Consider the following 72,089-nt stretch of genomic DNA (forward strand, 5'->3'; position numbering starts at 1 on the left):
TTTTTACTGATATTCTCTAGAACACTTTTAATTTGCTCTATGTTATCATGTCCAATTTTCATATTCACACCAACTATTAAATAGTTTTAAGAATTTGTTAACACAAAGAAATACATTTTTCCTTTTTTCCCTTTTCAATAATAATAAAAAAATAACAACATTAATATGTGGAAAATAGGAAAAAGAATACAAATTTTTCTGTACACATTTAAAAGTGCTAAGCAAAATATTCCAGATTTTTGGTTATTAGGCTCAATAGCATAACCTAACAGAATTATAATATATGCAGAATTAAAAGCAATTAAACAACAAAATGTCATGCAGAGTGTAGGAAAGGCTAACTGCAGCATGAAGGAAAAAGGGGAAGGGAACCCAACTCTAGGGAAGGGAGGAATGGAGACCCATAGGCAGATCTAATGTAAACCTGCCTGCCCTTACATCCTTATATAGGTTATGCACCTATCACAGAGCATCATAATCCCTGCCCGCCACTAGCAGCCCTGCATAGAGAAGGACAGGATGTACACTAGTCAATCCCTAAATGTAACTAAATCCCTAGATGTAACTAAAGACAGATGGGATACACTAACAAGGGGAACAATTAGCTTGAGTAGACTCAGAGAGAAACATAGACGCCGTCCAAACACCAAGAAGGAAGATAGCCAACTGCTATAGCTCTAAGCCTGAACATGGAAATGAAAATATCACCAGGAACTCCTACCAACAAGCTGGAAGTTCTAAATACCTGGGTCCAGGTGTGTTCGTTAGAGTTGAAGGAAGATTGCCACTGGGTCTGATAGTCATAAGGACCAGGAAGAGATGTGCAAAGAAAACTGCTGAGACCTGCAGTCAGATGCAATGCGATGGTCTGCTGCCTCTGACACACCCGTGACAGTATCCCGCTTCTACAATTAGCCTCCAGACACTCAGGACCAGGTTTCTCTGGATAAGAGGTGTGAAATGAATTAACCAGCTTGGGGGCATTCACCTCTGATGCAGAAACCAACATCCTTTCCTCTGGACAATAACCTCTCTAATGCACCAAGTAACCAAGTATTGTAAGGAAAAACGTTGGAGGCGAGAATCTACAATCCTCGAAATTTGAAACTCTAGGTTTTAATTAACCATTATTGAGATTGAGATATGGGTCCATGGTCTCCTGGGCACTGGCAGGTGCATCAACAAACCACTATAACGAGAACAGGGCTTGGACCGAGAACAAGTCCCACAGGACTGCACAAAATTCCTGACATCATGAGATAAGGCAGGCCACCAAAAAAACCATCTCACCAAATCTCTGGTACCAAAAATACCTGGATGACCAGCCAACACGGAGCAATGAATTTCAGACATTACTCTTTTCCTCCACTGGTCAGGAACATACAATTTTCCCATAGGGCAACGTTCAGGATTGTCCTCCTGAAATTCCACCAGGGCATGTCTCAAATCGGGTGAGATGGCGGAAAGAACTACACCCTCTTTTAGAATGGTAGTAGGCTCGGTCACATCAAGAGAATCCGCAAAGAAACTCTGAGAAAGGGTGTCCGCCTTAACGTTGTTAGTGCCCGAAAGAAAAGAGACCACAAAATTAAAATGCGTGAAAAACAAGGCCCACCTAGCCTGTCTAGGATTCAAGCATTTGGCTTTCTCAAGATAAATCAAATTCTTGTGGTCGGTGAGGACCACAACTTGATGTCTAGCTCCCTCCAACCAATGTCTCCACTCTTCAAATGTCTATTTCATGGCCAACAATTCCCAATTCCCCACGTCATAGTTACGTTCAGATGGGGAAAATTTTGGAGAAATGAAGGCACATCTTAGAAGTCACCAGATCTCTTTGGGACAAAACGACTCCTGCAACAATCTCAGAAGCATCTACCTCCACCTGAATTGGGAGTGAGACATCAGGTTGCTGTAGAACCAGAGCAGAAGTGAATCTCCGCTTAAGCTCCTGAAATGCTGAGACTGCCTCTGGAGACCAATTCACCACATCAGTGCCCTTTTTGGTCAAATCAGTCAGTGGTTTAACAATAACAGAAAAATTACTCATAAATTTACGGTAGAAATTCGCAAAACCCAAAAACTTTTGGAGAGCCTTCAAAGAAGTGGGCTGAACCCAATCATAAATGGCCTGTACCTTGGCCAGGTCCATTTTAATAGAAGATGGGAACAAAATTAATCCCAAAAATGAAATCCTCTGTACACCAAAGAGAAACTTCGATCCCTTAACATGCAGAGAATTTTCCCTCAAAATCCGGAACACAGTCCGGACATGTTCCACATGAGAATCCCAATCACTGGAAAATATCAAAATATCATCCAGATAAATGATCAAAAACTTATCCACAAAGTCCCGGAAAATATCGTTCATAAAAGACTGGAAGACAGAAGGGGCATTGGTGAACCAAAAAGGCATCACCAGGTACTCAAAATGTTCCTCCGGGGTATTAAACGATGTCTTCCATTCTTCCCCGTGCTTGATGCAAATAAGATTATACGCCCCCTGAGGTCAAGTTTGGTAAACCAACAGGCACTTTTAACACTGGAAAATAAATCAGAAATCAGGGGTAACTGGTGCTGATATTTAACAGTGATTTTGTTAAGGGAACGATAGTCAATACATGGCCTTAATTAGCCATCTTTCTTAGCCACAAAAAACCCCCAGCACCTAAAGGTGAAGAGGATGGTCTAATATGACCCTTCTCCAATGACTCCTTGATATAAAATCGCATAGCATCATGTTCGGGTACTGATAAGTTGAAAAGCTGACCCTTGGGAAATTTACACCCGGGCATTAACTCAATTGCACCGTCATAACTCTTATGAGGAGGCAAAGATGCAGACTTACTCTCACTAAATACATCAGAAAAATCAGCCAAATAGTCAGGAATATCATGAGACTGGGGAGAGGTGGAGAAAACAGGAGAAGTACACATTGACAACTCCAACTCACCACAGACACAGATTTCCAGTCCAAAACAGGATCATGAGTTTGCAACCAAGAAAAACCCAGAACAATACTGTTATGCAAATTGTGCAACACCAAAAATTTACAATTTTCTTGGTGGTCCAGGGCGAACCGCATTATCACCTGGGTCCAAAACTGGGGTTTATTCTCGGCCAAAGGAGTAGCATCAATACCCCTCAAAGGGATAGGAGTATGCAGGGGTATCATGGGAAAACCACAACGTTTGGCAAAGTCAAAATCCATCAGATTCAAAGCTGCTCCTGAATCAACAAAAGCCTTAGCGGAAAATGTAGACAAGGAGCAGATCAAGGTAATCGCCAAAAGGAACTTAGGCTGTACACTGCCCACCGCAAATGCGTGAGCAAAACGCTTTTCTCGTTTAGGGCAGACAGAAACAGTATGAGAGGTGTCCCCACAGAAAAAGCACAACTTATTACACCTTCTAAACTCCTGATGTTGCACCCTAGACAAAACCCTATCACATTGCATGGGATAAGAAGTTCATTCGAAAGGCGGCAACGCCTCTCGAGTAGTTTTATGCTCAATGGCCAATGACAGAGTCGTTAAGACTAGAGGGGAAAGAAATCCCACCAGAACATCTTTTACGGTTTCTGCCAAACCCTTCCGAAAGAGAGCTGCTAGAGCATCGTCATTCCATTTAGTAAGGACCGCCCACTTTTGGAATTTTTGACATTATAACTCTGCAGAATCCTGACCCTGCTTCAATGCCAATGAGGTTTTATCAGTTTGATCAATAGCATTAGGTTCATCATACAACAACTCCAGGGCTTGAAAAAATGCATCCACATTAGCCAGAACAGGATCTCCGGGTGTCAAAGAAAAGGCCCAATCCTGGAGATCACCACGCAGCAGGGAGATGACAATTTTAACCTGGTGCACAGAGCTCCCCAATAAGTTAGGTTTCAAAGCAAAAAATAGTTTGCAATTATTCTTAAAATTCAAAAATTTAGACTGATCAAAAAAATACATAATTGTACAAAATTGTACAAATTTGCATAATTGTACAAAATTGCATAATACAAAAAAAAATTCTGACACTTTTTTTTACATTCTTTCCTTCTTTAGAGTACCCTAGAGTTTACAGTAAGGCTGGTGATTCTGTTATGAATGGGTCACCGAGGAGGATAGCAGGACCAGGCTAAGCCACCAGAAAACCAGAGAAGTTGGTAACTAAGCGGATTGCAGACCCCTGATCCTATCCACACAACTAGCAGTAGCCATGGAGTGTACCTACGATGCCCTTGACACCTCAGCACAGTCGGAGAGCTAACTCAGCCTAAAGCAAGAAAGGTTAAATCTAAACTGCCCTGGAGCAGACCCCAAAGGAATAGATAGCCCCCAAAAATCTATTGTCAGTGAGACAAGATGAAAACACAAATGCAGGCAAAGAAATAGACTGAGCAAATGATGGAGCCTAAACTGACTAAACAGGACAGGAAAGGGAAGACACTGTCTGCAATCACGCAAAAAACCCTGAAAAATCCAACACATCTGATGCACAAAAAAACACTGAAGTCACACGACTTCACCCCCACTATATCAGCACTCTGGTATATACTGAAAGCAAAGCAAAAAGAGACCAATATAACAGGGGACAGAACAAACTGACACAAGCAGTAACATATGGGCACAGCACAGCCCTAGGCAAGCTGACCTGCACAAAGCAGAGATAGACTAAACCAGATCAAATGCAAAAAGATTAGCAAATGAACCACTTTGCTGAACCATGCAGGAACAGAGCAGGAGACATCAGACCTCAGAAGGCACAGGAAGAAAATCACCAGCAGGGATTGAAGGAAGTCAGCTGTCTTAAATACTCCAGTCAGAAACCCCTGATCTCCAATCGTCATCATCATTATCAGGTGGCAAGCCTCTGTCAATCTGACCAGCTCCACTACCTCCAGTAAACACCAGAGGGAGCCCAGAAAGAGAACTTGCAACATCTCTGTCAATCTGACCAGCTCCACTTCCTTCAGTAACCACAAAAGGGAGCCCAGAAAGAGAATTCACAACACGGTACTTTATAACATGCTCAAACATTGCAGGTAGACACTTGTTCAACCACATCCTGCTGTAACTCCGGCCACCAAAAAGACGAGAAAAGAGATCCAGAGGTTGCCTTGCCATCTGGATGGCCAGTGAGTCATGATATTCTCTAGTTACTTTGCTGCACAATTTAGATGGCACAAACAACCTTGCCATAAAGCAGGAAGCTCCAACTCACTCTCCAGGTCAATGTACAAGGCCAAACTGCCTACCGCCTTCTGCAAAATTGGGGCAGGGTCCTCAAAGCCAGGCAAAAATGTCAATAAGGTCCCTGTAGATACAGCAGATGGGGAAACATTTAAGCAGTTACCATGACAGTAATCTCCCCACTTTACAATCTCTCTGGATTGCCAATCCACAGTTGGATTATGCTTCACCAACCAGGGCAAACCCAAACCCAGAACCATTGGATTGCCGGCAGGTCTCACTGTTCATGAAAAAACTCCCGTGACACCTGCACCTTTGCAAATATCAATGCAACCAATTTTATGGATTAAATCCACATCTTGAAAGAAGGATCGGGTGAGTTCTATTTTTCTTGTTACTTTTGCCGATATGATAAATTGAAGTGTTTAAGCTTCCTAAATTCTAGATAATATTCCATGTTTTAAAGGATTAAATATTAGGATAATGAAACAAGTTTTAAAATGTAGCTAAAGAAATATCTTTAAACAGAAGACATAGATCCTTCCTACTCTACACCCAGTAACGGGTCAGGTCCCCTAAAATGGTTATATGAAAACTAAAAAATTACTTCATAATGCAGATTATTATGTGATAAAATACACAAAACTTTATCTTATACATTATCTAGGCTGTTCCTTTAAGTGTAAAGCTATCTACCTTGAAAAATCTGGATAAAAATTATATATTGTGTTCAGCTTTTGTACTAATACAGTATCTGCCTACTGATGGTTTCGTATTCAATCAATAGAACACATAAGTCCCACTTCATCAAGATATCTACCGGCGATGTTCACGACAGTTTTGATGAGGTGGGTGTTGGAGCCAGACACTCCAGACCATGTCTCTGTAGCTCTCTACACATCTTACATCCGTCAAGGATGGAAGCAAGATATATAGGTTAAAGTATTCCACAGTTTATCATTAAGCTATGCCCCAATTTACCTTGTCACACCTCATCTCCACTCATTTTTGGAATACTGAGCAAAATTGTTATCGAACCAGCAAAAAGTGTAAAATGTTCGTGGAACTCCACATTGCTCAAAAATTTTGCAATTTTTCAAAGTGATTTACACTTGAATTCTTGTGTAATTTCTTTGATGAATCAGGGTTGCAGGATTTAGTATAATTAAAAAAATTCTAACAAAATAATACTCAAAACATTCTGTAACCTCTATATACAGTACAGACCACTGAAAAGACAAGGAAAAGATTGCAACAAACTCCTATTATTTGGAAAAATTAACAAATATACACATGTACCCTGTATAATAATAATAATAATAATAATAATAATAATAATAATAATAATGTGTAGCTATGATAACAAAATACTTGTTTACATAAATTAATTTTGTCCCATTAGCAAAAACGGAAAACCTCATTCTGCATAAAATCTCCACCTTCAGACATCTGGCAAAATTATTTGTATGGCCATTTTAAAATTACATTACAATCTCTAGCATTATCATTAAATAAATAGTCCATATCATCTTTTGGAGAAAAGTGACAGGGTCCTGCATGTGGTGATCAGACGTCGGGGGAGTTTTCTGCACAATGGCAAGTGATGTCTGATACTGAGAGCGTCCTCCCATTGAGAAAGAGGGACGTTTCCCTCGAAACGCATCGGGATTGGCCCTTGCACATGTCCGTCATTCACGGACAGGTGATGCCACTGCTTAGCCACGCCCCCCACTCACCACGCTACCTCACAGTGGCGCCATCGGCCAAGGCTACCCGCTGTGCCTTTCAGTGTCTCCACTGGGATTTCTTTTCAAGGGGAGGATGCTCCCAGTATCAGACATCACTGACCATTGTGCAGAAAACTCCCCTGATGACTGATAACCACATGCAGGACCCTGTCACACTTCCCCCAGCTTGTGAATGACAAAGACAGGTTAGTTTCATTTCAGCAGCAACTTTGGAACTTGCAATTGAGCGTGGCAATCTAATTTGCATTTGAATAGTTACTATTGTATAGGCAGATTAGCACAATATATCTGCCAGACTGCCAGCTGCTTGTCTTTCAGGTACAGTTTGATCAGCGCCAGTGTGATTCTTTGTTTTTTCACATCTTTTGGAGAAATATTTACAAAATAGAAATATTTATAATTCGAACTCTATGATTTAGTTGCAAGTGCCTGAGAGAAAAGTCAACTCTAAATGCAAATGTCAAGTATTAGAAGTTTGGAGAGTTGTTTTCTTAGCAATCACTCAGCATGTCAGGCCATTATTCTTATGGAAGATTTTCAGGTACTCTACTTGGACAGCGCTATCCTGTTAATCTGTATAATTTCTACTTGTGTGCAATCAACAATAAGAATAGGAAGGATGAGCTTCGAATTTGAAGTTGTTGGGTAGTGCTTATAATGGTCAGACCCAACCCATTGTATTCACATACAAGAAATAAACTTTGAGGTAATGTATATACAGGTCCCTCCAAAATTAAGTATATACAGGTCCCTCCAAAATTAAACATATATAGTACACATTGCTTGCTTCCACATCTAAAATATGTAACAATATCTGATTGTCCAATATGCGCTATAAATTTGAAACATGTTCCTACTCAAATTGATAATGCATAGTAAAAAAAGACTATTGTTCAACTATTAATCAGTAGTAGATACACAAGAGATGAGTGGATCAGGCAAAATTTGAATTTTTCTGATTGCACTTTTTTCCTGTGATGTCCCTTATTATGCTCTGGGGCATCTCCAGATGCAGCGCATAACAAATGTAATATGTAAAAAACAATTGTTATAGTAACCTTACCTCTCCAGCCCCTCCACTACTCACCGACACCCATTGTGTCCTCATTGCATCTTATGATTCCCAAACACTCGTGCTGAATTCCCCACTACTGAAATCCTCATAGCAAGCACACAGAAAGGCACAGCTCATGATGTGCAATGTTCTTGCAAAGAACCCTCTCAGGCCTCATGAAATCCAGAAGTTCAGAAGAAGGTCCAGAAGAAGAAATCCAGCTCTTCTTGGAACGCCTGGTGACTTCAAGTCCAATATCGAAAAATCAGAAAAAATGGCGAGGACCAGTAGGATGGTGGTGAGTGGCAGATGGGTTGAGGAGTTGCACTGCAAGGTGAGTATAAGGATTTTTTTACTTTTTCATGGCAGTTTACTGTCCAGAAAAATGTTGGCTAGCATCCGCCATTTTTCTGAATCTGTGCAGAAGTGAATTACAAAAAAATCTACATTTTGGTGATTGTGGACTTTCAAAAATTCAAGTAGAATTCAATTTCAATCATGTCTTGCTTTCACCCATCACATAAAATTCTTGAGGTTTCCCAATGGTAATTATTTAGCTCCACTTCAGATCAAAGCAGCACATACTGTAGCTACTGTAAGGCTCTAGAACCCTAGGATTCCCAATGACTACCACACTAACAAGGGCAGTCCACAGCAATCTCTTTTTACAGTATAAATTACCATAAAATGTCCCTATATGTAACCCAATGCGTTTCATTCACTGGGATTATTCAGGGAAGCTTAGTGTTAAAATTTATATATATAGGAAGCTATTAGACTCACTTATTATCATGGTAAAAAGTTCTGTTTCAAGATTAACAATTTATCACACTTAACTTGATACTTATTCAAAATTTAGAGAGTCATATTAATTGGAGAAACTTGGTTGGGAATAGTTAACTCTTAGCTTTTTCTGTTTGTATAAGTTAAATTAGCCAGAAATTAGTGTAAGATTTTTAAGAACATGTATTAAAGAATAGAGATAGGCGGACCCCTGGAACTTGAATGGAGCCCCAAACATCCAGTGTTTGCCACATTGTCATGTGCATGACAGCGTGGCATACACTGCTTATGATTAGCAGTAAAATCATTGCTGCCAGTCAGACAGTCATGGTTCCCACACTGCAATGACAGCGTGAGCCCACAGCTGTGATCAGAGGTAAAAAGTTTACCACTGGTCACTGGAATTGGCTGATGGGACTACTGCTCACATGAGCCTAAGGCTAAGTTCATATGTTGCGGAACTCCTGCGGAAGTTACCGCGAGAATTCCGGAATTACATTCCACGGGAAAATTGCATTTTAAATTCCCGTGATTTTCCCATGGAAAAACTAGCGATTTGCAAATGTAATTAGCTTGCAGAATGCTAGTGTTTTCCAAGCGATTTGGAGCATCGCTTGGAGAACTGATTGACAGGTTGGTCACACTCGTCAAACATAGTGTTTGACAAGTGTGACCAACTTTTTACTACTGATGCTGCCTATGGAGTCTTGGATACGGGAGTGGGAGATTCTGATTATTGAGGATGCTAACCTCAGGTCATCAGCAGAATGGAGGGCACGGGTAGGGTGGTATTCTGAAACAAGGGAGATGTAGGGTGGTGCTTAGCCATGAAGAGCTTTGTGGGTGAGGGTAATAAGTTTGTACTGGATTCTGGAGTGGATGGGTAGCCAGTGTAATGACTGGCACAAGGTAGAGGCATCGGTGTAACGATTGGCGAGGAATATGATCCTGGCTGCAGCATTCAAGACAGATTGGAGGGGGGAGAGTTTGGTAAGAGGGAGACCGATTAGAAGAGAGTTACAATAGTCGAGATGAGAATGAATAAGAGAAGCAGTAAGTAAGTAGTTTTTGCGGAGTCAAAAGTAAGAAAAGGTCGAATAAATAAATAATTAAAAAAAGCTGCATCACTTCACTGCTAGTCTCTGAGGCTGCGCTTACAGAAACTCATTCATTAGTGGCTCTCAGCCTGGACAGTCGCATCTTGGCACCATCCAGGTTGAAAACTTTTTATCACCAGACATGGATTACGGTGTGGGACAGAATGACAGGCAGGTGAGGGATATGGTTGTTTTTTTATTTTTGTTCTATTACAGAAGACAAGGGCTTCAATGGAATGGGTGATGATGTGAGAATGGTTTAATTTAGAATAATTAAAGGAGTTTGTGTCATTATTTCAATTAAAGGACTTTATACTTGCTGTGGGTTTATTTACAATATAATTATATGGTTAGTAATGAACAGGCATTTTATTGGTGCATCAAATAGATGTGCCTTTTCTGAGTGGCTACTAGCTGCTATTTTTAGGCTGTGTGGGGCCAATTAGCATAGCCCCTTACCAGCCTGAGAATGCCAGCCCCCAAGTTGTCTGCTTTCACTTGGCTGGCTGTCAAAAGTGAGGGAAACCCATAATTAAAAAATATGGTATGAGGACCACTCTATTCTTGATAACCAGCCTTACTAAAGCTGAGGGTTTCTGCCCCAGCTGTGAGTTTTGCCTGTCTGGACATCAAAAATACAGGGGAACCACACCATTTTTTTCAATTATTTATTTAGAAAGCATTGCTGGCTCATAAATACTCCCATCAGCTGCCACGTACTCTCACTGATATTAGCAGCAGCATTCATAGGCTGATGGGAACAGTAGTCCCATCAGCTGGTGCCAGTGACAGAAGTTAAACTTTTTACGTCCTATCACAGATTTGGGCTCACGCTATCATTTCACAGTGTGGGAACTGCAGCTGTCTGACCAAAGGTAATGATTTTTCCACCAATTAGAAGCAGTGTTTGAACATGACAGCGTGAGAAAAGCACAGTGTCCGGGAAGCCGAACCCAAAAAGTAACACAGACTTCCTGGTGAAGTCCGTGTTCGGTGTCCGTGCCCAAACAGGTGTTTGGTATGGATGCCAAACTTTACATTTGGGGTTCACCCATCTCTAATTAAGAATGATGTGAGTAAAACTTAATGTGAAAGGTATAATGTCCATATATTACAGTCTCCAAAGTGAATATAAATATCTAAAATAATACCTGTTTGACACTTGGAGATGCTTCTTCAAAATTTTCAGTTCCTTGTTCTGTATTATCAGCATCAATCAGGTTTTCCACAGGAACATTTCCACTAGGATTCATGTAAGTAAAGTCACCTTCAGCAGGATCTAGTGCCACACACATATTATATGAGTATGGTAAAGGTAACGATCCATCACTATACATGGAGAAGGTCCTGGGATCAATTGGAGGGTACAGATTTGTATTGAGAGAAGAGAAGGCTGGTAATGGTCTTGGCTGCTTACATTTAGTTATAATCGCCGCCATCACAGTAATTATAAAGAGCAAAGAAATAAGTGCAAGTCCAACCACTAAATAGAATTGTAAGTTGCTTTGAGTCTCTTCATCTTTCAGTTTGTTGCTGAGCTTAGGAACAACCTGCTGAAAGTCATCTGCAATAATAAGACTTAAAGTGGTTGAAGAGGACAGAGAGGGATGTCCATTGTCCTTCACTATCACCACAATCTTGTAATTCAACATGTCCCTTTCTTGAAAGATACGTGATGTTCTGATTTCCCCTGAGTGCTCACTTATAATAAAATGATTTTGGTCTGACACTGATATAAAGTGATAAGAGAGCCAGGAATTATGTCCAGAGTCTGCATCCACTGCCACCACTTTAGTTATTAAAGAACCAGGCTCAGAAACAAAAGGCACCATCTCAAACACAACTGACCCACCAATTTCTGGTGATGGATATAAGATCTTTGGTGCATTATCATTCTGGTCCACTATATGGATAAATAATGTAACATTGCTGCTCAGAGAGGGGGATCCATTGTCTGACGCTGTGACTTCTATTATAAACTCCTTGCTCTGCTCATAATCAAATGATCTTTGAGCATAAAGAACTCCAGTCTCTATATTGATGGAGAGATAAGATGTCATTGATGGTGTTTCTATCATGGCCCTGGAAATTGAATAAATTATTTTGGCATTGTCTCCAGTGTCAGGATCTGAGGCTTGTATACTGAATATTGATGATCCTGGTAAATTGTTCTCTGGCACGTAAGCCACATAAGTAGATTTAGAAAATATTGGTGGGTTGTCATTGACATCTGATACATCTAATGTGAGAACTCGTGTACTGGAAAGAGGAGGAGATCCTCTATCTGTAGCTATAATGGAGATATTATAAGAAGATGTTTTCTCTCTGTCTAAGGAAGCACTTAAAACAAGTCTATAGTAAGTTTCTGATGACAATAAATTAAAAGGAACATTTTCAAGAATTTGGCAGTCAACATCTGCATTATCTCCAGAATCTTGGTCCTGAACTTCAATCAGAGCGATCATTGTTCCAGGTGCAGAATCCTCAGGAATAGGTGAAGACAATGAGGTGATGGATATCTCAGGAGCATTGTCATTTACATCTATGACTTCCACCAGAACCTTACAATGAGCTACAAGGCCTCCGCCGTCCTTGGCTTGTACAGACAATTCATAATTATTTATTACTTCAATGTCTAAGTTTCCATTGATCTTGATTTCACCAGTAGTTGGGTTGATGCTGAATATTCCTGTGTGATGGATGTTTCCAGATGTCTTAATAAAGGAATATGTGATTTGTGCATTGATCCCTTCATCATTGTCTGTAGCATTTAATATGATCACTGTAGAATTAATTGGGATGTTTTCTTTTAAGCTGACTTTATGCATATTTTGCATAAATATAGGGGCATTGTCATTACCATCTATAACAATAACTTTTAATAATGTTGTTCCAGACCTGATAGGATTTCCTCCATCGAAGGCTGTTAGTATTAATCTATGTCTGTCTTGTTTCTCTCTATCCAATGGTTTCTCCAGGACAAGCTCTGGATATTTACTTCCATCTACTCTGATATTCTCAGTGAGTGTAAAATACTGATTATCACTGAGCTTGTATGTCTGCACTGAATTACTACCAATATCTGGATCTTCTGCACTTTCTAAAGCAAATCTTGCGCCTGGTGATGTGAATTCAATAATTTCCAATGTAATAGTATTATGATAGAACTGTGGAGCATTATCATTTATATCCTGAATGTCAACTTTGATCTTAAAATTATTAAAAGGATTTTCAGCAACAGCATCAAAGGTTAAAATACATGTGGTCTCTCTCCCACACAATGTCTCTCTGTCTATCCTGTCCTTTACATACAGGTTTCCATTGTTAGGATTTACATATAAATATTTCTCTGCTGATCTGGATACAATCCTCAGTTTTCTAGATGAGAGCTGCTTATTATCTAATCCAAGGTCATCTGCAATATTTGCTATCACAGAGTCTTTCCTCATTTCTTCAACAATGGAAAAATGAATCTGACCAGAAATTAAATAACAAAGATAAGAAAATAAGACATATATTACTTGCCATCTGATTCCTGTGCAGCCCTTTATAGGAGATTTCATCCTTTCCATCCTCATTGATAATTTTCCAAAAAATATCCAGTAAAGATTTATCATGAATTGCAAATGTTAAACAGAACAATGTACAAGATACTGTAATTGCCTTTTCCAATTGGATCCTTAGCTATATGTCCAGGAGAATCCAAAAGATGCCTGTGGTTCTTTCTGCAGAACAGCAATGTGTGTGACAAAGGAAAATTCCAGTAGATTTTCAGTTCTGAAATTTTCCATTTTCTGGTTAAACAGCGGCGCTCAGAGGTGAAAGTACAGAATTGCAATGTCCTCATAAAGTATAGATTTGAAATATTCAAAATATTTAACTTTAATTGCTGCTTATATTTTTAAAACAAAACATTCACTAATTAATTTTTGGGCATTCTGAATGTTATTTATTATATTATTTTATTTAGTTTTCATAAAACAGGAATTACAGCCATTAAAAATATTCAAGAATATTAACTTCTTTAAAAATGGATTAACAAATTATAACTACACAGGCTTAAAAAGAAGACAAGTATAGTTACATATTCAGATAGAAAAAATTACTTATGTTTATCAATTTCATCCAGGGAAGAGGGAAGAAGCTAGAGATATGATTTACAGCAACCTGATAAAAGATTGTTTTGATGTGTATGTTTTTTTGTAAATTTTACCTTTTGGTAGTATCATTCAGCATTCATAGCCCACATTTTGGGAGAATGAACTATTGTATTTGAGACATACAACAGCTATTAACGACATACAGCAGCTATTAACTGTAATATCACAACATTGAGGATTACAGGGTAAAACTGTCACAAACAAACCATAGAGCTCACACAAAACACATAGGGCTCACACAAAATACATAGGGCTCACACAGTAGACTAGTAACAAACACTAACAATTAATATATTGCCATTCTCTGTCTACTCAACTTAGTATCCAAGGTATAAGCCTGCAGCTGTTGTTGTTATATCAACATCTTTGAGAGCAAGATAGTCTGTTCATGATGGAGGACTATTAAATGTTATTCTTCAAGGCATCTGTTGGATGTTTCTGACAATATGTATCTTTAAGGACGTTTTTGCTTTTATAAGCGTATATTTCAGAAAAGGAAGCCATTTTTTGAAACAGTCAACTGTTTCTACTATGAATGGCTCCAAAATTACTGTAGGGTTACCTAGAATTTCACAGTTTCACTGGTAAAAAAAAATGTTATTCTAGAGATTGAACTTTAATATTCACCATGAGAGACAGCACATCATTGTCTTAATATAATTGTAATGTAATTGTCTTTTTTGCTCATAACTAAGATTCTCCATGATCCCAAATAGTTTAGTTGCTTTTTATATCTATTTTTCAACATCAATACTTTGTCAAACACTTGGTTTAACAGTTCATAGTCTTGGAAAATATCCTTTAAATATAAAACACCCTTTATCTACAATCACAGAGGGATTCATTTATTTAAAATGTTCCCAGGGAATCTGGTGTTATTGCTTATAAAAAACAATCAAGGGTCAGATTCCATTTCTAAAACTTCTTGGAAATAATAAAATATAATAATAGTAAATAACAATAATATTTTTTTCTGAAGGTAAAAAGGTTAGTTTTTATTAGACAGTAAATTATAATAATAGAATATATGACTTACCCAAGGTAATACTATGGTAACAGAGAAAATTGAAAACCCTCAAATTCTGCAACATATTAGTAAATGTACAGTATGTCATTTTTTTAAATATCTATTTTTTCTGTCTAAGACATATCACAGTTCTAGATTTTTTGGAGCTAGGAAATGTACAATTTACTGTATAGTATTCTACAGTGAAAATCTTACACATTGATTTTGTATCTTAGAATTTCACCACATAAAAGAACATGTCAATTTCTCATGTATCTCAGAAGTTTAATACTTCATCTAAAATAAAAATGATCCAATGGAAGCCTTAAGAGTAATCAATGAATCATTTGTCCTACAACCAATTGTTTTAATCTAGTGTAAAGTGCACTTTCATTTATTAGATTTTTCCTAGTTACAAACTAAAAGAAAATGATGTAATTGTATTAGAGTTGAAAAGTACATATAGGATTTTAGGAAAGCTGTTACACTTGTTCCAAAAAATATATGCAATACTTGACCAATGCTTTGCATTTGAAATCCACATCATGTTCATTCATCCTGAATATGTCATTCTGGATTTCACCCTTTGCAATACATAATTCCGGTAGACACCACATTATTGATCGATGTAGTATTTTTGCATCATGAGGTCTATAATTAACACACTATACTGTACTGAAAATTGGCCTGACAGTTATTACTTAGGTTGTGGTCCTGGACTGGGGATTTATGTGCATAGCCATTTTTCAAGTAGTCCGTTTTTAACAATTACTGCTTTCTGGTTGGGTCTCTTCACAGTAAGTATGACACAATTTGTCCCTCTGTTGGGATCTTAAGCAATCACCTTTAATCTAAAATGAATGTTGGCTGTGAAAGCTTAATTTATTGCTCCATAAGTGGCATTAAAAAATAAATAATTGCTTATTTTTTCCCATAAATCTTTAGTACACATGAAAATAAGTGACTTTGCAACATTTCTTGTTAGAGTAATGCCTTTATTTCTCTTCTTCGATTGACAATTTATTCTCAAAATTCTCAATTCAAAGATAAAATATGTCTTCAGTGAATACATATTTCCCGTTATTGAGATAGGAAATGACACTTAGTGTTCTTAAAGTTCTATTGAGAACTGTAAGTCAGTTTAGTAGAACTTGCAGTAGAATGTCTTTGTTGGCCTCTAGCTCCTCTCTCCTCCCATCTTGATAGGAAATGACAATTGGTGCTTTTCAAATTACATCTCAGTAACGTGAAAATCTGTCTTCATTGAATTCAGATTTTACTCATAAATTAAGGGTGAAATACTTTGTCCCTGTGAAGAAATAAACAGATTTTTCTTAGAATATATTTTACAATAATCCTTTGTTTCATGTGCACTTTTTCATTGTGAAATAAGAATTAAAGCAATGGTTAAACTTTCAGTGTTGCACAGTCTACTCAAATCAATTCATTACCTATATAGAGATATAAAATTTCACCAGGATAGTTCTAATTTATATCAGCTCTGTCTTCTTACCACAAGATGAATTGTGAGCACAGAATTCTCAATAGGTTAAAAAAATACAATTACTAGAGGAGCCTAACTCTCGAACTGCATCATACAAACAGTTGCAAATATTAAACACGAAGAAAAAAATTATCAATAAATTGAGACTATGTGGTATTTCAGATATTAGAAGTAGGAAAACAATGATGCTTAGACTGCCGTGCTGTAACAAAGAGACTTGACTGGTATAGAAAAGGTTTTCTATTTTTCTACATGTTTTTACGAACACACAAAAAAATGCATTTTAGATTAAACCATAAAAAGCAAACTCCGGTAGCAAATGGTTGCTTCAAAATCAGCTGTTAAAATAGTTGATACTGAACAACAAATAACTCTAAAATATATAATGAACATACTGCAGACCTTTATATTATAAGCAGAAAATTACAACATTTTACTTGTTCTACACATGGAGGTATTCCGTGGATATTTTCACTTCCTTGTTCTGTATTATCAGCATCAATCAGGTTTTCCACAGGAACATTTCCATAGGATTCATGTAAATTCACCCTCAGCAGAATCTAGTGCCACACAAATATTATATGAGTATGGTAAAGGTAGCGATTCATCACTATACATGGAGAAGGTCCTGAGATCAATTGGAGGATACAGATTTGTAGTGAGAGAAGAGAAGGCCGGGAATGGTTTTTGCTGCTTACATTTGGATATAATTGCCGCCATTACAGTTATTGTAAAGAACAAAGAAATAAGTGCAAGTCCAACCACTAAGTAGAATTGTAAGTTGTTTTGAGTTTCTTCATCTTTCCCTTTGTTACTGAGCTTAGGAACAACCTGCTGAAAGTCATCTTCAACAATGAGACTTAAATGTGTTGAAGAAGACAGAGGGGTGTCCATTGTCCTTCACCATTACCACAACCTTTTAATTTAACATGTCCTTTTCTTTAAAGATACGTGATGTTCTAATCTCCCCTGTGTACTCACTTATCACAAAATGATTTGGGTCTGACAATTGAATAAAATGATATGAGAACCAGGAATTATGTCCAGAGTCTGCATCCACTGCCACCACTTTAGTTATTAAAGAACCAGGCTCAGAAAAAAATGGAACCATCTCAAATACAGCTGACCCACCAATATCTGGTGATGGGTTATAAGATTTTTAGTGCATTATCACTCAGGTCCGCTATATAGATAAATAATGTAACATTGCTTCTCAAAAGAGGGGGATCCATTGTCTGAGGCTATGACTTTTATTATAAACTCCTTGTTCTGCTCATAATCAAATGATCTTTGAGCATAGAGAACGCCGGTCTCTATATTGATGTAGAGATAAGACGCCATTGATGGAGTTTCTGTAATGGCACTGGAAATTAAGTAAATTATTCTAGCATTATCTCAAGTGTCAGGATCTGAAGCTTGTAAACTGAATATTGAAGCTCCTGGAAAATTGTTCTCTGGCACATAAGCCACATAAGTAGATTAGAAAACATGGGTGCATTGTCATTGATATCTGAAACATCCAATCTAAGAAATTATGTGCTGGAAAATGGTGGAGATCCTCTATCTGTAGCATTAACAGTGATATTATAACATGATATTCTTTCTCTGTCAATAGTGGTTTGTAAAACAAGTCTATAATAAGTGACTGATGACAATAAATTAAAGCAAACATCTTCAAGAATTTGACAATCAACATCTGCATTATCTCCAGAATCTTGATCATGAACCTCAATCAGAGCAATCATTGTTCCAAGTACAGAATTCTCAGGAATAGGAGAAAATAAAGAGGTGATGGCTATCTCAGGCTCATTGTCATTCATATCTATGACTTCCACAAGCACCTTACAATGAGCTACAAGGCCTCCTCCAATCTTAGCACAGACAATTCATAATTTTTTATTACTTCAAAATTTAAATTTTTATGGGTTTTGATTTCATCGGTAGTTGTATTAATACTAAACGTCCCTGTATTGTGCGTCCTGAGCTTTTTCTGAAATAATATGCAATTTGTGCATTAATTCCTTCATCATTGTCTGTAGCATTTAATATGATCATTGTAGAATTAACTGGGATGTTTTCTTTTAAATTGACTTTATACATATCCTGAGTAAAGATAGGAGCATTGTCATTACCATCTATAACAATTATATTTAATAATATTGTTCCAGACCTGATAGGATTTCCTCCATCTAAGGCTGTTAGTATTATTTCATGAATATCTTGTGTTTTTTGATCTAATTGTTTCTCCAAGACAAGCTCTGGATATTTACTTCCATCTTTTCTGATATTCTTATTAAGTGTAAAATACTGATTATCACTGAGCTGGTATGTCTGCACTGAATTACTACCAATATCTGGATTTTCTGCACTTTCTAAATCAAATCTTGCTACTGGTTGTGTAAATTCAATTATTTCCAATGTAATTGATTTGTGATAGAATTGTGGAGAATTATTTACATCTTGAATGTCAAATTTGATCTTAAAATTATTAAAAGGATTTTCAGCACAAGACACGTGATCCACACAATGTCTCTCTGTCTATTCTGTCCTTTATATACAGATTTCCATTATTAAGATGTACAAAAAAAATATTTCTCTGCTGATCTGGATACAATCCTCAGTTTTCTAGATGAGAGCTGCTTAATATCTAATCCAAGGTCATCTGCAATATGCAATATTTGCTATAACAGATTCTTTCCTCATTTCTTCTACAATGCAATAATGAATCTGACCTGAGACTGAGTAATGAAGATAAGAAATTAAGACATACATTGCTTGCCATCTGATTCCTGTGCAGCCATTTATAGAAGATTCCATCCTGTCCATCGTTAGTGTTAATTTCTCTCCAAAACATCCAGTATGGCTTTATCATGAAATGTAAATGTTAAATATTCATGATATCTGTAATTGTGTATTTAACTTATATCCTTTAATCTCTGTGTCCAGGAGAATCCAGAAAATGTCTGTAGTTCTTTCTGCAGATCAGCAATGCGTATGCCTAAGGAAAATTCCACTGGATTTTCAGTTCTGCATTTTCTCCCTTTTACGGTTAAACAGCGGCGCTCAGAAGTGAAAATGCAGAATTGCAATTTCCTTTTTAAATTTAAATTTGATTTTAAATGTTTTTTGTTATTAATATTTCAGTAAAAAACCATTCAGTAAACATATTTCTAATTTCTACAATTTATTATTAAACTGTTGTTATATTAAATTTTTATAAAACAGAAATAAACAGCCGATATGAAAAAATATTGAATTCTTTCAAAATAAAAAAATACAACTGCATAAGCGTAATAAAAAAATAAGCATAGTTGCACAGGGCAGCTGAAAAATTACTTATGGATAACAAATACAATAAAAGGGAAGCGAAGTATCAATACCAGATCATGCACTGACCACCAGAGGATGGGCATAGCCAGCACAAAAATGGAGAGGGCATGTTAGTTCACTATAGACAACTGCAACTTCGACCTCTGGTTCCTAGGTATGTACTGCTGATGCTGGAAGAAGTTTGAGATTCAGAAAAACATGTGGGAAATTCCAGGTGCTGGAAGTTGATGAAGGAAGTCCAAAGTAAGGTAGGCGAAGAATCTTACACGTTTCATAATCCAAGGAAGGAGATGAATCAACTTTGAAATGCATAAGACAATAAAAAATCTTCATCTACCTTACTTTGGACATCCTTCATCCACTGACAGCTCCTGAAATTTCCCACAAACTTTTACTTATTCTCAAGTGTTTTGTTTATCAACTTCATTGAGGAAGTAAGAAAAGAGACAGAAGCATGATTTACTGAAATCTGGTAGAAAGGTAATTTTTATGTGTATATTTTTAGTTTGCAGATTTCTGCTTTCAGTAGTATCATTCAGAACTCAGAGATTTGGGGGGAATTAACTGATTTACTAGAGACATACAGCAACTATTAATTGTAATGTAGCAACATGGAGGATTAAATTGAAACCAACCAACCAAACCAACCAACCAAAGAGCTCACACAATACACAAAGAGCTCATATACTACACTATTAACAAACTCAAATTAGCACATTGACATTTTTGGTCTATGCAACACAAAAAGCAATGGGCTGTTTAAGTTAAAATTTTTTGAGCAAGTTAGCATATACATAACTGAGGGCTGAAAAATGAAATGTTTCAAGGCATCTCTTGGAAGTTTTTGCGACATGTATTTGTAATGATTTTTTAATTGTATGAGTATAACAAAATATTTCAGAAAACTATGCCAATCAACATCTCCTATTATGGCCGACTCCTGAAGTACTATAGAATTTTCTACAAATTCACAGATTGTTAATCTAGAGATTGAACTTTTTCCTTCTCCAGAAAGAGATACCAACTCATCATGTATTAAGGAAATTTTACATGGAACATTTTTTTTAACATATTTTAACATTTAAAATAAACATTTAACATAAACATGTTTAACAATTTAACATATTAACATTGTAAGAACCAAATGTATCATGTCCTTTCCTAAAACATTTCTTCTCAAGATTAAATAAATTAAATCGACTTTTTGATCATAACTAAAAGTGTGCATGATCCCAATCAGTTTAGCTGTTTTTTCCCCACTCCAGTGCTTCCACAAACCCTTGGTTTAGGACATTACGATGAAGTAATATATCCTTTAATTAAATAACACAATTAGTCCTTAACTTATCAAAACTTTAACAACCGAACGCTATTTTGAAAACCTTTGAAAAGTTGCAAAACTTTTACACAAGGCTGCACAAAAGTGTTGCTACTTCTGGCATTTTCATGACTTTTCACTCAATCCCTACAAAATTTGAGAAAATGGTGCAAGACGGGGGCACAATGACGCATCATGTAGGAACAGAAGGCTTTAGATATCAAAAGTTTTCACCGGTGAACTGGCATTCTTGCCTATAACAACAAATCAGAACTCAGATTCCATTTCTGTTCCTGTAGAATAAATAATTCTAGAAATGAAAAAGTACATGTTACAGACCTTTATACCAGAGGCAGAAAGTGAAAACATTTTACCTGTTCTGCACTTGAAGAAGCTTGTTTGAGACATTCAGTTCCATGTTCTGTATTTTCAGCATCAATCAAGTTTTCCACAGGAACTTCTCCACTTGGATTCATGTAAGTAAAGTCACCCTCAGCAGGATCTAGTGCCACACACATATTATATGAGTATGGAAAAGGTAACGATCCATCACTATACATGGAGAAGGTCCTGGGATCAATTGGAGGATACAGATTTGTAGTGAGAGAAGAGAAGGCTGGTAAAGGTTTTGGCTGCTTACATTTGGATATAATTGCCACCATCACAGTTATTTTAAAGAGCAAAGAAATAAGTGCAAGTCCAGCCACTAAGTAGAATAGTAAGTTGCTTTGAGTATCTTCATCTTTCAGCTTGTTGTTGAGCTTAGGAACAATCTGCTGAAAGTCATCTGCAATAATAAGACTTAAGGTGGTTGCAGCAGAGAGAGTGGGATATCCATTGTCCTTCACAATTACCATGATCTTGTACTTCAATATGTCCTTTTCTTGAAAGATACGTGATGTTCTGATCTCACCTGTGTACTCACTTATCACAAAATGATTTGGGTCTGACAATTGAATAAAATTATGAGAGCCAGAAATTACGTCCAGAGTCTGCATCCACTGCCACCACTTTAGTTATTAAAGAACCAGGCTCTGAAACAAAAGGAACCATCTCAAACACAGCTGAACCATCAGTATCTCGTGATGGGTATAAGATCTTTGGTGCATTATCATTCTGGTCTACTATATGGATAAATAATTTAACATTGCTGCTCAGAGAGGGGGATCCAGTGTCTGAGGCTGACTTCTATTATAAACTCCTTGTTCTGCTCATAATCAAATTATCTTTGAGCATAGAGAACTCCAGTCTCTATATTGATGGAGAGATAAAACGTCATTGATGGTGTTTCTGTAATGGCACTGGAAATTGAGTAACTAATTTTAGCATTGTCTCCAGTGTCAGGATCTGAGGCTTGTATACTAAATATTGAAGCTCCTGGTAAATTGTTCTCTGGCACATAAGCTGAATAAGTTGATTTAGAAAATATTGGTGGATTGTCATTGACATCTGATATATCCAATTTGAGAACTTGTGTACTGAAAAGAGGAGGAGATCCTCTATCTGCAGCTTTAAAAGTGATATTATAAACAGATGTTTTCTCTCTGTCTATGGAAGCACTTAAAACAAGTCTATAATAAGTGTCTGATGACAATAAATTGAAGGGAACATCTTCAAAAATTTGGCAATCAACATCTGCATTATCTCCAGAATCTTGGTCATGTACTTCTATCAGAGCGATCATTGTTCCAGTAGCAGAATCCTCAGGAATAGGAGAAAATAATGAGGTAATGGATATCTCAGGAGCATTGTCATTTACATTTATGACTTGCACCAGAACCTTACAGTGAGCTACAAGGCCTCCTTCATCCTTGGCCTGTACAGACAATTCATAATTTTTTGTTACTTCAAAATCTAAATTTTTATCGGTCTTGATTTCACCATTAGTTGTATTAATACTAAACATTCCTGTATTATCGATGTGTCCTGAGCTTTTTCTAAAATGATATGCAATTTGTGCATGGACTCCTTCATCGTTGTCTGTAGCATTTAATATGATCACTGTAGAATTAACTGGGATGTTTTCTTTTAAATTGACTTTATACATATCCTGAGTAAATATAGGGGCAATGTCATTAGCATCTATAGCAATTATACCTAATAATGTTGTTCCAGATCTGATAGGATTTCCTCCATCCAAGGCTGTTAGTATTATTTCATGAATATCTTGTATCTCTCGATCTAATGGTTTCTCTAGAACAAGCTCTGGATATTTACTCCCATCTGCTCTGATTTTCTCAGTGAGAGTAAAATACTGATTATCACTGAGCTTGTATGTCTGCACTGAATTACTACCAATATCTTGATCTTTTGCACTTTCTAAAGCAAATCTTGCTCCTTCTGATGTAAGTTCGATTATTTCCAAAGTCATTTTTTTATAATAAAACTGTGGAGAATTATCATTTATATCCTGAATGTAAATTTTAATCTTAAAATTATTGAATGGATTTTCAACAACAACATCAAAAGTTAAGAAACAAGAACCATCTGATCCACACAATGTCTCCCTGTGTATCCTGTCATTTATATACAGATTTCCATTATTAAGATTTACATAGACATATCTTTCTGCAGCTCTGGATACAATCCTTAGTTTTCTAGATGAGAGCTGCTTAATATCTAATCCAAGGTCATCTGCAATATTTGCTATAACAGTCTTTCCTCATTTCTTCTACAATAGAATAATGAATCTGACTGGAGACTGAGTAGCAAATATAAGAAATTAAGATGTAATTTACTTGCCATCTGATTCTTGTGCCTCCTTGGATAGGAGATTCCATCCTGTCCTTGATCATGGATAATTTCCCCACCAAAAAGAACAGTATGATAATTAGAAGAATATTTATGATATCTGTAGATGCATTATCAATTTGTATCCTTATCTTTGTATTATAGAGAATCCTGAGAACGGGATCAGTAATGTGAGTGACAAAGAAAAATTCCAATGAATTTCTCATTCTGCATTTTCCTTTTTACTGGTTAAACAGCGGCGCTCAGAGGTGAAAAACAGGATTGCAATGTCTTTATAAAATATAAATTTGAAATATACAAAAATATTTAATTTTTGATGCTGTTGATATTTTAAAAACAAAACATTCAGTAAACACTTTTCTTTTTTCTCCATTTTAATATTAAACTGTTTTTCTTTCATTTTACTTAAAACAGCAATAATCAGATCTTAAATACACACAACAAGCTTAACTTCTTTAAAAATAAATTAAGAAATCATAACTACACAGGCTTAATAAGAAGATAAGCAAAGTTACTTATTCACACAGAAAAATGGCTTTTATTTATGAAATTCATCCAGGGAATAGGAATGGAAGCAGAAGCATGATTTAGAACAATTTAACTAAAAGGACATTTTAATGTGCGTGTTTGTCTTGTTGAAGAGTTAAGCTTTCTGTACTATTACTCAGAATTCACACATTTTATTAAAATTATTCATTTTACTTATGTCAGGTATTATTATCTACAATAGCACTACATGAAAGATACAGGAAAAACTGTCACAAACAAAAAAACTAAGGGTACCGTTACATTTAGCGATGCACCAGCGATTCCGACCACACTACGACCCGGTCAGGATGGCTGGTGCATCGCTAAATTGTCGCATGTGAGCTGCCAAACAGGCAGATCTCACCAGCGATGCAGCAGCGGTCGGCGGTCGTTACTTACCTGTCAGACGCGGCGATGACGACGTCCTCCCACCCGCATCCACGCGTCGCTCATTGGTGCGAGCAGGAAGCCCAGCAGGAAGCCGCCGACGAGAAACGGTCCAGGACATTCTCGCACGATCAGTGGTAACCAGTGGGGGAGCTGGTCGGAGGTAAGTATCACACATAGCGATATCGCTAGCAATATCGCTGCTGTGTCACAAAATCGGTGACGCTTTAGCGATATCGCTAGCGATCTCGCTGTGTGTAATGGGGGCTTAACTCACATAGTACAGGAAGAGCTCACACAATACACAAAGAGCGCACTCAATACTTAAAGAGCTCACACAGTACACAAAAAGCTCACACAATACATAAAGAGCTCACACAATACACAAAAAGCTCATAAAGTACACAGAGGTCACACAATACACAAAGAGCTCAAACAGTACACATAAAGCTCACACAGTACACAAAATACTCACACAATACACAAAGAGCTCATAAAGTATACACTCTAACAATTAACCAATTACAAATTTCCTGTCTGCACAACTCAGTATGTAAAGCATAAGCCTGCAGCAGTTGCTATTTCACCAACATTTAAAACAAGATAAACTTTATGTGATGGAGGGATGACAAATGTAATAATGCTTCGAAGCATGTGTTGGATGCTTCTGACTTTATGAATCTGTAAGGATTACATTTTTAGCATAAATTTCAGCAGTTATTTTTGAAAAAAATAGTTGCTCCTACTATGACCTGCCTCATGAAGTACTGTAGAATTATCTACAGATTCACAGCTGCCCTGGCAAAAAAGAATGTTACTCTAGAGATTGAACTTTTTACTTTTTCAGAATGAATCAGCATCTCATTATCTTTAAGGGAATTTTATATGGAACACTTTTTTCACCAAACTTTTGTAGGAGCCCAATTTATCATGTCCTTTCCTAAAATATCTCTTCTCAAGACTAAATAAATTTGGCTTACTTTTTGCTCATGACTAAGATACTCTAAGATCCTTATTAGTTTAATTATTTTTATTACATCTGTTTTAAATCACAAATTATCACAGACTCTTTGTTTAGTTCATTATGGTCTTGGAAAATGCTGACATAAATAATGACACTTGACTTAATAATTTTTCAATAGGTAGCAATGTTGGTTTTTAGTATACAGTTAAATGATGCCCATAAAAATTTAAGATTTACCAAACGTAGAATAATGGTAATTATAAAAACTGAAAACTCCCAAATTATGTAATTTCTATCTATTAAATTAGCAAACGTATATCATATTTAAATATAGATTTTTCTACCTAGGACATATTAAAATTGTAAATTGTATAGAATGGAAGTTTACAATTTTCCTGCAGTATTCTATGCATAAAATATGGCACAATAATATCTTAATTTTGACCCTATACAACTAAATAATACATGACAGTTCCTCATAAAAGAATGTACAGTATTCCAACTAAAGAAAAAAGAAAATGATCCACAGGAAGCCTAAATAGTAATCAACTAATCACTCATCAAAAGAAAAATAAACAAATTGTTTAAATATTGTGAAATATGAGGTTTTTTATTTTCAAGCCTTTTCCTATTTACAAACTAAGAGAAAACCATGTCATTATAATGGAGTTGAAAAGTCGGTATAAGGATAATATAATTTAAGTAATCAGATGTGCATGGAATTTTAGGAAATCTCATGAACTTGCTCTTAGAATAACAAAATGTAAATTGCTCAATGATTTTGGTTTGAAATCTGCAACATTTTCTTTTATCCTGAAGATGTCATCTCTTATTTCCCCATTTGCAATACACTGTACTGGTAAATATTGCTTTGAAGATTAATGTAGGATTTTGTACAAGGTCTGTAATTGATATCCAATATTCGAACTTGACGTGAAAGTTGTTAATTAAACAGGACTTTTCATCAAATATGTTTATTTGGACACACAATGTAATAGTGAATGCATTTTAGAACTAAACCTTTTTTAGATGTCACTTTTATGTTGCGGCGACATTAGCAATCAAAAGTATTTTGTACCTATTGAGTTAATTACCATCAAGTCCAAATAGGTCCATCAGACAGTTTTCACTGGAGGACTATACTTCATCCCCCTGACAAGTCAAACAGCAGCAATCAATGAAAAGGAGAACACACCTCTACCATAGTACAAAGTAAGTTAAGTAAGTTTCTCAGTGTATGATATGTAATAATACAACTCTGCTATCCTGGTCTTACCTCATCCATGAGTCATTGTGGGGCAGAGAGTCAGTACAGCTAATTTAGCTCTGTCACATTAAAAACACTTGCATCAGCTCTACTCCTTTCACAAAAGAGTCACCACTGCTATACTGCCCCTACACCCATATTGGCTGCCCAGAAATGTATCAATAATCATACATATGTTTGTTGCATTCAACTTGTAATTACTCAGAACAGTCTTCCATTAGATCTCAGACAGGAGTATTCCAGAACAGGCAGGTTACTCCTGTGTGAGACATAATGAGAGTACTTACCTCACTGCAGAGCCATTATTAATTGCCTGAGCAAAACATACATAAGTTTGGTAGTGACATAACTCCAGACAGGCAGTCACAAGACAGAGGCCGTACATCAAAGCTGACAGTGCTATGAACAGAAGAGAGCTGATGGAAGGGTTTATAATGTGACATAGCTTATTTCAGCTGCACTGTGCCTTCCCACGCACTGACTCATGCCAGAGGTTTGAAAAGGAAATAAGGCTGTTTTACGTTATGCATCTCACACACTGACAAATCTGCATTAAGTTACTGTGGGGTGTGTTCTTCTTTGATAGTTGTTGCCTAATTGTAATTGGATAACATTATACAAGGGAAGAAGTACATGCCCACAGTGAAAACAATATGATAACACTCACTTGAAAGTAACAAAAATGAACTCATCAGGGGCCAAATAGCTTAAATGCTAATATTGCCACAGCAGAGAAGGAAAATAAAAAAGAAAACAAACAAAAAAATGTTTTATTCCACTCTGCAGCCACAATAATATCCTTTGTCCTGTGCAACATGAAACATTTGGTGAAAGGTCCTCTTTAAGTTGCAGTGTTGGACTGGAGTTCCATCTGCACATTTATTTTCAGTCTCTTTTTAGAACAGTCATTTCTTGCAGCACCACATTAGGATGACTTAAGTATTACACAAAATATATTCAACTCAGTACTAGCCTTCAAAACAGATAATTGTCATTTATACCAACTTTCCATTTTTCACCAAAAGAGAAGAATCTTGATCAATCAAACTCCCAATAGGTTATATAAAAAATATTCTTTATAGTGTAGGCAGCCCTTCTAAATGCTTCATAAAAAGGTTGCAATATTTAAACACACAGGAAGAAATATCATACAGTTGAGATGACCTATTTTATATTCTGCAAATAGAACATTAACTCTGGTAGCAAGTGATTAGTTCCAAAGTCAGCAACAAGCCAAGTTGTTCATGAAAGATACATAATACTAGAAATCAAAAAGTACATGTTTCAAACATTCATACAACAGGTAGAAAGCTATAACTTACCTGTTCTGTGCTTAGAGATGCTTCATTGAGACATTCAGTTCCTTCTTCTGTATTATCAGCATCAATCAAGTTTTCATCAGGAACATTTCCACTAGGATTCATGTAATGAAAGTCACTCTCAGCAGGATCTAGTGCCACACACATATTATATGAGTATGGTAAAGGTAATGATCCATCACTATACATGGAGAAGGTCCTGGGATCAATTGGAGGATACAGGTTTGTAGCGAGTGAAGAGAAGGCTGGTAATGGTTTTGGCTGCTTACATTTGGATATAATCACCGCCAACACAGTTATTATAAAGAGCAAAGAAATAAGTGCAAGTCCAACCACTAAGTAGGATTGTAAGTTGCTTTGAGCATCTTCATCTTTCAGTTTGTTGTTGAGATTAGGAACAATCTGCTGAAAGTCATCTGCAATAATAAGACTTAAGGTGGTTGTAGCAGAGAGAGCAGGATATCCATTATCCTTCACCATTACCATGATCTTGTAATTCAATAGGTCCTTTTCTTGAAATATACGTGATGTTCTGATCTCACCTGTGTACTCACATATCACAACATTATTTGGGTCTGACAATTGAATAAAATGATAAGAAAGCCAGGAATTATGTCCAGAGTCTGCATCCACTGCCACCACTTTAGTTATTAAAGAACCAGGCTCAGAAACAAAAGGCACCATCTCAAACACAGCTGACCCACCAATATCTGGTGATGGGTATAAAATTTTAGGTACATTATCATTCTGGTCCACTATATGGACAAATAATGTAACATTGCTGCTCAGAGAGGGGGATCCATTGTCTGAGCCTGTAACTTTTATTATAAACTCCTTGTTCTGCTCATAATCAAATGATCTTTGAGCATAGAGAACGCCGCTCTGCATATTGATGGAAAGATAAGATGTCATTGATGGTGCTTCTGTAATGGCGCTGGAAATTGAATAAATTATTCTAGCATTGTCTCCAGTGTCAGGATCTGAGGCTTGTATACTGAATATTGAAGCTCCTGGTAAATTGTTCTCTGGCACGTAAGCCACATAAGTAGATTTAGAAAATATTGGTGGGTTGTCATTGACATCTGATACATCCAATGTGAGAACTTGTGTACTGGAAAGAGGTGGAGATCCTCTATCTATAGCTATAATAGTGATGTTATAAGAAGATGTTTTCTCTCTGTCTATAACAGCACTTAAAACAAGTCTATAGTAATAGCTTGATGATAATAAATTAAAGGGAACATCTTCAAGAATTTGACAGTCAACATCTGCATTATCTCCAGAATCTTGGTCATGAACTTCAATCAGAGCGATCATTGTTCCAGGTACAGAATCCTCAGGAACAGGAGAAGATAATGAGGTGATGGATATCTCAGGAGTATTGTCATTTACATCTATGACTTCCACCAGAATTTTACAATGAGCTATAAGGTCTCCTCCATCTTTGGCTTGTACAGACAGCTCATAATTCTTTGTTACTTCAAAATCCAAGTTTTCTCTGATATTGATTTCACCAGTATTTGGGTTGATACTAAATATTCCTGTATGATGGATGTTTCCAGATGTTTTCATAAAAAAATATGTGATCTGAGCATTGATCCCTTCATCATTGTCTGTAGCATTTAATATGATCAAGGTAGAATTAACTGTGATGTTTTCCTTTAAATTGACTTTATATATATCTTGACTAAATAGGGGGGTATTGTCATTAGCATCTATAACAATGATCATTAGTGATGTTGTACCAGACCTGATAGGGTTTCCTCCATCCAAGGCTGTTAGTATTAATCTATGAGTGTCTTGTTTCTCTCTATCTAATGGTTTCTCCAGGACAAGCTCTGGATATTTACTCCCATCTGTTCTGATATTCTCAGTAAGTGTAAAATAGTGATTCTCACTGAGATTGTATGTCTGCAATGAATTACTACCAAGATCTGGATCTTCTGCATTTTGCAAAGCAAATCTTGCTCCTGGTGATGTCAGTTCAATGATTTGTAAAGTAATTTTATTTTGATAGAATTGAGGAGCGTTATCATTTATATCCTGAATTTCAACTTTAATATTAAAATTATTAAATGGATTTTCAACAACAGCATCAAAGGTTAAGAAGCATGAAGCCTCCGTACCACACAATGTCTCTCTGTCTATTCTATCCTTTATATTCAGATTACCATTATCTAAATTTACATAGAAATATCTCTCTGCTGATCTGGAAACAATCCTCAGTTTTCTAGATGAGAGCTGCTTATTATCTAATCCAAGGTCATTTGTAATATTTGCTATAACAGAGTCTTTTCTCATTTCTTCCACAATGGAATAATGAACCTGACCTGAGATTGAGTAACAAAGATAAGAAAACAAGACATATATTACTTGCCATCTGATTCCTGTGCAGCCATTTATTGGAGATTTCATCCTGTCCATCCTCAGTGTTAATGTTCCTCAAAATGTCCAGTAAGGCTTTATTATCCAATGCAAACGTTCAACAGAAAAATCATCATTTTTTTAATTATCTTTTTAAATTTTATCTGTATCCAGGAGAATCCAGAAAATGTCTGTGCTTCTTTCTGCAGATCAACAATGAATGTGACAAAGGAAAATAGCAGTGGATTTCTGCATTGCATTTTTCTCCTTTATGGTTAAACAGCGGCGCTCAGAGGTGAAAATATAGAATTGCAATGTCTTTCATTTACTTTCTGAAGTGTGAATTTGAATTTTTAATGATTTTTATTTTAATTGCTTTTTAGGTTCTAAAAACATAGAAGTAGTATTTTGTGATTTATCTGCATTTTATCATTTTCCTGCCACTATGTTCAGTTTAAATGCAATAGGAATACACAGCTATTAAAATCACTTAAGTAAAGTTAGTTATTTAAAAGTATATAAAAATGTAACCTTGCAGGTGTAAAGAGAAGAGGAACATAGTTCCATGGACACAAAGTACAGTTGATGAATGGCATATGTTCATCATATTCAACCAGGGAATCATAGAGGAGGCAGAGGAAAAATTCACAGCAATCCAGTAAGAACGACGTTTTAATGTATATTTTTATTTCTTGCACATTTCAGATTTCAGGAGAGTTGTTTATTGCTCAAACATTGTAAGAGAGTAAAGGGGGTTTTACACATAGCGATATCGCTAGCAATATCGCTATAACGTCACCGATTTTGTGATGTTATAGTGATATCGCTAGCGATATCGCTATGTGTGATACTTACCTCCGACCGGCTCCCCCGCTGTCCATCGCTGATCGGCCGGCTCCATTTCTCGTCGGGCGCTTCCTGCTGGCACCGACGAGTGACGTATGGACGCGGGCAGGAGGACGTCAGGATTGCTGCGTCTGAAAGGTAAGTATCGTCCACTGTATCGCTGCTGCATCGCTGTGAGATCTGCCTGTGTGGCAGCTCACTAGCAATCATTTAGCAATACACCAGCGATCCTGACCGGGTCGTATCGTGGTCGGGATCGCTGGTGCATCGCTAAATGTAAAAGGGCCTTAAATGGTTTTACTTCGGACATTCAGTAACCATTATCTGTATCATCGTAGCATACAGGATGCAGGCAAAAGCTGAAGCAAACAAGCCAATAAGATTCCCAATGTTCATTTTACAAAACAAAATATTAACACAGCACCATCTGCTGTTTGTCCAACAAAAGCCTTGAAGCATAAGCCTGCAGCTGTTGCTATTACTCCAATATCTTTAAACATAGTAGCATATATGTGATGGAAGATTCAGGCATCCATTGGATGTTTCTCAGAATTTGTATTTCTATTGATTCTGTACATTTATACAAACATATATTTTTTGCTCCAAAGATATAGTTTCATTGTGTTTTAAGGGATATTTACATTGAACATTTTTTTTTACATATTTCTGCAGGATTTAAATTAATTATCTCCTTCCTTAAAACTTATTTTCTCTAATTACTCCAATTTAACAGTTTTACTTTACAACTTCTTCGACTGCAGTACATCCATTAGTTCTTGGAGAAGGACATTACAGACTTTTAAAACATCCTTTGAATACAGATCACACATTATTTGTAGGCACAAATGACTTTATATAAATGAAAATCGGCCTTGTTGCCCAAATCTGCCAATCAGAGTTCAGACACCATGTCTGAAAGTGCTCTGGAATAATAAAACCTGAGCCTTCATTTGTTGCACTAAAAATCAAGAATAGTTTTTTATTGGACAACTTTAGTAAATAAGGCACAGATTATATATGACTACTCAAGGTAAGCTAAGGTAAAGGTAAGATAAAGGTAAGGATGAAAACTGAATGCCCCTACACTCTACAACAAATTACTCTTAGCAAATTTATGACTTTTTTTGAAGATATCTTTTTTCTATCTAGGATGTATATAAATTCAAGAGCGTATCGAGTTATAAAATTAAGATTTTCCTTGTAGTATGCTATGTGGAAGATAAAGATCAAAATTATTATTCTTCAACCTACCTATAATTACATAATTCAGCATGTCCATTTCTCAGAAAAAGACTTACAATGACACCCACACATGATACACACAAAAGATTAATAGAAATCGATTAATCATTTGTGTAAAGGAAACAACATATTTTAGTCTAGTGCAACATGAGCTTTTAATAAATTAATTTATACTCATTTTTTACTAAGAAGAAATCAGATTATTGTAAACAAGATTCAAAAAGACGATTTAAGGTTTTTGTGCTTTACTGTACCCCTATTGTGCATGAGATTTCCGGTAAGCTTTTGCACACTCAAATTATATTCAGTGTGACTGACCAATGTTTTAGATATGAAATCCACAGCAGATCAATTTTCACTGCAGATGTCATTGACGTTGTGGATTTTACCAAATTGTTTCCCACACTGCAAAGATATACTGATAGGCAATTTGAATTGTGAGCATCATTGGCGAGAGTGATGATGATGTCTTTAAAGTGCTGTTAAAATAATGGTGTCATATCAACAACTAAAATAAATCAAAAGTTGCATTCTGGACAGGGGATCAATGTGCATATCCACTTTTCAGGAAATTGTATACTTTATACAAATCCTACTTGCTAAAATGGTCCCTATGCAATAAAAAGATCATTAATATACTCTATGTTGTGACATTCTAGCAAGGAAAATTACATTTTCCTGCAGCACTTCAACAGGAAGAAGTAAACATTACACAAACTCTCTTCAAATCAATATATTGTCTGTGCAATGCCGGGCAGCAACAGTCCTCCAGTGAGAGAGAGGTGATTTATATCTGCCTTCTCTTCTGGACAAAAGATGAAGATTCTGAACAAGGAATCCACCAGTAGGGTATATAAAAATATGTTTCAAAGACTAAGTTATTAAATTATCAATGTTGTAATAATTACAGACAGGTAAACTATCAGAAAGTTTTTATGGTTCATTTTCCATTTTATTCTTAGAAAGAATGACCTAATAGCAAATAATTAGCTGCAGACAGAGTTCTTTCTGAAGTAAAAATCATTATAGAAATTACAAAGTGCATATTATAGACCCTTATATAACAGGCAGAAAGTGAAAACATCTTACCTGTTCTGCACTTAGGGAAGCTTCCTTGAGACATTCAGTTCCTTCTTCTGTATTATCAGCATCAATCAGGTTTTCCACAGGAACACTTCCACTAGAATTCATGTAAGTGAAGTCACCCTCAGTAGGATCCAGTGCCACACACATGTTATATGGGTATGGTAAAGGTAACGATCCATCACTATACATGGAGAAGGTCCTGGGATCAATTGGAGGATACAGATTTGTAGTGAGAGAAGAGAAGGCCGGTAATGGTTTAGGCTGCTTACATTTGGATATAATTGCCACCATCACAGTTACTATAAACAGCAGAGAAATAAGTGCAAGTCCAACCACTAAGTAGAATTGTAAGTTGCTTTGAGTTTCTTCTTTCAGTTTGTTGCTGAGGTTAGGAACAATCTGCTGAAAGTCATCTGCTATAATAAGACTTAATGTGGTTGAAGAAGACAGAGAGGGGTGACCATTGTCCTTCACCACTACCACAACCTTATAATTCAATATGTCCTTTTCTTGAAAGATACGTGATGTTCTGATCTCACCTGTGTACTCACCTATAACAAAATGAGTTGAGTCTGACAACTGTATAAAGTGATAAGAGAGCCAGGAATTGTGTCCAGAGTCTGCATCCACTGCCACCACTTTAGTTATTAAAGAACCAGGCTCAGAAACAAAAGGAACCATCTCAAACACAGATGTCCCACCAATATCTGGTGAAGGGTATAAGATCTTTGGTGCATTATCATTCTGGTCCACTATAAGGATAAATAAAGTAACATTGTTGCTCAGAGAGGGGGATCCATTGTCTGAGGCTGTGACTCCTATTATAAACTCCTTGTTCTGCTCATAATCAAATGACCTTTGAGCATAAAGAACTCCAGTCTCTACATTGATGGAGAGATAAGATGTCATTGATGGTGCTTCCGTAATGGTGCGGGAAATTGAGTAAATTATTTTAGCATTGTCTCCAGTGTCAGGATCTGAGGCTTGTATACTGAATATTGAAGCTCCTGGTAAATTGTTCTCTGGCAAATAAGCTGAATAAGTAGATTTAGAAAATGTTGGTGGGTTATCATTGACATCTGATACATCCAATGTGAGAACTCGTGTACTGGAAAGAGGTGGAGATCCTCTATCTGTAGCTATTATAGTGATATTATAAGAAGATGTTTTCTCTCTGTCTATGGCAGCACTTAAAACAAGTCTATAGTAAGTGTTTGATGATAATAAATTAAAGGGAACATCTTCAAGGATTCGGCAGTCAACATCTGCATTATCTCCAGAATCTTGGTCATGAACTTCAATCAGAGCGATCATTGTTCCGGATGCAGAATCCTCAGGAATAGGAGAAGATAATGATGTTATAGATATCTCAGGAGCATTGTCATTTACATCTATGACTTCTACCAGAACTTTACAATGAGCTACAAGGCCGCCTCCATCCTTGGCCTGTACAGACAATTCATAATTCTTTGTTACTTCAACATCTAAGTTGTCATTGATCTTGATTTCACCTGTAGTTGGGTTGATGCTGAATATTCCTGTGTGATGGATGTTTCCAGATGTCTTAATAAAAGAATATGTGATTTGAGCATTGATCCCTTCATCATTGTCTGTAGCATTTAACATGATCACTGTTGAATTAACTGGGATGTTTTCCTTTAAGTTGACTTTATACATTTTTTGTGCAAATATAGGGGCATTATCATTGGCATCTATAACAACAACTTTTAATAATGTTGTACCAGACCTGATAGGATTTCCTCCATCCAAGGCTGTTAGTATTAATCTGTGAATGTTTTGTTTCTCTCTATCTAATGGTTTCTCCAGGACAAGCTCTGGATACTTACTTCCATCTGTTCTGATATCCTCAGTGAGTGTAAAATACTGATTATCACTGAGCTTGTATGTCTGCACTGAATTACTACCAAAATCTGGATCTTCTGCATTTTGTAAAGCAAACCTTGATCCTTCTGATGTAAATTCGATTATTTCCAAAGTAATTGTTGTATGATAGAATTGTGGAGAATGATCATTTATATCCTGAATGTCAACTCTAATGTTAAAATTATTGAAAGGATTTTCAACCACAGCATCAAAGGTTAACGAACATGAAGCCTCCGTACCACATAATGCCTCTCTATCTAGTCTGTCCTTTACATACAGATTTCCATTATGAAGATCTATGTAGAAATATTTCTCTGCTGATCTGGATAAAATCCTTAGTTTTCTAGATGAGAGCTGCTTATTATCTAATCCAAGGTCATCTGCAATATCTGCGATAACAGAGTCTTTCCTCATTTCTTCTACAATGGAATAATGAATCTGAGCGGAGACTGAATAACAAAGATACAAAAATAATACATATGTTACTTGCCATCTCATTCCTGTGCAGTCCTGTATAGGAGGCTCCATCTTGTCCATCCTCAGTGATTATTTTCCTTATTTTCCATAAAATATCCAGAAATACTTTATCATCCAATGCAAATATTAAACAGAAAAATGTTTATGATTTCTGTAATTGTCTTTTCAAATTGTATCCTTAGCTTTGTATCCAGGAGAATCCAGAAAATGTCTATAGTTCCTTCTGCAGATAAGCAATGTGTCTGACAAAGGAAAACTCCCATGGATTTCTAGTTTTGCATTTTTTTCCTTTATGGTTAAACAGCGGCGCTCAGAGGTGAAAATATAGAATTGCAGTGTCTTTCAACTACGTTATGAGGTGTAAATTTAAACATTTCAAAACATTTATTTTAAATGCTCTTTACATCTTAAAATTATAAAGTAAGTATTTTTTAATTATCTGTATTTCATGATTTAACTGTCAATATGTTCAGTTTTATTAAAGCAGGAATAAACAGCCCTGAAAAGTTCTTTCTTTAAAAGAACATCAAAATATAACTTTGGATGTGTAAAAGATTATTATAGTTGCAAATTTCCAAAATATAGTTGATATAGTTGGTATAAATTCAACCAGGGAATAAAAGAGAAAGAAGAGACATAACTGACAGCAACGCAGTAAGAATCAAAGACCGGATTCCATGTCTCAACGTGTTCTGGAATAATGAAAGCTAAGCTTTTACTTTTTGCTGTAAGTCACAAGAAAATTTGTTTATTGGTCAGTTTTAATAAATTAAGCCCAGAATATATATCTTACGAGCGGTAGTAAAGATAGTAAGTATGATGACTGAACGCCACAAAATTCTACAACTTATCCCTCTTTAATTTGTAAATTTATGATGTTTTTTGAAAATATTTATTTTTCCAAAAATCGAGTGTATGAAGCTATAAAATAATATTCTCTGCAGTTTTCTACATCGATAATATCTCACAAAAGTACTATCCTATAGACTCTCAATAATATCAGTTCTTTAGGTAAGGACCTACAGTACCTCAAAAAATAGAACATTAAAAGTACTATCCTATAGACTCTCAATAATATCAATTCTTTAGGTAAGGACCTACAGTACCTCAAAAAATAGAACATTATCCTTGGAAATTTTAACATCAATCAATGAATCAATTGTGTAAAGGAAGCAATTGCTTTTAATCCAGTGCAATGTGCACTTTCTTTAAATTGATTTGTATTATAATCTACTTAGAGAAAACTAGGTCTTTGTAGCCTTGCTACAAAAGTCAGTATAAGGGTACTGTGTTTTACAGTATCTATATCAAAATATATGCAGCACCAAGTGACCAATGTTTTGCATTTCAAATCAAAAGCAGAACAATTTATGCTGGTGATGTCATTGATATTGTGCATTTCACCCATTACAATGTGTAAGGGACATGACTCGATGGTGGTTGCGAGGTTTGCATTGCCATCCTCAACACCTTGTTACTGTACCCCTGAGTGTGTGAGTGCTTTGTAGTGGTTTTATGATTACCCATTTTCTGGACACAAGTGGTATGATGCTATGAGGACTTTAAATTCACACATTGACTATGGGTGGCCAAAAATGTTTTTAAAAGCTCAATTTGTCTTTATTAGAATTCCTGGACCAAATGTTCAACATTTGATAAGCAACATATCTTTCTTTGAATATTCTTCTGCATAAGGTAGAGACTCATACTTTAGTTTCATAGCAAACTATGCAACAATGTTTAGGTACAGTTCCAGAGAGACAAAGTATTACTTCTAAGAGCTTCATAGCACTAAAGTCCCACAGATAATATCTTCCACTATGGTTCTGCACCCTGTGGTCTTTCCAGGTCAGAAAAGACCTCTATAGCCCTCCAGGACTAGTTTCTGCTGTAGCCCACTACTTCCAGCTGTCTAATCATTACACCACTGTCAAGTTTTTTTATGCTATAGCAGGTAATCACTGTTGATGAATTAACTTTCTTATTAGAATAAGAGTCACACAGGTCAATGTGTGTCACTGTCACTTCCTAACTGTCTCTGCAGTCCAGCATTGCAGGTAGTAAGCATGAACACACAAAAATTAAGCTTAGTTAAAGTTGATATACATGCAGTTGATATACATACATGTTCACTGGCCATAAAGCATTGAAAAAACCTACAAGAAGCAAAATAAACAAAAACCCTGCTATAACTAAATAAGTAAAAAGCAAATGTGCATTTAAATAACACAAGGTTCTTAGTAAAATGATTTTTTATCAAAAAAAGCATGACAGGCATCTCATCATTGCCAAGGTGATCCTGATCGAGACGGTCCTACACTGTCTAATATTAAAACCTTACCATGTGTCAAAGTTGACCTCAGTGTGTGAATAAGGGCAGACAAAAGGACCAGGTCCAGACCTAAGGACACAAGCCTGGGTTAGCGTTTAAATGTGATTTATAGCTCAAGAGGGTGAGGCCACACTCTAACTTGTGCAGAATGCAAAAAACACAAAGAAAACATACACAAAAATTGAGCATAGTTAAAGTTGCTATACATGCAGCATATAAACACATGCATGTTCATTTTGGCCATAAAACATTGAAAAAACCTACAAGAAGCAAAACAAACGAAAACCCTGCTACAACTAAATAAGTAAAAAGCAAAAGTGCATTTAAATAACATAGGGTTCTTAGTAATATGGGCTGTTCTTTGTGCTGAGCCCTCCTGGGTCCATCTATAGGCTGTTTCCCATCTATGACCTCTAGAAGGTCTAAAAATATTAATGATTAATTGGTTAAAAGCCATTATATTCATGCCCAATACATTTGGTACTAGAGGTCTGGTTCCTGGATCTATTCCCTGAGGCCACTGTCTTGCCTGCCCAAATGTCCTGTGCTGCTCTACCTTTCAGTCATCTGATGGTTTAAGATAATTTAAAATTAGACAATGTATATCATGTGGTAGCACCAATGTGATCTATTACACAACATGTGGGCGCTCCATGATATACGTTGGTCTTACTTCCAGGGAATTATGCATAAGAGTGCATGAGCATGTGCGGAACATTTGTGTGACCAGTATAGTGGCCAACCTCTCTGACCTCAAAACTATCCCGTCACTTTAAGGCATATCATGACTGCAACGCTAGGACACTTAAAGTAAGGGGAATGATATTATTCACTTGGGAATCTGAAGGGGTAATTATAAAAAACTCCTAGCTCAAACAGAAACAAAGTGGATTGAGACCTTGGACACTATGGTCCCTAAAGGCCTAAATGAGTCCTTTAGTTTTGCCTCATTCCTATAAGTAGTGATATTTTAGGTCACCGTTGTTGCATCCATCATATATTCCCTGATTCCTGATGGCCTTGTTTTTAATTGTTCTTTTTCACCTTCTTTTAATACTTTTTATTGTTCATTGTTTAGTAAAATTAATCCCTTTGGAATTGTCTGTGGTCAAGTGTACATTTACATAGACAACCTTTCATCATCTTTGCCAGCTCCTTGTATTGCAGCAACTTTTTATGACATCACTGCAGCCAGATCTACATATACTCTGGATGTAATATTTTATGATATGTTTGTTCTATTACTAAATTTCATACTGTGTGCTGCTACATGCTTTTCTTTGCTCCATATATGTTATGAACATCATTATTATATCTTTTCTTATGGCCGTGCACATGCGTGGTGCTTGCCCTTGATGTCCCACATGGGTCGGGTGTCTCTTTGCCTCCTGTGCATGCTCGGGGACTTCCATCTCCCTGCATGTGCGCAGTGATGCTTGACGTCCTGTGCCCTCCATGTTGGGAATAATCGGGCGTACTGTGCATGTTCCAATAGCGCTGCTCTTCATTAGCTAACTTTGATCAAGTGATACGCCATGTGACTGGTTTCCATGGCTTCTTAATGTCCTTACCACGGTATCCCCTCACATCCCCTTGACAAAGCAGCCTGTGTGGATGCAAAATGCACATCTGGGTTTCCTGCCATCTGGGCTTTGGGTCTGTGCATACCCTATTTGGTAAGCTGTGCTTCTATTTGTTCACCAGACACTTGAGTTTTGGCAGACATCTACCAATGTTACATTCACCTTTGGGTCTTGTGTGCCTAATTATCTCTCACAGCTTGCCTTGTGATTAACTGCAAACTCTTTCTATATATATATATACAGTATATATATATATGCTGTTTGTATAATTGGTTTGCATGTGACTATATTGTTCTTGGTACTTGTCTTGTTTTAGTGTCATATTTTATTTATTCACCTTATGATTCTCTAAATAAAATTTGTACTTTTTTACCTAATATTATTGGATACTGCGTTTTTTCTCCTACTGATGTGTATTTTGCTTGTAGGTTTTTTAGATGGTAAGCATGATCTGAAACACTGTTCTGAATTTTAACACTTTGACTCCTTAGTCACTACACACTGGTCAACACTCGCCAACTGGTCAACAATACTTATAATCTCTTCAGAGTTTCTTCAATAACTGCTAGAAACAAAGAACTAGCTTCCTGAAATGTCCATATAACTCCTCCCCACCTGGGCTAACACTAAAGGGGGTTTTACACTAAGCGATATCGCTAGCAATATCGCTAAAACGTCACTGGTTTTGTGACGTTATAGCGATATTGCTAGCGATATCGCTATGTGTGATACTTACCAGCGACCGGCTCCCCCGCTGTCCATCGCTGATCGCGCGAGAATGTCCAGCTCCATTTCTCGTCGGGCGCTTCCTGCTGAGACTTCCTGCTGTGACGACGAGCGACGAGTGGAGGCGGGCGGGAGGACGTCAGGATCGCTGTGTGTGAATGGTAAGTATCGTGCGCTGCGTCGCTGCTGAATCGCTGTGAGGTCTTTCTGTATGAAAGCTCACTAGCGATCATTTAGCGATGCACCAGCGATCCTGACCGGGTGGGATCGCTGGTCGGATCGCTGGTGCATCGCTAAATGTAAAAGGGCCTTAACTGTTAACCCTGCCACAGGCTAAGAAACTGCTGATGAGAGCAGTACATGTAAAATCCCATATAATACAGGTTCTTGCATTACATTAATACAAGAAGTCTTCAGAGAGAGAGAGAGAGAGAGTCAGGACGACTCCTCCACCCTTACAAATACACCCTATCATAAAGTACTATTTTTTTGCAAAGACATCTGCCATGGTAAATTCCACTTTGAATATTGATGAGGTATGTCTGTAGATCAAGAATCACAGCAGAAATGCTACATAGGATCTTGCCCTAACAGTTTTAATTAAGAAGAAGTGCTGTGCTAAGGATCCATGTGTACATATATTTTTCAAGTTATAAACTCAAAAACAATGCACACCATAAAGAGAGTATATATTTTTGTATATATTAAGGAACAATGCCAGTCAATACTAACTAAGGTGCAACATGGAACTGCTGTTGAGTATATAGGCAAAAATGAATAATAGAGGAAAGGAAATAGCTGAATTTACAACTCAAAGTTTAAAAATATATTTATCTTTATTAATACAGAAAGTAGGGGTAGGGTAGGAAAAGCAAATGCTCAGGGAACAAGAAAAGGATGCAATACAATGGGAAGAGCTGGATAAAAATGAAGTCAATTACAGCAAAAAAGTATATTTATAGCTAACTGCCAATGAGGTAACATGCTGTACAAAATAAATAAAAAATCAAATGATAAGTGGTTCCTCATACAAAAGTCTAAAAAATAAATATTGAGGTAGAATGACAAACAGGGAGAATAAATAAAGTGCTTATGCAAAAAGGGTCCCTGAGAATAATCTATAAAGAGTAATCACAATTATTAAAGGTAAAAAATACCCAATTTATCTACATATAACCACTAAATGCATGATAACATATCCAAAGTGAAAATGCAAATATAGTGCTTGCTGTTGTATTCAGCGTTAGTGCAATATGAATAAACAGTATATATAAAGTGGCATGTGCAAACAAAAAGGTGAATACCTACAAAGAAGGTGGCAATGAAGACCCATGAGCTGTCCCAATGATGCGTTCACCCCGATGCGTGTTTCGGCGTTTGCCCTCGTCATGAATTTTTCAAGGAATTGTCCATTTTTACCATTTCCTATTTGTTAGGGATCATCTTACAATAACCAGAACACAAATGATCTTTCTATTGGAACATTTCAGCAAATTCCTGTAGTTCATACAGAATGCTGGCTGAGAAAGTTACATTCCTGCTTCACATGGAAGAATTTTCATAAATCAATAGAACACATAAAAATAAGCAATTTTTTAATATATATCATGAAATCAACTTTTTAACTGCCAAAATTAATCAGTCATTATCAAGATTCTCAATTTTGAGATAAAATCTATTGTTAGTGAAGACAGACTCTCTCATTGCTGAGATAGGAGATGGCCGCTCGTACTGATTAGATTCTATGTAGATGGCTGGGAGGGAGAAGGAAGGAGGAGCTCTGTCTCTAGCTCCTCACTTCTCACATCTACATAGAATTTTGTCAGTAGCAGCTCCTCTCTCAGTGATGGGCGAGTCTCTCTGAATGCAGATCTTACCTAAAAATTGATAATTTTGATAATGACTGATCAATTCTGGCAGAGAAAGAAACAGATTTATCTGATAAGATAGATTACAAAGTTTATTAATTTCATGTGTACTTTTGATTTATGAAATAAAAAATTATGCTTTAATTACTACAAAGAGTCTATCCAAATCAATATATTGTCCGTGTAATCAGGGCAGTACATGTCTTCCAGAAAGATCATGGTTTATATTGGCCTTCTTTTCTGAAAAAAAAATGAGGATCCTGAACAATGAATCTGCCAGTAGAATATATAAAAGTATGTTTCTTTGAATAGAAAACCCTTTAATAAATCATAAATGTTGTGATAAATACAGGCGTAGGTAAATTATCGGTAAGTATTAATTGTAAATTTTTCATTTTACTCATAGAAAGTAGACTAATAGCAAGTGATTAGCTCCAGACAAAGTTGTTCCTAAATGACAAATAATTCTAGAAATCAAAAATTGCATATTACAGACCCTTATGTGCATACAACAGGCAGAAAGTGAAAACATCTTACCTGTTCTGCATTTGGGAAAGTTTCTTTGAGACATTCAGTTGCTTGTTCTGTATTATCAGCATCAATCAGATTTTCCACAGGAACATTTCCACTAGGATTCATGTAAGTAAAGTCACCTTCAGCAGGATCTAGTGCCACACACATATTATATGAGTATGGTAAAGGTAACGATCCATCACTATACATGGAGAAGGTCCTGGGATCAATTGGAGGATACAGATTTGTAGAGAAAGAAGAGAAGGCCGGTAATGGTTTTGGCTGCTTACATTTGGATATAATTGCCACCATTACAGTTATTATGAACAGCAAAGAAATAAGTGCAAGTCCAACCACTAAGTAGAATTGTAAGCTGCTTTGAGTTTCTTCATCTTTCAGTTTGTTGCTGAGCTTAGGAGCAAACTGTTGAAAGTCGTCTGCAATAATAAGAATTAAGGTGGTTGTAGCAGAGAGAGTGGGATGTCCATTGTCCTTCACCATCACTACAACCTTGTAATTCAATACATCTCTTTCTTGAAAGATACGTGATGTTCTGATCTCACCTGTGTACTCACTTATCACAAAATGAGTTAAGTCTGACAACTGTATAAAGTGATAAGAGAGCCAGGAATTGTATCCAGAGTCTGCATCCACTGCCACCACTTTAGTTATTAAAGAACCAGGCTCAGAAACAAAAGGAACCAGCTCAAATACAGATGACCCACCAATATCTGTTGATGGGTATAAGATTTTTGGTGCATTATCATTCTGGTCTGCTATGTGGATAAATAACGTGACATTGCTGCTCAGAGAGGGGTATCCATTGTCTGAGGCTGTGATTTCTATTACAAACTCCTTGTTCTGCTCATAATCAAATGATCTTTGAGCATATAGAACTCCAGTCTCTATATTGATGGAGAGATAAGATGTTATTGATGGCATTTCTGTAATGGCGCTGGAAATTGAATAAATAATTCTAGCATTGTTTCCAGTGTCAGGATCTGAGGCTTGTATACTGAATATTGAAGCTCCTGGCAAATTGTTCTCTGGCACATAAGCCACATAAGCAGATTTAGAAAATATTGGTGGGATGTCATTGACATCTGATATGTCCAAACTAAGAAATTGTGTGCTGGAAAGAGGGGAGATCCTCTATCTGTAGCTATAATGGAGATATTATAAGAAGATGTTTTCTCTCTGTCTATAGTAGCACTTAAAACAAGTCTATAGTAAGTGTGTGATGATAATAAATTAAAAGGAACATCTTCAAGAATTTGGCAGTCAACATCTGCATTTTTTCCAGAATCTTGGTCGTGAACCTCAATCAGAGCGATCATAGTTCCAGGTGCAGAATCCTCAGGAATAGGAGAAGACAATGAAATGATGGATATCTCAGGAGCATTGTCATTCACATCTATGACTTCCACAAGTACTTTACAGTGAGCTAGAAGGCCTCCTCCATCCTTGGCCTGTACAGATAATTCATAATTCTTTGTTGTTTCAACATCTAAGACTCGATTGATTTTGATTTCCCCAGTATTTGGGTTAATACTAAATATTCCTGTGTGATGGATGTTTCCAGAAGTTTTAATAAAAGAATATGTGATTTGTGCATTGATCCCTTCATCATTGTCTGTAGCATTTATTATAATCACTGTAGAATTAATTGGGATGCTTTCCTTTAAGACAACTTATATATACATACATACATATTTTGTGCAAATGTAGGAACATTGTCATTGACATCTATAACAATGATCTTTAATAATGTTGTTCCAGACCTGATAGGATTTCCACCATCCAAGGCTGTTAGTACTAATTTATGACTGTCTTGTTTCTCTCTGTCTAATGGTTTCTCCAGGACAAGCTCTGGATATTTGCTTCCATCTATTCTGATATTCTCAGTTAGAGTAAAATACTGATTATCACTGAGCTTGTATGTCTGCACTAAATTACTACCAATATCTGGATCTTCTGCACTTTGTAAAGAAAATCTTGCTCCTTCTGGTGTAAATTCAATTATTTCTAAAGTAATTGAATTGTGATAGAATTGTGGAGAATTATCATTTATATCTTGTATGTCAACTTTAATGTTAAAATTATTGAAAGGATTTTCAACCACAGCATCAAAGGTTAAGGAACATGAAGCCTCCGTACCACACAATGTCTCTCTGTCTATCCTGTCCTTTATAGAAAGGCTTCCATTATCCATATTTACATAGAAATATTTCTCTGCTGATCTGGATACAATCCTCAGTTTTCTAGATGAGAGCTGCTTATTATCTAATCCAAGGTCATCTGCAATATTTGCTATCACAGAGTCTTTCCTCATTTCTTCCTCAATGTAATAATGAATTTGACCAGAGACTGAGTAATGTAAATAAGAAAGTAAGACATATATTACTTGCCATCTGATTCCTGTGTAGTCCTGTATAGGAGGCTCCATCTTGTCGAATCTCACTGATGATTTTGCATAAAATATCCAATAAGACTTGATCATCCAATGCTAATGTTAAACAAAACCAATGTTCATGATATCTGTAGTTCAATTTATATATTGTAGTCTTAAGTCTACATCCAAGAAAATCCAGCAAATGTCCATGGTTCTTCTGCAGATCAGCAATGTGAGTGACAAAGGAAAATACCAGTGGATTTTTAGTATTGCATTTTTCTTCTTACTGGTTAAACAGCGGCGCTCAGAGGCGAAAATGCAGAATTGCAATGTTTTTCACTTGTTTTTCAAACTCAAAATTTAAACACTTTTTTTAATTATGACTTTTTATTTAAAAACATGAAGTAAGCAAATTTCTTATTTATATTTTTGTCGTTTCATTATTACTTATGCTTTGTTTTTATGAAATGCTAGTTAAAGTCATTGAATTTCTATCAACCTAAATGGTTGGTTGACATTGTTATAAATTTTTGCTGCACAGTTGGAAAGAGTGGTGTATGCTTGTAAAGTCAATAATGAAAGTTCATCTAATTATGTGTGTAGAATTTGCAATATAAAATCTAGGTGTATTCGATCATCATCCATCTGTATCAGTATTTATAATAGCCTTAATAATCATGTGCTTTACAAGGCCTTGCCTGTCTGTGACTCTGATGAGCTATTTGTGTATTTAGCTATTGCATATAGACCACCTGAGGAAACCCTTGAGAGTGTACAGACACAAAATGCCCATTGGGGCATCCAGAAGGCAAATTCTTGGCAAGGCAATAATCGGTAAGGCTACTCTAAATATTGATACACTGTGATAATGTCTGTGTGGTATCCCCATACCTGGTCTACTGCTGCTGAGTCAAACAGTTGTCGTGCGGCAATGGATTTGTTCCAGTGTGCCAGAATTACTTTAGGCACTGTGAGTTAGGAGATGTAATAGATTGAATGTGCATTCTACTTTGTTGTCATCTACTGGACAGTGTATGCATATGAAAGTTAGATGTTTAATCTCAAAATAAGCTAATGGCTGGTATGGGCTTCCCAGCTCAGTTTTAACACACTTTCTGTGAGTTGGCACAAACCAGACAATTCCTGCTTAGTCCAGATAAGGAACAGCAAGGAAGCTCCACTACTTCCAGACTCAAATGTAGCCCATACTGAGGAGACATCACTCTCCACATAGTCCTCTCCACAAATGTGTGAAGTCTTATACAGTCAGGAGAGATAAGGCTGGAAAAATGCTCTTCTTCATATTGGTCTTCCTATGTGCTTCCAGCCGGAGCCAGGTCCACATGTCTTCCATGACACAAACTTTGGCAGACCTACCACCTTAATAGGTAACAGAAGTATCAAAATGGTGAGTACTTCCAAATTACTAGTGTTTCACTACAGAGAGCAAAGCCATGAAGGTCCCTTCATCAATGTACCCATGAAGGTCACTTAATCAATGTAGCATTACATGGACTGTGCATAGTATTTACTCGACTACCATGTGAAAAGGAATGTGCACCAGCCACCATGAGAGGCCATAAACCTGCTTATATCATAAGGAAAAGACACCTACTTTCATATTACAATATACAGTTTAACCTATACTGTGAACTACCACCAATTTACATTTAATAAACAGACTGTAACCTGTTTTCTGCTTCAGTAAAGTGTTACATTTACAAGTTCACATGTGTATCTAATTGCTTGAAATTGCAAGAAAATCACAGGCATTCCTAAACCTGCACCTAGACACCTTGTCTACAGGAGTGCCCCTGGGTTATCTTGCACCATCTCCATAAGTGCCACCTCCTGCTATTGACAATTGTGGACACAAGGGAAGTGTTTGTGGGTCGCTGGATGACTCCTAATTATTTTGTTTTTGAGAAATTGTTTTGTAGGAGTTGATTATTGTTTTCTGCTTTGTTCTGTGCTGTTTTAAGACCATACACATGATAACATTTGCCTGGCTCTTGATGCAGACATGCACTCCTTGACATATATTCATTCAACATTTATATAAGCATAAATTTAAGAAATCAGTCTTTTTTAAGAAATCAACTGTTACAATTGTGACCAACCGCTAAGATACTGCCGGCTTTGCCACAAATTTACAGCTTTAATAATAAAGAACTCTAGAATAAGATTGGTTTCTCTAGTGACTAATTGTTTTTTAAGGAACAATTTGCTAAATCATTTTTCTTTGCAGGAGCCATTTATATACTCATATACATTAATCTTGTTTTTTCTTTACCTTTGATATTTTTTCTTATGTTTTAAACAATTTAAATATGTCATTTATTATTAATTATGAGTAATGATATTATTGCACCTTTTTTACAAACAGGACAACCAGGAAAGAATGGGCTGGGCTTAGAAAATTTCCTTATGTACTTTGAATGTAACATACAATTGAACAGCAGACGCTTAGGGCTTGATGTATAAAATTAAATGTGGCCTTATTGCACATGGAAATCAATAATGGCTCATATTCAAAATCTAAAACTTCTCTAAAAATATAAAAGCTGAGCTGCAATTTTTTCTTTGCATTGCGTAGCAAATACAGTTCCTACTGGATATGTACAATGAAGCTCGTAGTGAGGAACAAACATAAATAACAAACATAACATCATTTATGATAATTGAAGTTTGCCATTATTAGTCAAAATAAAGTTTTTAACCAAAACATAAATCTGCATCACAGCCATTTCTTAGGGTCTTGTGTCCAAATGAAGATGCTGATGCATGCAAAATATATGATTTTTAAACAGAAAATTTTTATCACACGGCATAATGAATACAATTGTACATTGCATCATTTTATAAAATCAAAATTGACATCTCAATACATGAAACAATGTGGGGTTATTTATCATCCCAACTTTAACAATTTTTGGCATCAAAAAGTCTTAACAACATTGGTTGAATATTTTGTAGTTTGTACAAATTCTCTTTTTTCTAAGTTGGTTGGTAGAAATGAGCAAAGGTGGGGAAAACTAATCAGCGTGCAACATTTTTAATACAATGTAAGGAGCTGTAAAGATATAGAAATCCCAAAAGATGCTTCAAACGGACTTAAAGCTTTGCCTGAAACTTATCTGTCACTAAGAGTTCATTTTTCCTGCAGCTGATAGGTAAAATTAAACATTGTACATTGTCTATTTCATTTAATAGATTGAGTAATGTACAGTAGATAAACAAGTTCAAAAAGAAGGAGTACCTTGCACCAGTTTTCCATTTTGGTCAGGAGATGAAGAGCCTTAAACTTAAACACTTTCTATTTCTCAAGATTATAATTAAGTTTCCCAGAGGAGCATTGCACGGCAAATAAGCTTCCTTACCTTGACAAGCCAGAGCTGGTATGTCACTCTCCACAAGGAGAAACCTTACTCCTTAGACCCCAGTCCAGAGCTCTCACCTAGCCAAATCAGTTCTCATACTTTGCACTGATGAGGGCCAATAGCCCAAAACACCGTGTCAACAAATTGAGATTCTGATTTTGCTTTAATCCTAAGTCGTATTGCAAGACTCATTAAAGGGTCGATTGTGACTTGTAGGATCGCTATTTCCAACAGGTGGCGCTATAGAGTTCAAGTCCTCTTCCTCTCTGAAGAGGCAACTTGCATATAAGAAAATGGACATTCTAAACTGAACAATACCTCTTATTGCATGATGAAACTGCTATTAAAATTATTATCTTACTATTATTAAATATTTTTTATCATAATTAAAATTCATTAATTTTCATTGTTATTTATAAATCTACCAAAAAATGGACCACTGAAACAAATGAATGGCTCTAACCAAAGCTGAATTGCTTGTATTAAGTAAATGACTCAATTAGTAAGGTTGTAATTATAGAAATTCATAAAACTGCCAGTAGATTGCAACATCTTACCTGTTCTGTGCTCAGAGAAGCTTCTTTGACAGTTTCAGTTCCCACTTCTGTATTATCAGCATCAATCAGGTTTTCCACAGGAACATTTCCACTAGGATTCATGTAAGTAAAGTCACCCTCAGCAGGATCTAGTGCCACACACATATTATATGAGTATGGTAAAGGTAACGATCCTTCACTATATATGGAGAATTTTCTGGGATCAATTGGAGGATACAGATTTGTAGTGAGTGAAGAGAAGGCTGGTAATGGTTTTGGCTGCTTACATTTGGATATAATTGCCAACATCACAGTTGTTATAAAGAGCAAAGAAATGAGTGAAAGTCCAATCACTAAGTAGAATTGTAAGTTGTTTTGAGTTTCTTCATCTTTCAGCTTGCTGCTGAGCTTAGGAACAACCTGCTGAAAGTCATCTGCAATAATAAGACTTAAGGTGGTTGTAGTAGAGAGAGCGGGATATCCATTGTCCTTTACCATCACTACAACCTTGAAATTCAATGTGTCCTTTTCCTGAAAGATACGTGATGTTCTGATCTCACCTGTATACTCACTTATCACAAAATGATTTTGGTCTGACACTGGTATAAAATGATAAGAGAGCCAGGAACTGTGTCCAGAGTCGGCATCCACTGCCACCACTTTAGTTATTAAAGAACCAGGCTCTGAAACAAAAGGAACCATCTCAAATGCAACTGACCCACCAGTATCTGGTGATGGGTATAAGATCTTTGGTGCATTATCATTCTGGTCCACTATATGGATAAATAATGTAACATTGCTGCTCAGAGAGGGGGATCCATTGTCTGAGGCTGTGACTTCTATTATAAACTCCTTGTTCTGCTCATAATCAAATGATCTTTGAGCATAGAGAACTCCAGTCTCTATATTGATGGAGAAATAAGACGCAATTGATGGAGTTTCTGTAATGGTGCTGGCAATTGAGTAAATAATTTTAGCATTTTCTCCAGTGTCAGAATCTGAGGCTTTTATAATGAATATTGAAGCTCCTGGTAAATTGTTCTCTGGCACATAAGCCACATAAGCAGATTTAGAAAATATGGGTGGGTTGTCATTGATATCTGATATATCCAATCTAAGAAATTGTGTGTTGGAAAGAGGTGGAGACCCTCTATCTGTAGCTATAATAGTAATGTTGAAAAAAAAAGTTTTTTCTCTGTCAACAGCCATTTTTAAAACAATTTTATAGTAATTTTCCAATGATAATAAATTAAAAGGAACATCTTCAAGAATTTGGCAGTGAATATCTGCATTATCTCCAGAATCTTGGTCGTGAACCTCAATCAGAGCGATTATTGTACCAGGTGCAGAATCCTCAGGAATAGGAGAAGATAATGAGGTGATGGATATCTCAGGAGCATTGTCATTTACATCTAAGACATCTACCAGTACCTTACAATGAGCTACAAGGCCTCCTCCATCCTTGGCCTGTACAGACATTTCATAATCCTTAGTTTCTTCAAAATCCATGTTTCCATTTATCTTGATTTCACCAGTCGTTTTATTAATACTAAATATTCCTGCATGATGGATGTTTAAAGATGTTTTAATAAAAGAATATGTGATCTGTGCATTGATCCCTTCATCATTGTCTGTGGCATTTAACATGATCACTGTAGAATTAACTGGACTATTTTCTTTTAGGCTGACTTTATACATGTCCTGAGTGAATACAGGAGCATTGTCATTACCATCTATAACAATAACTTTTAATAACGTTGTACCAGACCTGATAGGATTTCCTCCATCCAAGGCTGTTAGTATTAATTCATGAATATCTTGTATCTCTCGATCTAATGGTTTCTCCAGGACAAGCTCTGGATGTTTACTCCCATCTGTTCTGATATTCTCAGTGAGAGTAAAATACTGATTGTCACTGAGCTTGTATGTCTGCACTGAATTACTACCAATGTCTGGATCTTCTGCACTTTGTAAAGCAAATCTTGCTCCTGGCAATGTGAATTCAATTATTTCCAAAGCAATTTTATCATTAAAAAAGTGTGGGGCATTATCATTAATATCCTGAAGGTCAACTTTAATCTTAAAAATATTTAATGGGTTTTCAACAACAGCATCAAAGGTTATGGAACAAGAAGCAGCTCTTCCACACAATGTCTCTCTGTCTATCCTGTCCCTTGTATGTAGATTTCCATTTTCTAGCTTGACATAAAAATATTTCTCTGCAGCTTTGGATACAATCCTTAGCTTTCTAGATGAGAGCTGCTTCATGTCTAATCCAAGGTCATCTGCAATATTTGCTATAACAGAGTCTTTCCTCATTTCTTCTGCAATGGAATAATGAATCTGAGCATATACTGAATAATGAAGATAAGAATATAGGATATATATTACTTGCCATCTCATTCCTGTGCAGACCTGTATAGAAGGCTCCATCTTGTCCATCTTCAGAAATAACATTCCATAAGATATCCAGTAAGACTTTGTCATCCAATGTCAATGTTAAATAGAAAAATGTTAAGATTTCTGTAATTGTCTGTTTATTATATATGCATCCTTAACTCTATGTCCAGGAGAATCCAGAAAATGTCTGTAGTTCTTTCTTCAGATCAGCAATGTGTGTGACAAAGGAAAATACCAGTGGATTTCTGGTTCTAAATTTTTCTCCTTAATGGTTAAACAGCGACGCTCAGAGGTGAAAACACGGAATTGCAAGACAGTAAGATTATGTTTTAAAGCTTGAAATTATCTGAATATTTTATTTTTTGCACCTTATATTTTTATTTCAAAAACTTTTATCACTTTTAAAGTTTTCTCTAGTTTAACACTTTATTGCTGTTGCGTTCAGCATTCATGAAACAGTTTTCATAAAACGTTCAGGAACCAAATAGACATATTGCTGTTACATATTCATATAGCACAATGGAAGGAGAATGTGCAGTATGTAAAATAAATTCAACCAGGAAATAGGAAAGATTGCCTAGGCATTCGTCACACCATTTTTGAAGACATTAGCCTATAGGTGAAGGAGAGTTAAGGAATGGCATCAGTTAAGAAATCTGTTAAAAACATATGTGAAGGTATATCAACTTTAAAAATAAGGAACACTAAAATATATTTTATAAGCAAGTTTTCCCTTTTTTACTCACACGGGGGTTACTTCAGCCTACTGCAGAGATTCACAACAATATCTATAAAGGAAGCTTGTCACTGTATATTCAACTATTCTTTCTAAGTGTTTTTTAAGGAAATAAGTAAAAGATCAACAGTTAAGTTTAATGATAACTTTCTTTGAGTTTCTTTATAATTCAGTTACTTGCTAAGTTAAAAATCAACTTGATTAAAGTTATCTGCAATGGAATGCTTATAGTGTTTTTTCTGGATTTGGACCCCTCCACCCCTGATTCCCGGCCTAAATTTGTTCTAGAAAAGCAAACTGTTTTTGTTTACTCTCCCCAGGTCTAGTCCTCAGTTTCTGTCGCTGTTCCCGATGTCTGTTATTGACTGTAGTGCTAAGTTTATGCTGATAGCACTGTAGCCAATAACTGAGCTCATGGCTCTGAAGGGCTTGTGTTGTTACCTTGGGTAGAGCTGATCTCAGTTATTGGCTATAGTGCTTTCAGTGCTATGTCAGCACTGCAGAGAATAACAGACCTCGAGAACATCGGTGGGGATGTTGAGCTGAACTTGGGGATAATAAGTAAAGCATAGTTTGTTTTTCTTTTAAAGTAAATTGTAACCAGAGGAGATGGGTTTTCCAATCCCGGAAAACCCCTTTACGGTGGTTGTAGCAGTGAAAGCAGAATGTCCATTGTCCTCCATCATCATTCCAAGCTTAAATTTTAACACATTCTTTTATTTGGAATCTGTGTGATGTGTTCATTTATAATATATCTAGTTTGTTCTTACAATTGTATACAGTGATAAGAGAGCCATGAAGTATGATGAGATTCTGAATTCACTGCCTCTACTTTTGCTATTGAAAAGCTATGCACAAAAACAAAAGTCATCACCTTAAACGCAACTGTGCCATCACTATCTGGTGACGGTTATAAGATTTTTATGCATTATTACTCTAGTCCATGATGTGGATGAATAATGTAACATTGCTACTCAGATAAGGTGAGTCATTGTCTGAGGATGTGATTTCTTTTATAAACTCTTTGTTGTACTCTTGATCAAATAATCTTTGAGCATAGAGCACTCCAATCTCTGTATTGATGTCCCAACGAATTCCAACAATTTGCACTTTGCGGTTAAAAAATGCACTCTTATATTTTACACATTGCGTGAGCCAAAGAAGGATCACTTGACCTTAAGAACAATCATGCGGGCTTCATCATATTGCCTTGTTGGTATCAAATCACACAGTATAGTGAGGCAATTCAGGAGGCAGGTAGCTCAGCAGCCATTATAGGGTAATACAGCAAAGAGTTAGGAACAGAAAGTTAAAAAAGATAAATACCTAAGTCAGTAATATTTTCTAGTAAAAAATAGTGGTCACCAAACTACGGGCTCTCGTTCAGGAAAAAGACCCTGATGAAGGTTGTCAGAGCCTCAGAAACATGTTGGATAGACAGCCAGTACTCTTTTTTTCTCGAAAGACAGCCAGTAGTATAACAGTATGCTGGAGAGTGCTAGTGCACATTATTTTTAAGTAACCCCAGAATCTTAGTCACAAATTTCAATCAGGAATAAGATTAGGTAATGAGGTGATAGATATCTCAGGAGCAATATTCTCATCTTTGACGTCCACCAGTCCAATATGCTACAAGGCCTTCTGCATCCTTTGCTTATAAATGAGTCAATTATTCTAGTATTGTCTCTAGTGTCAGGATCTGAGGCTTGTATACTGAATATTAAAGCTCCTTGTGAATTGTTCTTCAGCATGTAAGCCACATATTTCGATTAAGAATATATTGGTGGTTTGGAAAGAGGAGATCGTCTATCTGTAGCTATGTTGAAAAAAGAAAGATTTTTTCTTTGTCATTAAAACTTTTCAACATAATATTAAATTAAAAAATAACATCTTCATGAACTCAGCAGGCAGTATCTGCATTATATTCAGAATTTTGATCTTAAGCTTCTATCAGATCATTGTTTTAGGTGCAGAATCTTCAGGAATGCCAGAAGATAAAGCGCTGATGGATAGCTTTGACTTCCACAAGTGCCTTAAAATCATCTACAAGGCTTCCTCCATCCTAGGAGGCAAATCATAATGTTTTATTGTTTCAAAATCCAAGTTTGATCTTGATTTTCCCAGTGTTTTGGTTAATTGTTGACTTTCCTATATGATGATACCGTAACTTCTGCAGACTTTGTTTAAGGAATATGTGATCTGTGAATTGACTCCTTCATCATCTGTGGCTTTTACCATGATCACTGTAGAATTATATGGGAACTGTTTCTTTAAAGCAACTTTATACATATTTTGACTAAATACGGGGACATTGCATTCACATCCGTAGCAATTATTTTAGTAATATTGTACCAAACTTGATAAGATTTCCTCCATCCAAGGCTCAGTATTCATGAGTGTCTTTTTTTCTCTAATGGTTTCTTTAGGACAAAATCTGGATTCTTACCACCTTCCTGATATTCTCAGTGAGTGTAAAATACTGACTCTCACTGAGCTTGTATGTCTGCACTGAATTACTGTCAATATCTGGATCTTCTGCATTTTGTAGGTAAAGTTTTGTATAACAGTATTATTATGACAGAACTGCGGAGAATTATTTATATCCTGAAATTAAACTTTAATTTTAAAATTATTACATTAATTTTAATCCATAGCATCAAAGGTTAGAAGACAAACAGCTTCTGCTCCACAAATTGTGTATTTGTCTATCATGTCTATTGATACTGAATTATCTCTCTGAAGCTCTGGATACAATCCTCAGTTTTCTAGATGAGAGCTGCTTATTGTCTAATCCAAGGTCATCTGCAATATTTGCTATAACAGTCTTTTCTCATTTCTTCCACAATGGAATAATGAATCAGACTAGAGACTGAATAACAAAGATAAGATAATAAGACATATATTACTTGCCATTTGACTCCAGTGCCACCCTGTATAGGAGATGCCATCTTTTCCATCCGACATTTTCATCCAACACAAATGATAAGCAGAAAAATACTCACAATATCTCTTTTTTCTTAGCTCATCACAGGAGAACCTAGAAAATGGTTGTTTTTCCTTCTGCAGATAAGCAATGTATGTAACAAAGGAACACTCCAATGGATTTCCCTTTCTGAATTTTTCTCCTTTCTGGTTAAACAGCGGCGCCCAGAGGTGAAAATACAGAATTGCAATGTCTTGAAATTATTTTATAGATGTTTTATATGATGAATTTCTGTAAGAACATCTCTAAATTGCTTTATTTTTTTTATTACTAAACTTGTATTTTTATATTTAGTTTTTTATAACATTAAAAGTACCATCAACAGTTGAATCCAGAAAAGAACAGAGAGATCATGCTTTAAATCTTTAATTTAAAAAAATTATCAAAAAGTCTTGTGGCCCATATAATAAATCAGTTTTTATTTATCAAACTTCTTTGAAAGAGTGAAAAGTACATTAAGATTGGTTGCATTATTTTCTTTAGGTATTTAATATTTAATATTTTACACATTATAATTATCTATGAGGCTTTTTTTGCCATATATCTATGCTTTCATTGGAAGAAACAAGTTACATTTACATACAGTGATGAGCAAAAGGGTGACAATGTTTTGAACTTTTGACTTTCATGCTCCATATCTCACCATCCACTACTGATTTGATCATGAGACTACCATCATTTTATAAACAATCATCTTGACTATCTCATACATAAATTTCACTTGCAACAATTTAGCATATGATTAGTTATGCAGATTCTTGTTATGCCACTGCATTGCTACTTTTTGCCTCTGGTGGTGGAAAAATATTTTTTTCCTGTTTACTACAAAGTACAACCTGTTCTCACATTCTCTAATACCTCAGTGTGTTATTAGGTTGATTCCCAAGTGAATGGTCAATTGTTGGAATCGAGGAGCAGCCATCAAGACAATTTCCCAAGAGAAGAGAAACAGCATCATCCAGCTCATCTATAGTGGACTCTCAGTCAAGAAAATTGCCATTTGAAGACTTCCATTGAAATAGAATCATAGAATGTTACATAGTCCAGCACCATCTTGTACTTTATATTATGTTTGTAAAAGGTCCTGTATGACAATTATTCCCATTCACATTTTATAATGCAAGATAATTCAAGGTTTCCAAACTCTTTACAACTTTGTGTTGTTATTAATTTAGATGCAAAAATCTAAACTTTCCCTTAGCTATTACAACCCATATTTAGTTCTCTGTTTCTGGGCCATCTCTTCTCTCATGCAACGCCTAAACAACTCACCCTATGTGACACCTATGCACCTCCATAGTGGTTCAATTGGCAAAGGAGACAGCCACCATAAAGCAAAAATTTCAATTGTTTCCACTGTCTGATTGCATGGTAGGACTGTATTAATAAAACACTTATCAAAATAACCCGCTCAAAACAATTGAAGAATCACAGTAAACCCCACCTCAATTAATCTGCAAAGACATCAATGTGTCCATGCATAAATGATTTTCACCTGTTGTGGGCAAATGAAAGTGACAACAAATGAGTGAACAAGCAAAAAGACAAGACATGATTTGCCAGTGGTGGACAGTGGACACAGACAATTAGTCTCCTTATTCTTTTGCAATTTTTCAAGAGTCTTTTTCTCTACTGGCATCATAAGGTGGCACCTGCAGCCCATTCAGAGTTGGTCCACACTTCTCCAGGATGGCCATCATTGGAATATTAGCTGTGTCTCCCAGTGCAATCAAAAGAGCATGGATCACATACCAGGTCATTAAAAGATAAGTACAGGGCAGGATCACAGATCATAGAGTCTTCAAAAATGACCAGTTGTAGAACAAAGGGTCAATCAAATGTTTTACAAAGAGTCCTCATTCCAGCATCGTGTGACCAACTTTTTCAGGAATAGTTGTTTGTTGAATTCTTCTTATCTGACTTTTAATGCTTGTTTGATTGATATATTAAAGGGAGCCTGAGAGCTCATACATGTTGCCCGAACCACATGCAGCATGTATAGCCACTGGCCACATGCTGGACTCTGGTACGTTGCGGCATTTCAGAAAAAAAACATACTTTTAAAAGTTGTGGCTTCTAACTCCCCACTCCTCTGAAGTGTCAAGTCTCTCCATATACACACACAAATTCCAGAATCAAACTTACAGGGCTGAAATCATACAATCATCATCTAATATATGCTGCCTGTGGTAAGAGCAGCATGTATCAGCTGTCAGGTTCCCTTTAAAATCATATTGCATAATTGGGCACAGTCAGAGCTTAGGATATGATCACATAAAACCGAGTTGCTGCAGATTTTTTATGCTGTCAGCTCAGGTAAAATTTGCAGCAGAATATACAACTAGGTAAATAGATGAGATTTTGGAAATCTCATCCACGTAGTATGGATACTGCAAGCTATTTCCATTTAACCCTTCCCACCGCAGCCAAGTTCTGCCTTTTTGCTTAAGGCTGCTGTCACACTAAACATATGGAAAATCAGTCCAAGTCTCCCTGCGGAGAGTTGCACCAGAGTTCTCCGTATGGTCATCCATGTGTAATGGTTTGCAATGCGATGATGCGATTTTCTCGCACCTATGTATCTGTATGACATCCATATGACATGCACATAGCAGTACATTTCTCACTGATTTTCCCCAATGAATTTAATGGTTCAATAGGCTGAAATTAGGAAAGTGTGTGCATATTTGTTACAAGCTAGACGAATTGTCCGTGTGGTGTCAGAGTTTTTCTCCCACCCATAGGTGAGTCTTGGTTCAAGTATCGGTGTCAATTGCAGCATGCTGCGATTTTACACACACGTTGAATATGCCTGAGAAAAAATACGGTGATGGGAGCTGCCCCATAGATTAACACTCATGCGAGTGCTATGCGATTTTTTTCTTGCACAGCACTCACCCATATTCTACGGTAGCGTGACTCCGGCCTTATTTTTTTCCTCGTCTTCTTCCAAGAGCCATAATGTTTTTATTTTTTGGTCCACATAGCCATAAGTAGACTTGTTTTTTTGCAGGACAAATTGTACTTTTGAAAGACACCACTCATTTTATCAATTATTGCACTGGAAATTGGGGAAAAACAATTGAAATGCATCGAAATAGCAAAAAAAAGAGCAATTTCACAATTGTTTTATGGATTTTTTATTTACCATGTTCACTAAACTGTAAAACTGACAGTGCATTATGATTCCCCAGTTCTGTGCAATTACCAGTTATGTAGATACCTATATTTTTTTTTATTTAAATTGTGAAAAACATTCAGAAATTTGTTAAAAAAATTTTTCCCATGTGTCACCATTTTCCATAACGATTTCTCTGTGATGGCTTATTTTTTGTGCACTTAGCTGATGCTTTTATTGTTACAATTTTTGGTAGATATGATGTTTTGATCACCCATGATTGTATCTTATTGCAGTGTTGTGGTGTTCAAAAAAATGTACTTTCTTTAGTTTTGATTTTTTCTCGCCCTGCCATTTTCTATCAGATTAATTTATGTTATATTTTGATAAACTGGACTTAGCAATACAAAATATATATATTTTTTTATTTCTTTCAAATTTTAAAACCATTATTTTTCACTTTCTACTCTACATATAAGTCCCCTTTGGGAACTTGAACCTGCGACACTTATGCTATACACAAAAGTGCTATTGTACTGCGGAGTCTGACTTTTACAGGGATACTGTCAGGACAAGCACAGAGGTCGTCAGCAGACAACCGGCTGTCATAGCAACCTATTGGCTTCACCTAATCACATCATGGGCATGCCAATGGTTCCATAGGATGATGCTCCCCCTTGCCGGCTTGCATTAAATGCCATAGTAAGATAAAGATTTCTATTTCCTAGAATGGCATAAAAATATTTCTCTCTAATATTGCTTTAATCTCTCATTTTAAATGTTCTTCTTGAAAGCAGCTTAATAACTAATCCAAGGTCATTTGCAATATTTTCTAATCATTTTCTAATTTCTTATATAATAGAGTACTGCATCTAAGCATTAAGTGAATGGCAGAGAAAATAAACTAAAAAAGAAATAGTTACTTAACATCTAATCCTTAGTATTCCTGTTTATGAGGCTCCATTGCAGTCAATCTCAGCTCCTTAGAAAAAAATGTTTATTATCTACTAGTAAAAAATAAGATAACAACATAAAGATTTGTTGAAAAGTAAGAAGAAAAAATCCAGAAAATGGCTGCTTCTTCTTGCAATGTGCAGCATGGAAGAAATAGAAAAGAATGGATCCTTAGTATTATGTTAAGTTGCTTACTGGTTAAACAGCGGCACTCTAAGGTGGAAGCAAGGAACTGCAGTCATTAATGTACAGTAATTTTATTTTTTGATGTTTTGTTAAGTATTTAATAGGTAATAATATAGTAGACGTTTATTTCTATTTGATAATTCATGGAAAAAGCAATCTTTCACCATGATCCCATTTAAGAGAATTTCTACCAGTCACTGTGTGATATAATACAATATTTTTTAAGGTTTGATTGTTTTATATTTTTGCAATAATTATTTGTCAGAAATTGTAAATTGTAGTTATAAACAATTATAATTGTTTGTAAGAAAATAACTTAGCGTATAGCGGCGCTAGTGTCAGCACATTGATTCAGCAGCAAGTAGATCCCTGAACCACAAAGGGAAGTATTGGAATTAAGGCAAAAATTGTATATGTACTTGCGCTATGAGTAAAAGTGCATACAATAAACACAGATTGGTGTTCAATACCTGTTAAGGCCCCATCACACACAGCTAGGCCCCATCTCGCTAGCGAGATCACTGATTTTGTGACGCCACAGCGATCTCGCCAGCGAGATCGCTGTGTGAAGGGGATCAGCGACTGGCCCCCCTGCCCTGCTCGATCGGTCTGGGCCATTTTTTCATCGCTGCGTGTGGCAGCTGGAGCCAACGATCAATGAGGCTCCCAGTGCTCTAAGCAGATGCTGGGAGCTGGTCTCTAAGGTAAATATCGGGTTACTAAGCGGCGCGCGTCACTTAGTTACCCGATGTGTACCTTAGAAACCTGTGTGCTTGCAGCTCCCGGCGCGGGCATGCAGGTTTCTAAGGTACACATCGGGTAACTAAGTGATGTGCGCCGCTTAGTAACCTGATATTTACCTTAGAGACCAGCGTCCTCGCTGGTGCTGATCGCTGGTGAAGCTGCCTGTTTGGCAGCTCACCAGTGATCATGTAGCGATGCACCAGTGATCCTAACAAGGTTGTATCGTTGTCGGGATCGCTGGTGCATGTTTATGTGTGACGGGGCCTTTAGATGTAGATGATCTTTCATATAACTGTGACTAGTGAACAAGATCAGATATAGGGTGTAGTAGGTCAAACAGAAGTGAAAAGAGTTGGTGATGATTAATATAAATACAATATGCTACAAACACTTTTGTTATGTAGAGTGTGCTTAGAATTAATTAGTGCCCCTTAGCAGAGATAGCCAAATGATAATAGGAGTTAATTACAAGCAGGTTTTTCAAATACAGTTTAGTGCCTGTGGGGTTAATGAAAAATGCATACAGTTAATTGGTGTGGTATTCCTGTATAATACAGTATAAATACAAGACTTTTCATGGTAAGACTTCCTGGGTAAAAACATAATACATGAACTGTGGATAAAGATGTGTGTTGCTCAGGGAATGCCAACAAATTCCCAGGGTTAATGACAAAGAGAGTTACTTAGCTCTTAGTTGACAGGGAGTTGCTTAGCTTGTAGTTGGAATAGTCCTCAATCATCGTCTTTCCAGACAAATCCAGGAGCGCTGTCCCGGTCGGTGACAGGCGCTCGCTAAGCCAGAAGCGTTGGTGTCTTTGCGGTCTGCTTCCAGGACCTTTCGGGTCACGTGACTCGCGCTGTCACGTGGTGCCCCAGGAGTAGTACAGATTGCAGTAGGAGCCAAAAACCAACGCGTCTCAGAATATCGGTGAATTCCTTCATCAGGGATGGCTCCTCCTGTAATAGTGGGTTTAAATACCCTTAACTCGTCTTCCATAAATTAGTCAAATGGAAATAGTTTGACCTCATTGTGTAAACCCTTAGGTTTTAGCGTGTCCAGTTAAAAAATAAATCAAATTTCTTCTCTAGACATCTGTTTTATAAAGTCTCCATTGCGCCAATATTTATGGACCACCTTGATGCCTATTACTTTCACACCCTTTACAGACCCCCCATGAAAATTTGCAAAGTGTTTAGATAAGGGGTGGTTGTCGTATTTTTTCTTATGTAAAGGGCATGTCACACTAAGAGATATCGCTAGAAATATCGCTATAACTAGTGACGTTATAGCGATATTGCTAGCGATATCGCTGTGTCTGATACTTACCTACGACCCGCTCCCCCGCTGGTTATCGCTGATCGCGCGAGAACGTTCAGGACCGTTTCTCGTCGTCAGCTTCCTGCGGCGCTTCCTGTGGAGAGACGAGCGACGAGCGTGGAGCCGGGCGGGAGGACGCAGGATCGCCTAGTGTGACAGGTAAGTAGCGACCCCCGTCCCCAGCGATGTCGCTGGTGAGATCTGCCTGTGTGGCAGCTCACTAGCGACCACTTAGCGATGTACCAGCGATCCTGACCGCGTCATATCGCTGGTCGGGATCGCTGGTACATTGCTAAGTGTGACAGTACCTTTACAAAGAAGTTCGTTGATCCTCTTACATAAGGGGCACTTGGTTTGCCCCACGTACATATTTCTGCATGGACCTTCCAGAACATATATGACCCCCTGTGTGGTTCATGTGATGAAGTCTGTAATTTGAAATTGCATGCTATTTTGAGATAACAAAAATTTATGTTTAGTTGGATGTAGTGTTTTGCACATTTTTCATTTTTGACATGGGAAAAAACCTTTCAGTTGTTGCTTAAAGGGGCCAATTAAATTATTTGATGGGCCAGGATCCTGTACTGTAGGGGCAGTAATGCTGCCCAAATTTCTGGCTTTTCTAAAAATGAATCTAGGATGTTCAGGTAACTGATCCCCAATCACTTTATCCTCTTTTAGGAGGTCCTCAACAGATGGATATTCGAATTATATTGAGTAATAATTGGAATAGATATTTGGTCTAAATTTTTCAATAAGGGTCCCTCATTCTGTTGAGAATTGAAAAGAAGTTCATCTCTAGGGATCTCCTTTACATTGTCTTTTATCTCCAGTAAGTATTTATTGTTATAGCCTTGAACAGTTATGGTCAATACATGGGCCATAACAGATCATCAGATCGCTGTGTGTGACGGGGCCTTTACCCAGTGACTCTGGAGATGGAAATGACTTTTCTTTACAAACTGTGCATTACTGGGAACTTATGATCTTTTATGGCCCATGTACTGACCATAACTGTTCAAGGTATGATACTCTGTAAGATATTAAAACTGCTGGACATTATGGGGAGGCTGTGCAGTGGTGTACAATTGCATTAGTTCACTCTATGATGCTTCAGTAGTGTGGGAAATAGTATTGGGAAAGGTTTTCTTAAGACATCAATTCTCAAAATGTTTCGATTTCATGTGAAACAGCGAATTTTAGGAAAATCGTCTTGAACTCAATCCTCTGCGTCTCGAGCTACTCATTACTACATAGTTTTAAAAAATGTCAAATAATTGCATAACTATGAAGCTATGGCCAAAAGTCTTGAGTATTACACAAATTTTGACACCTTTCACAAAGTTTGCTTCTTCAGTTTTTAAAGTGACAAATATGCAAATTGCTTTTTAAGAGAGAAAGTGAACTCAAATTCTAGTGCCACCTATCAGAAGTAGCAATCCTAAAAGTAAATATTGACCTTATATCAAACTTTGCCACATAACTTAGAATAAACCTCTAGAATGTTAGAAAAATAGAACAAGTCATAGGAAAAAATAAAAAAATAGATGCTCTTAATCAGAAAACAAATACATTTCCCCTGATTTTCAGCAAGGCCACAAAATTACTTTTAATTATTTCAATGATTTTCTTGTTAAGGGCCTGTCACACTAAGCGATATCGCTAGCAATATCGCTATTCCTGGATAGAGGGTATCCCATTAAAGTCCTGCATAGGGCGTATGAAGAATCTGAAGGGAGGGATAGGAGAGAACTATTAAATCCCAAACCTAAAAAGATGGAAGAGGACAGTATTCGCTTTATCACAAAATTCTCCAATGGTGCTGAACAAATAAGGTCCATACTGCAAAAACATTGGTCGATTCTGCTGATGGACGATATTGTTGCCAAATTTGTTCCTGAGAACCCACAGGTAACTTACAGAAGATGCACGTCTCTGCGAGATAGACTTGTCCATAGCTACTTTCAAGCAAAAGAGATGGGAAACTTTCTATCTAGACAACCTAAAGGCTGTTATAGATGTGGGAGATGTAAGGCTTGTGCATCGGTGAAACAGGCAAAAGATTTTTCGAGCAATGTGACTGGTATAACGTTGCCAATACGTCACTTTATCAACTGCCACACTAGTGGGGTTATATATAAAGGTACTTGTAGTTGCGGCATTGAGTATATTGGGAAGACCAAGAGAGAATTTCGTAAGAGGGTGGGTGAACATATACGGGATATCGCAAACAGGAGGGACACCCCAGTAGCCAACCATGTGAACATGTACCATCAGGGGGACCCTGGAGTGATTTCATTCACTGGTATTGATAGGATAGTGCCTCCAGTGAGAGGAGGTGACTGGGATAAACGGATACTTCAAAAAGAGAGCAGATGGATTTTCCAGCTGAAAACGATGTATCCACATGGTCTAAATGAGCAGTTATCCTATTGTTGCTTTATCTGATGCACTAGTTTAGCAACCCTCATTTCTCGATTAACCTTGACAGTGTGTAGTTATACGCTTATCCCTCCTGGGCACACTATCGTTTAGTAATGGTTATGATTATTATCATCATTTTTTCTAAATTTGAGACTGCCTTTGAAGTTTGTTATGTAGTTCTTTTGGGTATCTAGTTCTGCATCCAACGCACTTTTTACCAGGGTCGGACATTAGGTTTTTTGCCTACCCAGCCTCTGACTGCACGGCCCTAGAGGTTCACTCCTCACCTCTTTTTACAAAATAAATCTTCCTATAGAATAGATTCTTCCGAATTTTGTCTATAATCCTCTCGGGATACACCATTGATCATTAAAGTTCAGGTATTTTTCATGATCTTTCCAACCTTCTGTCTATGTGATGGATTTTCTTTTGGGAGCCGCACTCTTGGAGCTTGCTGTGCAGGTTTTTGGGTTTCTGGGCTTGCCCTCAACACTCCCTGTATAGGGGGTGGTCATCACGTGGTCAGCTCGCCCAGGTATCCACCGCATGGCCCCAGAGGTCCACTCCTGATTTGTTTTCTTCTATAAAGCAGTTTTTTCAGCTTTTTAAGTGATTTTTCTTAAATAAATCTGTAATAAATCCCTGAAAAAATCTTTTTTATAGCACATCTGGGTTTGGAATCTTTTAGGTTATTTCCCTTGGTCTCATGCACACATGGTTGGAGCTATGCTGAGTTGTGGGTAAGGGTACCATTACACTTAGCGATGCACCAGCGATCCCGACAACGATATGGATCGCTGGTGCATCGCTAAGTGGTCGCTAGTGAGCTGCCACACAGGCAGATCTCACCAGCAACATCGCAGGGGTCGGGGTTCGCTACTTACCTGTCAGACGTGGCGATCCAGACGTCCTCCGCCCGCGTCTCCAGCGACGCGTGGAGACGCGTCGCTCGTCTGCGCCACAGGAAGCCCAGCAGGAAGCGCCCTACGAGAAATGATCCAGGACATTGTCGCACGATCAGCGATGAGCAGTGGGGGAGCCGGTTGGAGGTAAGTATCACATGTAGCGATATCGCTAGCAATATCGCTATAACGTCACAAAATCGGTGATGTTGCAGTGATATTGCTAGCGATATCGCTATATGTAACGGGGGCCTAACTCTGAATCATTCCTGAATGGACTTCCCCGAGTGATAGTTAGATTTACACATCAAGGGGCTGTATGCAAACGTATGGGCTATTATGTTAATAAGGTGACGTTTTTTGAGAAAGCCTATTATGTTTAGCATACTTTAGGGCTCTTAATCCAATCTGTTGGAGCTCTAATAATGTTAATAGTGGTGGACCTCACTGAGATTTAAATGCTCTGACATGACGTGCTTTTTTGTGGAGTTTTTTTCTTTGCTTTAGCGATCACCATAGTGACAAGAAGCGCTCCACGAGCTGTTCAGACATAACATGTATTATGAGGTCCGCCCACCGGATGCGCGTCACATGCTGTGGGCGGGGCCTAGACAGACGTGGCTCCCGGCATTAGGTATTTGAACCACAGGAGCGGGGGACAATGGTAATGCAGCTAGAACCTTGCAAAGACTCCCCTGATGAGTGATTAATATAACGAAATGCGTCGGTAGACGCAATCCATGAGGGAGGCAGTATTGGCTATTCACACCATGCAGGCTCATGGTCATCGCAAGTGAATATGGAGTGACAGGCTTCCTCCAATTGGGTAAGATCAGACAATTTAAGCTGTTATGGCACTTAAATATACGGCATGATTAATGCTCAATAATGGTCATTTGGAATGCTCACTTTATTAGTGAGGTAGCAGGGTTCTGTTTTTTGTGACCATACAGTATATAGAGCGATCTCATAGTTCTGCCTACCCTATATTGCTGCTACATTTGGTTCATTCCATCACAGGTCTCTACGTATGGAAAGTGTCGGATGCACAACTATTACATACTGAATGCATTTTTTTGTGTTAGTAATGAATGATATTTATTCTGTGCAACATTAAGCATTTTCCCTGTGAGGGTTTAAAAAGATGCACCAAGCACTTTATTGATACCCAGAAAAAGGTTGTTGAGTGTACATATTATTTTTGGTGGCCACTACTCTGACATGTGGCAATATTCATACCTTGCCCTAATGAAGGTTTTAATGGGCGAGGCATTTAAGTGATGTTTACCATACTTGATTATACCTATACCATACCGTTGTGATAAAGGAGGCCTCTTCATTCAATACTGCACAGGTGCTCACCTGTGAGTATTTTTATCATTGTCTACGTTGTTGTGGTTGGTTGTTTTTGTCACAAGGGTGATGTTTGTCTGTGGATCCTTTTAATATTCTCATTAAAAGTTATATTTTATCCATTTGCTATTTTTGACTTATATTTTTAGATAATAAGTCCTGCTACATACAATATCGCTATAACGTCACTGGTTTTACCTCGTGTGACAGGTAAGTAGCGACCCCCAACCCCTGCAATGTCGCTGGTGAGATCTGCCTGTGTGGCAGCTCACTAGCGACCACTTAGCAATGTACCAGCGATCCTGACCGCGTCATATCGCTGGTCGGGATCGCTGGTACATCGCTAAGTGTGACAGTACCTTTAGCCCAGTAGAGAGTATTAATGAGGACAAGGCATCCGACAGCAGTCTGTATCGCTGATTTAATTATGAGAGTAAACAGGTTGCTGGTGCTCAAAATCATTGTATTTTTTTAACTATTGTTACCTATAAGGAAACACGTGCAGGCATCAAAAAGGCTTTACAGTAAAGTAAGTTGCTGCTTGTAAGATTGCCCTTAAATAAACCGTTTATCAAGATGCTGTAAAGAAGGCTGCAAGACACCTAACAGAGTCCACCAAATTCCTATGACTATTTTCTAAAGAGGATGTATCACTGGGATTGGTTCAACACAGGTGCAAAGCTTGACCAGGAATGGCAACAGGTAGGTGTCAGTGCATCTGTATACACATTGAGGCAAAAGCATTTGAAGGCTGGTATGTTGTTAATAAGGGAAGCAAATAAGCCATTTCCCTTCAATATAAACATATAGGTCATACTAACATTCTACAGAAAGTAGGATTGGAAATCAGAGGATTGGGATAAATTCATTTTCTCTGATGAAAGTTTCTTCAGATTGATTAGAACATACAAATCATTAGAAAAGGTGATTGCATGACTCTGTGGGTCAAAGTATGGAAAAATTATAGCTCTGAAAATGTGGTGATGCAAAAACTATTTTTTGCAATAAAAAGCGTCTTTTAGTGTGTGACAGCAGCCAAACATAAAAACCCGCTATAAGGCCTCTTCCACACGTCCTGATTTTTCTGGTATCGGAGATATCAGTGTCCATGTCTGTAATACTTGTGGCACAGTGTGCCATGCATGTGCCGCATCAGTGCCACAAGGATGGGCACCAGGGAAGAAGCATTACAGTAAGAGCTGTTCCCCAGCGCCGGGTGCTTAACACGGCTCTCATCATTCTGCCGGCAATCAGTGCGAGCAGGGGAGAATTTTGAGAGTTACATTTAAGTAATAAAAGAGACAGCAGGCGGCGGCTGATAGGACTATTACTCCCATCAGCCTACCCCTGCTGCTTCTAATACTAGCGACAGCAGGAGCGGCGGATGGGAGTATTCATCTGCCGCTTCTGCACTGTAAATAAATACAGTAATTAAAAAACAAGTGGCATGGGTTCCCCCTATTTTTGATAACAAGCCAGACAAAACTCACAGCTGGGCGTTGCAACCTTCACCTGTCAGTTTCAGCAAGGCTGGTTATCAAGAATAGAGGGGTTCCCACAGTGTTTTTAATTATTTAAATAAATAAATAAATGGTGTGGGGTCCTGGCCATTTTTGACAACCAGCCTTGCTAAAGCTCACAGCTGGGTGCTGGTATTCTCAGACTGGTAAGGGAGCATGAATATTGGACCTCCCCAGCCTAAAAATAGCAGCCCACAGCTGCCCAGAAAAGGCAAATCTATTAGATGTGCCAATTCTGGCACTTTGCATGGCTCTTCCCACTTGCCCTGTAGAGGTGGCAAGTGAGAAAATATTTGTGGGGTTGATGTCACCTTAATAATGGAGATTCATCTATAAGACACCCATCCATTTATAATTCTATAGTTGTATTGTAATAAAGACACAGAATAAAGTCCTTTATTTGAAAAAATGACACAGACACCTTTATTAATCTCAATTAAACCATAATTACAACCTTGCCTAATCCAAGCAAAGCCCTCGATCTTCTTTAAAATAAAATAAAAAAGCAGCACTATAATGTACCTTACCTGTCCATTGTAATCCATGTCTGGGGATATACAGTTTCAAACTGGACAGTGCCAAGATGCAACTGTCCCAGCTGAAAACCACTGGTGAATGACCTGCTGGGAATGCAGCTTCAGTGACTGGTAGTGACATCATAGAGGTTACCTTCGGTCACTGAGCTCCGTTCCCAGGCAGGCAGAGCTGCAGTCTGATCCCTGCTAGCACAGTGAGTGCTCACGGCTCACGGTGCTAGTGGGGATCTTACCGAAGTCACCACAGCTCAGCCCGGCTGGGAACAGAGATCAGTTACCGGAGCTTACCTCTATGACGTCACCCTCGGTGAGAGGACTTTATTCTGTGTATTTTTATTTCCAATACAACTATAGGATTAGTAATGGATGAGTGTCTTATAGATGCCTCTCCATTACTAAGCTGTGGGCTTGATGTCACCTGAAATTATTACTTCCATCCACTGCTCCTGCTGTCACTGCTATTAGCAGCAGCAGGGATAGGGTGATGAGAGTAATAGTCCCATCAGCGGCCACCTGCTGTCTCTTGTAAACCTTAAATGTAACCCTCATCATTCTGCCCTGCTCACGCCGATCGCCGGCAGAGCAAAGGAGAATGATAAGATCCTTGTTCAGCACCCGGCACCAGGGAACAGCACTTACTATAACGCTTCTTCTCCAGTGCCGATGCGTGTCACATGGATGACATCAATGTGTGTTATGTGTATGCACGTGTGTAAGATGCTTTATGGCCCATGCTGACATAAAAAATGGACATGTCAGCGTGCTTTGCCCATGGACACACGGTCCATGAAAAAACACTGACATGTGCACAGACCCATTCACTTGAATAGGCAAATAGCGCTCCGTTCCTCCCGAGTCTCTCCACATGGCTAAGTAGCACTGTACAGCCATATATAGGGTTTTGCCATGTTCAGTAGAAATTGTGGGACAAATTATTTTGTCATTTTTACCCACTTGTGTGAAAATGTAAAATCTTTGGCTAAAACAAAATTATGCCCAACGGTATAAAATTCTGTGACACACCAATGGTGTCAATATAATCACTGCACCGCTAGATGAGTTCATTGAGAGGTGTATTTCATAAAATGGGGTCACTTATGGGGTGTTCTGCTGTTTTGGCATTTCATGGGCTCTCCCAGTTGGTCATGGCATCTGGAAACCATAACAGTAAAACATGGCGCTCCTTCCCTTAAGAACTCTGCCATGCACCCAAACAGTGGTTTCCCCCCACATATAGGGTATCAGCGTACTCAGGGCAATTTGCACAACAACTTTTGAGGCCCAATTTCTCCTGTTACCCTTGTGAAAATAAAAAATTGGGGCGAAAAGATCATTTTTGTGAAAAAAGTAAGATTTTTTATTTTTCTGGCTCTACATTATATACTTCTGTGAAGCACTTTGGGGTTCAAAGGGCTCACCACACATCTAGATAAGTACCTAAGAGGTTTAGTTTCCAAAATGGTGTCACTTGTGGGGGGTTTCCATTGTTTAGGCACATCAGGGGCTCTCCAAATGAGGCATGATGTCCAATCTTAGTTGCAGCCAATTTTGCATTGCAAAGTAAAATGGCGCGCCTTCAATTCTGAGCTCTGCCATACAAACAGTGGTTTACCCTCACATATGGGGTATAAGCATACTCAGGACAAATTGCACAACATATTTTGGCATCCAATTTCTCCTGTTACCCTTGGGAAAATACAAAATTGGTGACAAAAAGATCATTTTTTTTGTGAAGCATTTGGGGGTTCAAAGTGCTCACCACACATCTAGATAAGTTCCTTAGGGAGTCTAGTTTCTAAAATGGTGACATTTGTGGGGGTTTCCACTGTTTAGGCACATCAGGGGATCCCCAAATGCGACATGGCATCCGATCTTAACTCCAGCAGCCAATTTTGTGTTGAAAAACGGCACTCCTTCCTTCCGAGCTCTGCCATGCTCCCAAACAGTGGTTTACCCCCACATATGGATTATCATCATACTCAGGACAAATTGCACAACAACTCTTGGGGTCCAATTTCTCCTGTTACCCTTGAAAAAATAAAAAATTGGGGGCAAAAATCATTTTTTCATTTTTACGGCTCTACATTATAAAGTTCTGTGAAGCACTTGGGAGTTCAAAGTGCTTACCGCACATCTAGATAAGTTCTTTAGGGGGTTTAGTTTTCAAAATGGTGTCACTTGTTGGGGGTTTCCACTGTTTAGGCACATCAGGGGCTCTCCAAACGCGACACGGCGTCCGATCTCAATTCAAGCTAATTTTGCATTGAAACGTCAAACAGGGCTCCTTCCCTTCTAAGGTCTGCCATGCACCCAAACAGTGGTTTACCTACACATATGGGGTATCAGCATACTCAGGAAAAATTGCACAACAACTTTTGCAGTTCAGTTTCTCCTGTTATCCTTGGCAAAATAAAAAAAATTGAATCTGAATTAAAATTTTGTGAAACAAAGTTAAATGTTCATTTTTTACACACTCCAAAAATTCCTGTGAAGCACCTGAAGGGTTTATAAACTTCTTCAATGTGGTTTTGAGTACCTTCAGGGGTGCAGTTTTTAGAATGGTGTAACTTTGGGGTATTTTCTCTTATATAGACTCAGTGACTTCAAATGTGATGTGGTCCCTAAAAAAATTGGTGCTGCAAAAATGAGAAATAGCTGTTTAAATTTCAACCCTTATAACGTCCTAAGAAAAAAAAGTCTTTGTTCCAAAATTATGCTGTTGTAAAGTAAACATGTGGGAAATGTTACTTATTAAGTATTTTATGTGACATATCTCAATTCAAAGTTGGAAAATTGCTAAATTTTCAAAACTTCTGTTTTTTTTCACAAATAAACGCAAGTCACATCAAAGAAATGTTACCACTATTATGAGGTACAATATGTCACAAGAAAACAGTGTCAGAATCATAGGGATCCATGGAAGCATTCCAGAGTTATTACCTCATAAATGGACAGTGGTCAGAATTGTAAAATTTGTCTTGGTCATTAATGCAAACCACCCATGGGGTAAAGGGGTTAAATAACACAAGAGTTCTAATCAACTCCCTTTAGTCCTATTAAAAATAAAACAGTAATAAAAAATTACACATATTTTGTATCGCTTAGTTCAGAGATGTCCTATCTACCAAAATATAAAATAATTTAATCCAATCAGTGAACAGCATAATGAGAAGAAAATTAAAAATGTCAGAATTACATTTTTTGGGGTCCTGCAACTTTGTAGCAAAAAGCAAAACGAGGCAATCAAACAATCAAACATTGTAACAGCAAAAACATCAGCTCTGGCCA

The 72,089-nt window shown here is 37.1% G+C and overlaps 2 protein-coding genes across 3 annotated transcripts; both read right to left on the reverse strand.

The window, feature by feature from the left end:
- Positions 1–15,460: 15,460 nt before the first annotated feature.
- LOC141083673 (protocadherin gamma-B1-like) lies at positions 15,461–52,220 on the reverse strand. Of its 2 annotated transcripts, none has more exons than XM_073568055.1 (2): positions 49,649–52,220; positions 15,461–16,339 (listed from the first exon to the last, which is right to left on the reverse strand). In XM_073568055.1, the coding sequence occupies exons 1-2, from the start codon at positions 52,112–52,114 to the stop codon at positions 16,307–16,309; spliced, it is 2,499 nt and encodes an 832-aa protein (XP_073424156.1). In that variant the 5' UTR covers positions 52,115–52,220; the 3' UTR covers positions 15,461–16,306. The 2 variants fall into 2 exon arrangements, with proteins under 2 accessions (XP_073424156.1, XP_073424157.1); XM_073568056.1 differs by lacking the exon at positions 49,649–52,220 and adding an exon at positions 33,940–36,562.
- On the reverse strand, positions 43,221–45,895 carry LOC141083695 (protocadherin gamma-B1-like). Its single transcript, XM_073568090.1, is given in 4 exon segments — positions 43,221–43,256; positions 43,344–44,461; positions 44,464–45,010; positions 45,013–45,895. Coding segments are annotated over 4 exon segments (2,508 nt in total). The 5' UTR covers positions 45,820–45,895.
- Positions 52,221–72,089: the final 19,869 nt, after the last annotated feature.

The sequence above is a fragment of the Dendrobates tinctorius genome, unplaced genomic scaffold (assembly GCF_039654945.1).
Source record: "Dendrobates tinctorius isolate UK_male_01 unplaced genomic scaffold, ASM3965494v1 ptg000020l, whole genome shotgun sequence".
Lineage (NCBI taxonomy): Eukaryota > Metazoa > Chordata > Amphibia > Anura > Dendrobatidae > Dendrobates > Dendrobates tinctorius.

Coding starts and splice junctions, on each gene's coding strand:
- LOC141083673 (XM_073568055.1), bottom strand. CDS start 52,114: ATGACAAAGTCTTACTGGATATCTTATGGAATGTTATTTCTGAAGATG. Junction 16,340..49,648: donor CTTCTCTGAGCACAGAACAG/GTAAGATGTTGC, acceptor ATTTCTTCACAG/GGACAAAGTATTTCACCCTT.